Source organism: Bombina bombina, chromosome 7, assembly GCF_027579735.1.
Source record: "Bombina bombina isolate aBomBom1 chromosome 7, aBomBom1.pri, whole genome shotgun sequence".
Taxonomy (NCBI): domain Eukaryota; kingdom Metazoa; phylum Chordata; class Amphibia; order Anura; family Bombinatoridae; genus Bombina; species Bombina bombina.
Genome location: NC_069505.1, coordinates 62,698,782 through 62,770,870, shown reverse-complemented (window position 1 = coordinate 62,770,870; position 72,089 = coordinate 62,698,782).

The following is a 72,089-nucleotide window of genomic DNA, read 5'->3' as shown; positions in this document are numbered from 1 at the left end:
TATTGCACCCTCCTCTGTCTCTTTACTCTCTCCCTCCTCTATTGCCCCCTCCTCTGTCTCTTTACTCTCTCCCTCCTCTATTGCCATCTCCTCTGTCTCTTTACTCTCTCCCTCCTCTATTGCACCCTCCTCTGTCTCTTTACTCTCTCCCTACTCTATTGCACCCTCCTCTGTCTCTTTACTCTCTCCCTCCTCTATTGCACCCTCCTCTGTCTCTTTACTCTCTCCCTCCTCTATTGCACCCTCCTCTGTCTCTTTACTCTCTCCCTCCTCTATTGCCCCCTCCTCTGTCTCTTTACTCTCTCTCTCCTCTATTGCCCCCTCCTCTGTCTCTTTACTCTCTCCCTCCTCTATTGCCCCCTCCTCTGTCTCTTTACTCTCTCTCTCCTCTATTGCCCCCTCCTCTGTCTCTTTACTCTCTCCCTCCTCTATTGCCCCCTCCTCTGTCTCTTTACTCTCTCTCCTCTATTGCCCCCTCCTCTGTCTCTTTACTCTCTCCCTCCTCTATTGCCCCCTCCTCTGTCTCTTTACTCTCTCTCTCCTCTATTGCCCCCTCCTCTGTCTCTTTACTCTCTCCCTCCTCTATTGCCCCCTCCTCTGTCTCTTTACTCTCTCCCTCCTCTATTGCCCTTACCTCTGTCTCTTTACTCTCTCTCCTCTATTGCCCTTACCTCTGTCTCTTTACTCTCTCTCTCCTCTATTGCCCCCACTTCTGTCTCTTTACTCTCTCTCCTCTATTGCCCTTACCTCTGTCTCTTTACTCTCTCCCTCCTCAATTGCCCCCACTTCTGTCTCTTTACTCTCTCACTCCTTTTTTCCCTCTTTTTCTATTACTCTCTTCCCTTCTCTTCACTTTCTTCTTTTTTTCCACTCCCCTCCTCTCTTTTCATTCACACTCTCACCTTTCTCCCCCTATCCCTCCTTTCTCCTCTTTTATCTCCATTATCTCTTCTGACTATTTCTCCTTCCTCTTTTTTTCTCCACTTGTTCTTCCTATTTTTCTTTCCACTGTATCTGAACTCGCTCCTGTAGACCCTACTCTGTCTTTTCTTGTTGTCCCCTATTTTTCGTGCTTGCTCTCTTCTTTGTCTCTCCTTTTATTTCTTGGTACATTGTCCAAAGTCTAAAACATAAATAATTAGCTAAATGAAGAAAAAAAGAGGGAAAATTATTGTACACAACCAGGTTTACAAAACAGGGACATACCTAATAGGTAACAAAAATGAAACATGAGAAAAGCCTCAAACTTACATTTTAAAAATCAACAACTCTAGAGCCGCCTCTGCTGATCAGCTGACTATTTCACCTGTGTTTTGGTTCAGATATCATGAAAATCTGGCCTGTTAGGGGTATGTGAGGTCTGGAGTTGAGAAATACTATTTTACAACACCCGATGCACCTTCTTTGGCATTGGAGATAACACAATGCAGACAATAACTATATTTCCGTATTGGAAAACTCACCCATAGGATACCTAGATAGCATTGATAATCTGCCACAAGTTATCTACTAAATATTGACAATAAAATGTACTACAAATTCAACAGCCAAAGGCACTTGGTAACTACTCATCACCAGCTGATCGAACAACACACTAAAGATAATGATATTGGCCACCCATCTGCACATGCTCAAATACGAAAAACAAGCTGGCGTTACCCATACCAGCAACAGCGATGGCCGTTTTTGAAGACAATTGAATCATGTCACATAAAAAAGATACTGAGCACATCATAATCCTCGATTACATGAAATCTAAATTAAAAAACACAAATAAAACGTATCTTCAAGATATTCACAGTTGTGAAACTGATACAGATATCACTGTCAATATAAATGGTGTTAAAACATAATTTAATCAAAAATAAACACAATTCTATCCATTTGCATAACCCCATTAACGCAATAACGGTAAAGATACGAAGGCTTTTATTGAATCAAGGCCAATTTTTATTTTAGTTTCGCTCTCTTATAAATATATGTTATGATACCATGCTAATTAAAATAGTGTTCGGTATAATATTGGCAAGTGTCTCAGGGGGTGCTCAAACACTATGTCACATCAGCCAGGTTAAAGGACTTTTATAGGGACATAGATCATGTCAATTTTGCATTACTAGCCCTAATTAACTATGGTTTTGTATTACTAAATCTAGCTATCTATGGTTTTGTATTACTAACCCTAGCTATCTTTGGTTTTGTATTACTAGCCCTAGATATATATAGTTTTGTATTACTAACCCTAGCTATCTATGGTTTTGTATTACTAACCCTAGCTATCTTTGGTTTTGTATTACTAACCCTAGCTATCTATGGTTTTGTATTACTAACCCTAGCTATCTTTGGTTTTGTATTACTAGCCCTAGATATATATAGTTTTGTATTACTAACCCTAGCTATCTATGGTTTTGTATTACTAACCCTAGCTATCTTTGGTTTTGTATTACTAGCCCTAGCTATCTATGGTTTTGTATTACTTACCCTAGATATATATAGTTTTGTATTACTAACCCTAGCTATATATAGTTTTGTATTACTAACCCTAGCTATCTATGTTTTTGTATTACTAACCTTAGCTATCTATGGTTTTGTATTATTAACCTTAGCTATCTATGGTTTTGTATTATTAACCTTAGCTATCTATGGTTTTGTATTATTAACCTTAGCTATCTATGGTTTTGTATTACTAGCCCTAGCTATCTATGGTTTTGTATTATTAACCTTAGCTATCTATGGTTTTGTATTACTAACCCTAGCTATCTATGGTATTGTATTACTAACCCTAGCTATCTATGCTATTGTATTACTAACCCTAGCTATCTATGGTTTTGTATTACTAGCCCTAGCTATCTATGGTTTTGTATTACTAGCCCTAGCTATCTATGGTTTTGTATTATTAACTTTAGCTATCTATGGTTTTGAATTACTAACCCTAGCTATCTATGGTATTGTATTACTAACCCTAGCTATCTATGCTATTGTATTACTAACCCTAGCTATCTATGGTTTTGTATTACTAGCCCTAGCTATATATATGGTTTTGCATTACTAACCCTAACTATCTATGGTATTGTATTACTAACCCTAGCTATCTATGGTATTGTATTACTAACCCTAGCTATCTATGGTATTGTATTACTAACCCTAGCTATCTATGGTTTTGTATTACTAGCCCTAGCTATATATATGATTTTGCATTACTAACCCTAACTATCTATGGTTTTGTATTACTAACCCTAGCTATCTATGGTATTGTATTTCTAACCCTAGCTATCTATGGTATTGTATTACTAACCCTAGCTATCTATGGTTTTGTATTACTAACCGTAGCTGGTTTAAAAACAGAATTTAAACGTTTACTGGTTTTGTTATCAAAAGGATCAGATCGCCAATACCCAAAGTAACCAATACTTCTTTGAACTTAGACTGAATATATTCAATCTTAAAAAGATAAAAAGATTTATCAATTTCAATGTCTGAAGTAGGATCTTTTGAGCCAGAGAGATCCTCATCAGAAGTGGATATTTCAGTATGTTGTCGGTCATTACAAATTTCATCAGATTTAAGAGATGTTTTAAAAGACCTTTTACGTTTATTAGAAGGTGGAATAGCAGACATAGGCCTATATTTAACAAGGTCTGGCGGACCAGATCTGACAGTGCGGATCAGGTCCGCCAGACCTCGCTGAATACGGAGAGCAATACGCTCTCCGTATTCAGCATTGCACCAGCAGCTCACAAGAGCTGCTGGTGCAACGCCGTCCCCTGCAGACTCGCGGCCAATGGGCCGCCAGCAGGGAGGTGTCAATCAACCCGATCGGGTTGATTTCCGGCGATGTCTGTCCGCCTGCTCAGAGCAGGCGGACAGGTTATGGAGCAGCGGTCTTTGCGACCGCTGCTTCATAAATGCTGTTTCTGGCGAGTCTGATAGATAGGCCCCATAGCCTTCTGTATTGCATCAGCAATATAAGTTTTCATATCAACAGGGATATTATGTACATTAGATGTTGAGGGAACAACAGACGCTGTACTAGTACTAAAAGAAACATTATTGGCATGCAAAAGCGTATCATGACAATTATAGAGCAGTTTTCACAGGGGTTAATGACAATTAATGCTTTAAGAAAAAGGACCAGAGAGATGAGCGATGCCTCACATAAAACTCTCCACTCAGATGATCTAAAATGATCCTCCAGCACTGAGAGATCTCTCACAAGATCCTAGAGAGACACAGTTTGCTATATGTCTCTAAGAGGCATTCTTTGCATTTTTGGATGTGAAGGAGAGACAAGTTCAGTGCAATACAGCACTGCATGATATGAGAGTTTTGTTACATTTACACTTTGTGCTTTGCATTTTATATTACTTTACACATCAGATTTGGTCCTTTAAGTTTTATTACATTTAAAGGGACATGAAAACCAATTTTTGCTTTCATGATACAGATAAAGTATACAAATTTAAACAACTTCTATAGTCAAATGTGCTTAATTCCCCTGGTATTCTTTATTGAAGGAGCAGTAATGCACTATTGGGTAGGCATGTGCATGTGTTTAGTTATGAATGCAAATTCGTTAATGAAACATGGATACTCGTTTAATTTTCAGGAAAGGAATATCCAAATGAATGCACCACAAAATTTAAAGAAAATGAATAAATATTGATAAAATGTATCAGTTTATCAATTTATTTCCTTTAAATTACCTTAGGGGAGATTAGTCCTAATCCCGACATTTCTTCGCAGAGCCTCGGACTGCGCTTATAGGAGGTTTAGCATGTAAAACCTCCCTGGACTCTTTTAAGCAACTTTCTAATTTACTTCTATTATCATTTTTTCTTCGTTCTCTTGCTATCTTTATTTAAAAAGCAGGAATACTAAGCTTAGGAGCCGGCCCATTTTAGGTTCAGCACCATGGATAGTGCTTGCTTATTGTGGCTACATTTAGTAAACCAATAAGTAAGCGCAACCCAGGTTCTGAACCAAAAATGGACCGGTTCCTATGCTTTAAATTCCTGCTTTTCAAATAAAGATAGCAAGAGAAAGAAGAAAAATGTATCATAGGAGTAAATTAGAAAGTTGCTTAAAATTGCTGCTATATCTGAATTATAAAAGAAACAATTTAGAATTTTTTACTCATGCTCACTATTGCCCACTATTAGAAGCGAGCTAATCGGGTGAGCCAATGACTAGAGACATATTTGCAGCCACCTTTGAGAAGTTAACTCTCAGTAGTCAATTGCTGCTCCTGAGACTATCTAGGTATGCGTTTCAGCAAAGGGATACCAAAAAAACAAAACAAATTAGATAATAAAAGTAAATTGGAAATTTGTTTAAAATTGCATGATCTACCTGACATTAGTTTTGACATTACTATTTCTTTAAAGGGATATGAAACCAAAAATGTTTCTTTCAGGAATACAATTTTAAACAAAATTCCAACTTACTTCTATTAAATAATAGAAGTAAATTGGAATGTTGTTTAAAATTGCTTCATTCTTTGGATATCCTTTGTTGAAGAAATAGCAATGCACATGGGTGAGCCAATCACACGAGGCAGCTATCTGCAGCCACCAATCAGCAGCTACTGAGCTATTAAGATATGCTTTTCAACAAAGGATACCAAGAGAACAAAACAAATTAGATTATAGAAGTAAACTGGAAAGTTGCTTAAAATCACATGCTCTATCTGAATCATGAAAGAAAAACTTTGGGTTTTATGTCTCTTTAAGCTTTTACAAATTACATTGCACTGCACGAGCGTTATCATTGCTAGAAGTTAGCTTTTTGTGCGCATTGGGTAGCACTGGTATTGCAAGTTGAAAGTAAACATTTTGCACTCACATGAGACTCAAAAAGTCAACAAGAGGATATTGCGTTTATGATATCAAATTCACCACATTGAATTCAATGGAGCAGCGATGTTAAGAAAAACCTAACACCATAGTGTAGTCGGGTAGTGTGTGACTGGGAATGTGGCAGATAAGAGGTTAATAGTGTAGCGGGGTATTTACGATGGCGGATGTGGCAGATTAGGGTTAATAGTGTAGCGTGGTAGTTTTTTATGGGGGATGTAGCAGTTTAGGGGTTATAGCATAGTGGGATTTAAATAGGATGTAGCAGTTTAGGGGTTAGAGCGTAGTGGGATTTAAATAGGATGTAGCAGTTTAGGGGTTAGAGTGTAGTGGGATTTAAATAGGATGTAGCAGTTTAGGGGTTAGAGTGTAGTGGGATTTAAATAGGATGTTACAGTTTAGGGGTTAGAGTGTAGTGGGATTTAAATAGGATGTTACAGTTTAGGGGTTAGAGCGTAGTGGGATATAAATAGGATGTAGCAGTTTAGGGGTTAGAGTGTAGTGGGATTTAAATAGGATGTTACAGTTTAGGGGTTAGAGCGTAGTGGGATTTAAATAGGATGTTACAGTTTAGGGGTTAGAGTGTAGTGGGATTTAAATAGGATGTAGCAGTTTAGGGGTTAGAGTGTAGTGGGATTTAAATAGGATGTAGCAGTTTAGGGGTTAGAGTGTAGTGGGATTTAAATAGGATGTAGCAGTTTAGGGGTTAGAGTGTAGTGGGATTTAAATAGGATGTTACAGTTTAGGGGTTAGAGCGTAGTGGGATATAAATAGGATGTAGCAGTTTAGGGGTTAGAGTGTAGTGGGATTTAAATAGGATGTTACAGTTTAGGGGTTAGAGCGTAGTGGGATTTAAATAGGATGTAGCAGTTTAGGGGTTAGAGCGTAGTGGGATTTAAATAGGATGTAGCAGTTTAGGGGTTAGAGCGTAGTGGGATTTAAATAGGATGTTACAGTTTAGGGGTTATAGCATAGTGGGATTTAAATAGGATGTTACAGTTTAGGGGTTAGAGTGTAGTGGGATTTAAATAGGATGTAGCAGTTTAGGGGTTAGAGTGTAGTGGGATTTAAATAGGATGTAGCAGTTTAGGGGTTAGAGTGTAGTGGGATTTAAATAGGATGTTACAGTTTAGGGGTTAGAGCGTAGTGGGATATAAATAGGATGTAGCAGTTTAGGGGTTAGAGTGTAGTGGGATTTAAATAGGATGTTACAGTTTAGGGGTTAGAGCGTAGTGGGATTTAAATAGGATGTAGCAGTTTAGGGGTTAGAGCGTAGTGGGATTTAAATAGGATGTAGCAGTTTAGGGGTTAGAGCGTAGTGGGATTTAAATAGGATGTTACAGTTTAGGGGTTATAGCATAGTGGGATTTAAATAGGATGTTACAGTTTAGGGGTTAGAGCGTAGTGGGATTTAAATAGGATGTTACAGTTTAGGGGTTAGAGCGTAGTGGGATTTAAATAGGATGTAGCAGTTTAGGGGTTATAGCGTAGTGGGATTTAAATAGGATGTTACAGTTTAGGGGTTAGAGTGTAGTGGGATTTAAATAGGATGTAGCAGTTTAGGGGTTAGAGCGTAGTGGGATTTAAATAGGATGTTACAGTTTAGGGGTTATAGCGTAGTGGGATTTAAATAGGATGTTACAGTTTAGGGGTTAGAGTGTAGTGGGATTTAAATAGGATGTTACAGTTTAGGGGTTATAGCGTAGTGGGATTTAAATAGGATGTTACAGTTTAGGGGTTAGAGCGTAGGTGGATTTAAATAGGATGTAGCAGTTTAGGGGTTAGAGCGTAGTGGGATTTGAATAGGATGTAGCAGTTTAGGGGTTAGAGCGTAGTGGGATTTAAATAGGATGTAGCAGTTTAGGGGTTAGAGCGTAGTGGGATTTAAATAGGATGTAGCAGTTTAGGGGTTAGAGCGTAGTGGGATTTAAATAGGATGTTACAGTTTAGGGGTTATTATTGTAGGGGGTTTATTGCAAAGGGTGTTACATTTTCTGACACCACTCATAAAGCCTTAGCATTGGCCAAAATTCAAGAAATACACAGCAAATGTATGAGTAGGTGATGTTTAACACAGTCTATGCTAAAATACATTACTGCAAGTGACAGATATTGGTGGGATGCACTAGTGAAGGGACAACACTGAATATTTGGTGGTTTTGCCCAAAGTTAAGGGACTATTGGACTGAAGTAGTCCACTTTATAAGTAGAGTGGTGGAAATAGTCATCCATGCTGATCCTACTGTTTTACTGGGTCACAGACTCCCAAACCCCCATAACCCAACTGCTCACTGCTTACTGCTAATTATGTTAAGTGGGGCAAAAGTTTAATCCCAAATTTTGGAAGTCAGATACAATCCCTTCCTAGAGTGACTGGAATAACACAGTTACAGATCTGACCCACCTTGAGAGATACCATTACAGTACAAGCTATCATGCATTTGTGCAAACAAACTCATGGTCATTTAAAGGGACATTCCAGCCAAATTTGTAATCCCCATGGGTGCATTTTAGTTTTGAACAGAAGCAATTTTGTCATATACATGTGTTAGCTGTTTCAAAAGTGTATTTAAGTATGCACCGTGCACCAGCATTTTAAACACAGCACTTGCTCAGAGAGCCTAAGGTGCTTCTACCATGTAATAATTACTCAGTTTATTAATTGCTGATATAATACGAGCCCCACTGAAGCTCTGAGCATCTGCAGTATTTAAAATGCTGGTGCACTGAGAAGATCTAGCTATGCTTCACATGCACATGCAAAGAAAAATGTTGACACTAAAACAGTGATAACTTTCACTAGAAGCTGTCCGCTAGCACCTTAATAAATTGACCCCTTAATATGGAGTTGACTGAAAAAAACAGCAAGCTCTATTTGAAATCTAGTCCTAAAAGGGACGCTCAAGTCAGTCTTTGATTTCTGCATTAGAAATTGCAATTGCATTGAAAAATATGTAAAAATCCCATTTAAGTATAAAAAGCTATCAGAAATAATACTGCAAAATGTCCAGCTCCTGCTCTGTATTGTGCAGAGTAAACTGAAGTAAACAGTAATGCTGGTCAAGGAGACAACAATATCAATTATCTGTGCAGCACTTCTGTTACAGGGGGCAAGAATAGCAAAACTCCAAGATGGCGGCACCCAGTGTGAAGGTGAACAACCTTAAAAACCAGCACTTCTGTTACAGGGGGCAAGAATAGCTAAACTCCAAGATGGCGGTGCCCAGTGTGAAGGTGAACAACCTTAAAAACCAGCACTTTTCAGGTTAGGAAATATCCAGAAGTAGACCCAAATGCAAGGGCGAACTTAAACAACACCCTTGCACTCTGAGTTTAATCCAGGACGTGACCCCACGACAACCTCCAAAAAACAAAGTACTCACGATATGGATCAGGGTTAGCCTGTGCCAAAGTAATTCATGATATCAGCCAGATAGACTTCTGAATAAGGAACTGGTTTCAGGAAATGCCTTCCACAGAATCAGGAGAGCAGGGATAGTCACTTATACTCAGACAGAAGAAGGGTAAAACAGGAAACAGTTAATAATGCAGGAGTAGGTCATTTGTTATCAGGCAGTCTGAAGGTTAACACTGTGTAGACAGTCTTTGCAGAGTATGCAACAGGTAATCAGGCAGTTTGAGAGTTAACACTGTGTAGACAGTCTTTGCAGAGTATGCAACAGGTAATCAGGCAGTTTGAGAGTTAACACTGTGTAGACAGTCTTTGCAGAGTATGCAACAGGTAATCAGGCAGTTTGAGGGTAAACACTGTGTAGTCAGAACTTGCAGAATTAATAACATGTAATCAGGTAGTTTGAAGGTTAACACTGTGTTGTCAGAACTTGCAGTGATAGCAACAGGTAAGCTGGTAGTTTGAAGGTTAACACAGATAATCAGTACTTGTGGAGATTGGCAACAGGATATCCAGCAGTTTGAAGGTTTACACTGAATAATAGTATTTGCAGAGTTTGGAAACAGGTAAACATGCAGATTGAAGGATTCACAGAAATAACAGAATTTGAATAGTTTGCACTACACAGAGTAGTCTGAATATGCAGGGTTTGCAGCAGGTAAACAGGAAGTTTGAAAGTTTCACAAAACAAACAGTACTTGCATTGTTTGGAGACAGGTATTCAGGAGGTTGAAGGTTAATCCAGCATAGTAAGTCCTTGAAGAGATTGGCAACAGAAAAGCAGCAGTTAGAGAGATTCCTCAGCGAAATCCTAACAGAAGCCTCAAAGTTAACAAACAAACGGACACTGGAGAAACAGGAAGCCAGAATAAAAAGCCTGGTTGTGACATCATCAGGAAGGGGTGGCTCAGACACCTGTCAATCAAGCACACAGAGAGGACTGCAGAGCTTCCCAGCAGCTGAGCGTGACAGCACTTCTGTTACAGGGGGCAAGAATAGCTAAACTCCAAGATGGCGGCGCCCAGTGTGAAGGTGAACAACCTTCAAAAACCAGCACTTCTGTTACAGGGGGCAAGAATAGCTAAACTCCAAGATGGTGGCGCCCAGTGTGAAGGTGAACAACCTTAAAAACCAGCACTTCTGTTACAGGGGGCAAGAATAGCTAAACTCCAAGATGGCGGCGCCCAGTGTGAAGGTGAACAACCTTAAAAACCAGCACTTGTAGAGGGTAAAATAAAAGAACAGATTTGAAGAGAGCTGAAGGCACAGGAGGAAAAACCATAGCATGGAAGTAGGAACTCTCCTAGGGCAGCTGTACCCAGCACTTTAATGTCCCTTAACGTTGCAGACACTGAATCCTTTAAACAGTTGCTGGGCCAGATTACAAGTAGTGTGCTATTTATCACTTTCGCTAACTCACAAGCACTGCCAGAAGTAAACTTTTTTTTTAAATTGAGGACTATCACACAGTAGGACACAATGAGGCATATTTAACAAATGTCTGTCGGACTTGATCTGACAGTGTGGATCAGGTCCGACAGACATCGCTGAATGCAGAGAGCAATATGCTCTCCGTATTCAGCATTGCACCAGCAGCTCACAAGAGCTGCTGGTGCAACGCCGCCCCCTGCAGAATTGCGGCCAATCGGCCTCCAGAAGGGGGTGTCAATCAACCCGATCGTACTCGATCAGGTTGAATTCCGGCGATTCCTGTCCGCCTCATCAGAGCAGGCGGACAGGGTTATGGAGCAGCGGTTTTTAGACCGCTGCTTCATAACTGCTGTTTCTGGCGAGCCTACAGGCTCGCCAGAAACACAGGGCCTCAAGCTCCATTCGGAGCTTGATAGATAGACACCATAGAATAATGCTACAACCATCTCATGGGCATATTCAGCAATGAGTAAAATAAAGATATGCCATTTTTATAGTAGAGAAACTATGACAAGGTCTTCTAACTAGTAATAGGGGCCACTCTTGGGCACTACCAAACTTCAGGAAACTTAAACCTCTAAGGAAGGCAGATTATGGACCACTTATGGATCCCACCTTGTGGTAGAAACCTCTTTTTTTATGTTTATATGCTGAGGGCTACTGCTGAACCCATAAAAGTAATATAAATGAAAATGATATAAATAGATGAATGTTACAGACAATATTTAGCAAATAACTGACAAATATATATAAGTGAAACATAGACAACTGCTTTTACAATCATGGAGGGACCCTAGACTACTAAGGACATTATGTAATTTGAATAAAGGGAATTTCGTCACTTAATATATATAAAAGGCTAATGTTATGAATTGAGTAACAGAAGAAAATAGACCACTAGGAACCATTGCCAGGGATATAAAATAAAGTAACTGGTGTTATACATTATGCTCTGCCAATTTCAAGTGGTGACAAAAATAATTATATCCAGTACAAGGTATAAACTCAAATTGGCAGCTAATAAGTGTGATAAAGAGATACACATTATTTATCGGGTGCAAGGCACAATGGGCAAAATAATAACTTAGAAATAATATCAAGAAATCGCACAGCTAAAATGATGTACTCCAGCAAAGCTATATTGTAATATCAGCCACATAAGTGAATTCACATGCCCTATACAGAAAACTGGTTGTGTCAACATTATATAAAACTCTTATCTTAGTAAGACTATGTCAAGTAAACCAAAAACAGTACCGGTATCAGGCGCCCAGTCGTTTAAAAGGTATGTCACCTTATGAGGATATGGAGTGAAGATAGCCGGTTTCACCATAATAGTGAAATAGACGATCTTAGGCTTGTAGTGAACTGGTCCCGTGTAAATGTGGTATCCAATGAGGATGTCTGCTGCTGCCCGTAGTACCAGGTGTGTATTTTAAAGAGGCACCCAAACGAAGGAGAGCTGAAACAGAGAAAAAAGACAGACGTAGCCCGACTCAAGTGTAAAACATTTAATGGGTAAGCGCACACACAGCTAAATGGCAACTTACAGGATTTTAAATGATAAAAGGCACGTCAGTGTAACTGCATTTATATATGTCACCCCAGATTAGTGGTTTCCAAAGTTCACCGGTTCTCAGCGTGTCCACCACCTCAGTCGATTAAATACCAAGTCTGAAGGTTAAGCCGCGACCAGTCTGTGTGGAGCCCAATGTGATAGTGCAGAGGCACAGCGTGGTAGTTCTCTACGCGCGTTTCGTCTGAAACCGATCAGACTTTTTCAAGAGAATGATTCACAGGTATCTGGCACAAAAGCTCCTAACCGGCTTATGAGAGGGCCAAGGTGTCGACTTCCTGTTTAAAACTGGCCAATGAAAAGTCTTAGAAAAGCGCCCATAGATGCGTATATATATCAATGTGATACAAATGTAACATAACAACAATAATAAAATAACAACCAAAAGGTATACAATGTAACAAATTACAAGGCAAGTGAAATGAATTAATGTTAAAATAAATTAATGTTAGAAATATTTCAAATGTTTGAAAGCATGACCGATGATGCCGATGCAATGTAAATACTATATAGCTTAAAGGGACACTGAACCCATTTTTTTTTCTTTTGTGATTCAGAAAGAGCATGCAATTTTAAGCAACTTTCTAATTGACTCCTATTATCAAATTGTCTTCATTCTCTTGGTATCTTTATTTGAAATGCAAGAATGTAGGTTTAGATGCCGGCCCATTTTTGGTGAACACACTGTGTTGTTCTTGCTGATTGGTGGATAAATTCACCCACCAATAAACAAGTGCTTTCCATGGTTCTGAACCAAAAAAATAGCGTAGATGCCTTCCTTTTCAAATAAAGAAAGCAAGAGAATGAAGAGAAATTGATAATAGGTGTAAATTAGAAAGTTGCTTAAAATTGCATGCTCTATCTGAATCATGAAAGAAAAAATTTGGGTTCAGTGTCCCTTTAACAAATACAAACAAAAAAAGGAGTATTACCAATAAATACATTAGTGGAGTTACAAACCTACTGGAATTTAAGAACTATACAGAGAAAATACATCTATATGTTAATAAAAATAGAGATAACATCTAAACCTGAGTTGGTAGTTCCATCCTAAAGGGATGTTTAAATGAAAAATATTAAAAATATATTAAAAATATTAAAAATAGACATAAACCTGATCTAAAACCCTAAGGTTTTTCAGCAAAATCTATAATCATGAGGCAGATATGCTAAATATGGTATAAAACACGCTATCATATAACTATGGCATTACTCTTATGCTGGCAGTAAGCTAACGTTAAGCATGATAAATCTATTAGTGGAATTATAATTCTTAGCGAAAGATCGCAGAGGAATAGTGCAAAATAAAGGCCCCCCTAGCTAGAACAATGTGTGGGTGTAAAAGAGTACAATAGTGCCCTCACTAGTTACATGAAAGCTTGTAAATCCTGTTCCTTGTTGACACCTTGAGGATGCATAGAACCTAGTGTATAAATACAGTATGATTCTCTGCGTCTTAATGTGAGTAGCCTGTTGGAATATTTGTTGTTGGGAATCCAATCTATGATTTTTATGTTCAAACTGTTGGGATTCATATGATGATGGATCTGAAAATGTTCAGGGATACTATGGCCTAGATTTGGAGTTCGGCGGTAAAAGGGCTGTTAACGCTCCGCGGGCTTTTTTCTGGCCGCACCATAAAATTAACTCTGGTATCGAGAGTTCAAACAAATGCTGCGTTAGGCTCCAAAAAAGGAGCGTAGAGCATTTGTACCGCAAATGCAACTCTCGATACCAGAGTTGCTTACGGACGCGGCCGGCCTCAAAAACGTGCTCGTGCACGATTCCCCCATAGGAAACAATGGGGCTGTTTGAGCTGAAAAAAAACCTAACACCTGTAAAAAAGCAGCGTTCAGCTCCTAACGCAGCCCCATTGTTTTCTATGGGGAAACACTTCCTACGTCTGCACCTAACACCCTAACATGTACCCCGAGTCTAAACACCCCTAACCTTACACTTATTAACCCCTATTCTGCCACCCCCGCTATCGCTGACCCCTGCATATTTTTTTAAACCCCTAATCTGCCGCTCCGTAAACCGCCGCCACCTACGTTATCCCTATGTACCCCTAATCTGCTACCCCTAACACCGCCGACCCCTATATTATATTTATTAACCCCTAACTTGCCCCCCACAACGTCGCCGCCAGCTACTTAAAATAATTAACCCCTAATCTTCCGACCGCAAATCGCCGCCACCTACGTTATCCCTATGTACCCCTAATCTGCTGCCCTAACATCGCCGACCCCTATATTATATTTATTAACCCCTAATCTGCCCCCCTCAACGTCGCCGACACCTGCCTACACTTATTAACCCCTAATCTGCCGAGCGGACCTGAGCGCTACTATAATAAAGTTATTAACCCCTAATCCGCCTCACTAACCCTATCATAAATAGTATTAACCTCTAATCTGCCCTCCCTAACATCGCCGACACCTAACTTCAATTATTAACCCCTAATCTGCCGACCGGAGCTCACCGCTATTCTAATAAATGTATTAACCCCTAAAGCTAAGTCTAACCCTAACACTAACACCCCCCTAAGTTAAATATAATTTTTATCTAACGAAATTAATTAACTCTTATTAAATAAATTATTCCTATTTAAAGCTAAATACTTACCTGTAAAATAAATCCTAATATAGCTACAATATAAATTATAATTATATTATAGCTATTTTAGGATTAATATTTATTTTACAGGTAACTTTGTATTTATTTTAACCAGGTACAATAGCTATTAAATAGTTAAGAACTATTTAATAGTTACCTAGTTAAAATAATAACAAATTTACCTGTAAAATAAATCCTAACCTAAGATATAATTAAACATAACACTACCCTATCAATAAAATAATTAAATAAACTACCTACAATTACCTACAATTAACCTAACACTACACTATCAATAAATTAATTAAACAATATTCCTACAAATAACTACAATGAAATAAACTAGCTAAAGTACAAAAAATAAAAAAGAACTAAGTTACAGAAAATAAAAAAATATTTACAAACATAAGAAAAATATTACAACAATTTTAAACTAATTACACCTACTCTAAGCCCCCTAATAAAATAACAAAGCCCCCCAAAATAAAAAATTCCCTACCCTATTCTAAATTAAAAAAGTTACAAGCTCTTTTACCTTACCAGCCCTGAACAGGGCCCTTTGCGGGGCATGCCCCAAGAAGTTCAGCTCTTTTGCCTGTAAAAAAAAACATACAATACCCCCCCCCCAACATTACAACCCACCACCCACATACCCCTAATCTAACCCAAACCCCCCTTAAATAAACCTAACACTAAGCCCCTGAAGATCTTCCTACCTTGTCTTCACCATCCAGGTATCACCGATCCGTCCTGGCTCCAAGATCTTCATCCAACCCAAGCGGGGGTTGGCGATCCATAATCCGGTGCTGAAGAGGTCCAGAAGAGGCTCCAAAGTCTTCCTCCTATCCGGCAAGAAGAGGACATCCGGACCGGCAAACATCTTCTCCAAGCGGCATCTTCGATCTTCTTCCATCCGGAGCGAAGCGGCAGGATCCTGAAGACCTCCAGTGCGGAACATCCATCCGGACCGACGACTGAACGACGAATGACTGTTCCTTTAAGGGACGTCATCCAAGATGGCGTCCCTCGAATTCCGATTGGCTGATAGGATTCTATCAGCCAATCGGAATTAAGGTAGGAATTTTCTGATTGGCTGATGGAATCAGCCAATCAGAATCAAGTTCAATCCGATTGGCTGATCCAATCAGCCAATCAGATTGAGCTCGCATTTTATTGGCTGTTCCGATCAGCCAATAGAATGCGAGCTCAATCTGATTGGCTGATTGGATCGGCCAATCGGATTGAACTAGATTCTGATTGGCTGATTCCATCAGCCAATCAGAAAATTCCTACCTTAATTCCAATTGGCTGATAGAATCCTATCAGCCAATCGGAATTCGAGGGACGCCATCTTGGATGACGTCCCTTAAAGGAACAGTCATTCGTCGTTCAGTCGTCGGTCCGGATGGATGTTCCGCGCTGGAGGTCTTCAGGATCCTGCCGCTTCGCTCCGGATGGAAGAAGATCGAAGATGCCGCTTGGAGAAGATGTTTGCCGGTCCAGATGTCCTCTTCTTGCCGGATAGGAGGAAGACTTTGGAGCCTCTTCTGGACCGGATTATGGATCGCCAACCCCCGCTTGGGTTGGATGAAGATCTTGGAGCCAGGACGGATCGGTGATACCTGGATGGTGAAGACAAGGTAGGAAGATCTTCAGGGGCTTAGTGTTAGGTTTATTTAAGGGGGGTTTGGGTTAGATTAGGGGTATGTGGGTGGTGGGTTGTAATGTTGGGGGGGGGTATTGTATGTTTTTTTTTACAGGCAAAAGAGCTGAACTTCTTGGGGCATGCCCCGCAAAGGGCCCTGTTCAGGGCTGGTAAGGTAAAAGAGCTTGTAACTTTTTTAATTTAGAATAGGGTAGGGAATTTTTTATTTTGGGGGGCTTTGTTATTTTATTAGGGGGCTTAGAGTAGGTGTAATTAGTTTAAAATTGTTGTAATATTTTTCTTATGTTTGTAAATATTTTTTTATTTTCTGTAACTTAGTTCTTTTTTATTTTTTGTACTTTAGCTAGTTTATTTCATTGTAGTTATTTGTAGGAATTGTGTTTAATTAATTTATTGATAGTGTAGTGTTAGGTTAATTGTAGGTAATTGTAGGTAGTTTATTTAATTATTTTATTGATAGGGTAGTGTTATATTTAATTATATCTTAGGTTAGGATTTATTTTACAGGTAAATTTGTTATTATTTTAACTAGGTAACTATTAAATAGTTCTTAACTATTTAATAGCTATTGTACCTGGTTAAAATAATTACAAAGTTGCCTGTAAAATAAATATTAATCCTAATATAGCTATAATATAATTATAATTTATATTGTAGCTATATTAGGGATGTATTTTACAGGTAAGTATTTAGCTTTAAATAGGAATAATTTATTTAATAAGAGTTAATTAATTTCGTTAGATAAAAATTATATTTAACTTAGGGGGGTGTTAGTGTTAGGGTTAGACTTAGCTTTAGGGGTTAATACATTTATTAGAATAGCGGTGAGCTCCGGTCGGCAGATTAGGGGTTAATAATTGAAGTTAGGTGTCGGCGATGTTAGGGAGGGCAGATTAGGGGTTAATACTATTTATGATAGGGTTAGTGAGGCGGATTAGGGGTTAATAACTTTATTATAGTAGCGCTCAGGTCCGCTCGGCAGATTAGGGGTTAATAAGTGTAGGCAGGTGTCGGCGACGTTGAGGGGGGCAGATTAGGGGTTAATAAATATAATATAGGGGTCGGCGATGTTAGGGCAGCAGATTAGGGGTACATAGGGATAACGTAGGTGGCGGCGATTTGCGGTCGGAAGATTAGGGGTTAATTATTTTAAGTAGCTGGCGGCGACGTTGTGGGGGGCAAGTTAGGGGTTAATAAATGTAATACAGGGGTCGGCGGGGTTAGGGGCAGCAGATTAGGGGTACATAAGTATAACGTAGGTGGCGGTCGGCAGATTAGGGGTTAAAAATTTTAATCGAGTGGCGGCGATGTGGGGGGAGCTCGGTTTAGGGGTACATAGGTAGTTTATGGGTGTTAGTGTACTTTAGGGTACAGTAGTTAAGAGCTTTATGAACCGACGTTAGCCAGAAAGCTCTTAACTCCTGCTATTTTCAGGCGGCTGGAATCTTGTCGTTAGAGCTCTAACGCTCACTTCAGAAACGACTCTAAATACCAGCGTTAGAAAGATCCCATTGAAAATATAGGCTACGCAAATGGCGTAGGGGGATCTGCGGTATGGAAAAGTCGCGGCTGAAAAGTGAGCGTTAGACCCTTTAATCACTGACTCCAAATACCAGCGGGCGGCCAAAACCAGCGTTAGGAGCCTCTAACGCTGGTTTTGACGGCTACCGCCGAACTCCAAATCTAGGCCTATGTGTTCTAAGGTCTGCCTTGATGTTGTTAACATGTTCGTTGAATCTTGTTTATATATTCCTTTTAGTCCTGCCTATATATATATATATAATTGCAACTGCAGCTCAAATAATAAACTACATATGTAGAATTATATTTCCACTAATAGATTATCATGCTTAACGTTAGCTTACTGCCAGCATAAGAGTAATGCCATAGTTATATGTTAGCGTGTTTTATACCATATTTAGCATATCTGCCTCATGATTATAGATTTCACTGAAAAACCTTACGCCTAGATTTAGAGTTCTGCGGCCAAAGGGGTGCGTTAGCTACGCTGGCTTTTTTCTGGCCGCACCTTTTAAATACCGCTGGTATTTAGAGTTCACAGAATGGCTGCGTTAGGCTCCAAAAAAGGAGCGTAGAGCATATTTACCGCAACTTCAACTCTCGATACCAGCGGTGCTTACGGACGCGGCCAGCTTAAAAAACGTGCTCGTGCACGATTCCCCCATAGAAAACAATGGGGCTGTTTGAGCTGAAAAAAAACCTAACACCTGCAAAAAAGCCGCGTTCAGCTCCTAACGCAGCCCCATTGTTTGCTATGGGGAAACACTTCCTACGTCTGCACCTAACACTCTAACATGTACCCCGAGTCTAAACACCCCTAACCTTACACTTATTAACCCCTATTCTTCTGCCCCCGCTATCGCTGACACCTGCATATTTTTTTTAACCCCTAATCTGCTGCTCCGTAAACCGCCGCTACTTACATTATCCCTATGTACCCCTAATCTGCTGCCCCTAACACCGCCGACCCCTATATTATATTTATTAACCCCTAATCTGCCCCCCACAACGTCGCCTCCACCTGCCTACACTTATTAACCCCTAATCTGCCAAGCAGACCGCACCGCTATTATAATAAAGTTATTAACCCCTAATCCGCCTCACTCCCGCCTCAATAACCCTATAATAAATAGTATTAACCCCTAATCTGCCCTCCCTAACATCGCCGACACCAAACTTCAAACATTAACCCCTAATCTGCCGACTAGAGCTCACCGCTATTCTAATAAATGTATTAACCCCTAAAGCTAAGTCTAACCCTAACACTAACACCCCCCTAAGTTAAATATAATTTACATCTAACAAAATTAATTATCTCTTTTAAATAAATTATTCCTATTTAAAGCTAAATACTTACCTGTAAAATAAATCCTAATATAGCTACAATATAAATTATAATTACATTGTAGCTATTTTAGGATTTATATTTATTTTACAGGTAACTTTGTATTTATTTTAACCAGGTACAATAGCTATTAAATAGTTAAGAACTATTTAATAGCTAAAATAGTTAAAATAATTACAAAATTATCCGTAAAATAAATCCTAACCTAAGTTACAATTAAACCTAACACTACACTATCAATAAATTAATTAAATAAAATACCTACAATTACCTACAATTAAACCTAACACTACACTATCAATACATTAATTAAATACAATACCTACAAATAACTACAATTAAATAAACTAACTAAAGTACAAAAAATAAAAAAGAACTAAGTTACAAAAAATAAGAAAATATTTACAAACATTAGAAAAATATTACAACAATTTTAAACTAATTACACCTACTCTAAGCCCCCTAATGAAATTACAAAGCCCCCCAAAATAAAAAAATGCCCTACCCTATTCTAAATTACAAAAGTTCAAAGATCTTTTACCTTACCAGCCCTGAACAGGGCCCTTTGCGGGGCATGCCCCAAAGAATTCAGCTCTTTTGCCTGTAAAAAAAACACATACAATACCCCCCCCAACATTACAACCCACCACCCACATACCCCTAATCTAACCCAAACCCCCCTTAAATAAACCTAACACTAAGCCCCTGAAGATCTTCCTACCTTATCTTCACCATACCAGGTTCACCGATCGATCCAGAAGAGCTCCTCCGATGTCTTGATCCAAGCCCAAGCGGGGGGCTGAAGATGTCCATGATCCGGCTGAAGTCTTCATCCAAGCGGGAGCTGAAGAGGTCCATGATCCGGCTGAAGTCTTCTATCAACGGCATCTTCAATCTTCTTTCTTCCGGATCCATGTTCATCCCGCCGACGCGGAACATCCATCTTCACCGACGACTTTCCGACGAATGACGGTTCCTTTAAGGGACGTCATCCAAGATGGCGTCCCTCGAATTCCGATTGGCTGATAGGATTCTATCAGCCAATCGGAATTAAGGTAGGAAAATTCTGATTGGCTGATGGAATCAGCCAATCAGAATCAAGTTCAATCCGATTGGCTGATTCAATCAGCCAATCAGATTGAGCTCGCATTCTATTGGCTGTTCCGATCAGCCAATAGAATGTGAGCTCAATCTGATTGGCTGATCGGATCAGCCAATCGGATTGAACTTGATTCTGATTGGCTGATTCCATCAGCCAATCAGAATTTTCCTACCTTAATTCCGATTGGCTGATAGAATCCTTAAAGGAACCGTCATTCTTCAGTTGGACGTCGTCGGAAGAAGATTGATCCGCGCTGGAGCCGTTCCTCATCGGATGAAGATAGAAGATGCCGCTTGGATCAAGATGGTTGCCGGTCTGGATCGCCTCTTCTTCCCGGATAGGATGAAGACTTTGGAGCCTCTTCTGGACCTCTTCAGCCGCAGGATTATGGATCACCAGCCCCCGCTTGGGTTGCATGAAGATTTTGGAGCCAGGACCGATCGGTGATACCCGGTGAGGTGAAGATAAGGTAGGAAGATCTTCAGGGGCTTAGTGTTAGGTTTATTTAAGGGGGGTTTGGGTTAGATTAGGGGTATGTGGGTGGTGAGTTGTAATGTTCGGGGGGGTATTGTATGTGTTTTTTTACAGGCAAAAGAGCTGAATTTCTTGGGGCATGCCCCGCAAAGGGCCCTGTTCAGGGCTGGTAAGGTAAAAGAGCTTTGAACTTTTTTAATTTAGAATAGGGTAGGGCATTTTTTTATTTTGGGGGGCTTTGTTATTTTATTAGGGGGCTTAGAGTAGGTGTAATTAGTTTAAAATTGTTGTAATATTTTTCTAATGTTTGTAAATATTTTTTTATTTTTTGTAACTTAGTTCTTTTTTATTTTTTGTACTTTAGTTAGTTTATTTAATTGTAGTTATTTGTAGGAATTGTATTTAATTAATTTATTGATAGTGTAGTGTTAGGTTTAATTGTAGGTAATTGCAGGTATTTTATTTAATTTATTTATTGATAGTGTAGTGTTAGGTTTAATTGTAACTTAGGTTAGGATTTATTTTACAGGTAAATTTGTAATTATTTTAACTATTTTAGCTATTAAATAGTTCTCAACTATTTAATAGCTATTGTACCTAGTTAAAATAAATACAAAGTTACCTGTAAAATAAATATAAATCCTAAAATAGCTATAACATAATTATAATTTATATTGTAGCTATATTAGGGTTTATTTTACAGGTAAGTATTTAGCTTTAAATAGGAATAATTTATTTAATAAGAGTTAATTTATTTCGTTAGATTTTAATTATATTTAACTTAGGGGGGTGTTAGTGTTAGGGTTAGACTTAGCTTTAGGGGTTAATCCATTTATTACAGTAGCGGCGAGATTAGGTCGGCAGATTAGGGGTTAATAATTGAAGTTAGGTGTCGGCGATGTTAGGGAGGGCAGATTAGGGGTTAATACTATTTATTATAGGGTTATTGAGGCGGGAGTGAGGCGGATTAGGGGTTAATAACTTTATTATAGTAGCGGTGCGGTCCGCTCGGCAGATTAGGGGTTAATAAGTGTAGGCAGGTGGAGGCGACGTTGAGGGGGGCAGATTAGGGGTTAATAAATATAATATAGGGGTCGGTGGTGTTAGGGGCAGCAGATTAGGGGTACATAAGGATAACGTAAGTAGCGGCGCTTTGCGGTCAGCAGATTAGGGGTTAATTATTGTAGGTAGCTGGCGGCGACGTTGTGGGGGGCAGGTTAGGGGTTAATAAATATAATATAGGGGTCGGCGGTGTTAGGGGCAGCAGATTAGGGGTACATAAGTATAACGTAGGTGGCGGTCGGCAGATTAGGGGTTAAAAAAATTTAATCGAGTGGCGGCGATGTGGGGGGACCTCGGTTTAGGGGTACATAGGTAGTTTATGGGTGTTAGTGTACTTTACAGCACAGTAGTTAAGAACTTTATAAACCGGCGTTAGCTCAGAAAGCTCTTAACTACTGACTTTTTTCTGCGGCTGGAGTTTTGTCATTAGATTTCTAACGCTCACTTCAGCCACGACTCTAAATACCGGAGTTAGAAAGATCCCATTGAAAAGATAGGATACGCAAATGACGTAAGGGGATCTGCAGTATGGAAAAGTCACGGCTGGAAAGTGAGCGTTAGACCCTTTAATGACTGGCTCCAAATACCAGAGGGCGGTAAAAACCTGCATTAGGACCCTCTAACGCTGGTTTTGACGGCTACCGCCCAACTCTAAATCTAGGCCCTAGGGTTTTAGATCAGGTTTACGTCTATTTTTAATATATATATTTATTTTTTTATATTTTTCTTGAGGCAGAAAATATAACATTACACAGCAACCACTTACAAAGGCCCTCAACCCGTAAGGGTGAATTATAGTGGTATACAAAAATGATTCCTATACAAACTTTACAGATAGCATTATTTTGAAGCATAAATGATAAGATACAATTCAATCACTAAAAAATGAAAGAACTCTAATCTTCAAAGATGATTCTAGTATTGCACTGTTATCTATGTGTATAATAAAGGCAGAACGCAGACCTCCAATTTTTAAATTAGCAACATATAGGGTCACTTTTAGGCCCTTGAACTATACTTGCACAAATACATTTATATAAATGAGTACTATATATCAAAAACAATAAAGAAACAGTAAAATAAACATGGGGAAAATGTAGAACACTCGCTCTCACTGCATCAATTTGCGATGTCTCCTATGTTATAATAAGTCAATCTATAAAGATCAATACTTAAGCGTGGACTATAGGAAGGTAATAGTACCAATATCAAAAAGAGACAAGGAGCAGAAAGACTATCTAGTGTAAGATCAGATCCGTAAAGAGGGTGATGTGGAGAAATCTGTAGCAAGCGCATGTAGATCGGATGAATCAAGCCATGTTGCGCTCTCTCTGAAACAGAGTCGATCTACTGGAGGAGGAAATAGCAAAGAAACAGGCCCATCCATTACTGAGACTATCTCCGCCTGAAGCTGCCTTGACATCTCCATAATAGCATTCCCTTTGTCAGGATTCAATATGTCCGTTTGTTTCTCCCTTGGTGCCGCTATATTGTATTCACCTGCTGTAAGCAGACTGTTCAGTGCGGCTCTCAGAGTTAACTTAAAGCCTCTAAATTGTAAATCAATCGCATGCTGCATATCCTTGCTCCATGCTTCTACCATCGCCATTTTTGAAAAGCGATATAAGAGTTCTCCGAAATTCCCAAAATGTACTCCAGGTATTTCAGAGAAAGTTTTATAGCCATATCTGCGTACGTTGTGGCCCAGAGGCCTGGGTGGGGGAAATGTTAACGGCAGCCCCAGCCACGCTGTTCACTATCTCCAGGTCAATGATGGCCTAGTTAACAAAAATTAGGCTCGGCTCACTTGAATAACATAGGTCAGGGTGTCAGACATCCGCTTCTGGACTTTAGAAGAGATGAACAATCTTAGCTTCCATGTATATCAAACCTAGGAAAATAATTCTTCTTAGTTGAGGCTAAAAAGCAAATTTAACAAAATATAAGCAGGAGCTTCACTAAGACACGTCCTGCCGCTCCAAGCATAGGCTCCGCCCCCATATTTTAAATATATTTTTGATATTCTTAATTTGAACATCCCTTTAGGATGGAACTACCAACTCAGATTTATATGTTATTTCTAATTTTATTAACATATAGATTTTCTCTGTATCGCTCTTAAATTCCAGTAGGTTTGTAACGCCACTACTGTATTTATTGGTAATACTCCATGTTTTTGTATTTGAATTACATCGACATCATCGGTCATGCTTTCAAACATTTTAAATATTTCTAACATTAATTTATTTTTAACATTAATTCATTTCACTTGCCTTGTAATTTGTTACATTGTATACCTATTTGGTTGTTATGTTATTTTGTTGTTATGTTTCATTTGTATCACATTGATATATACGCATCTATGGCCGCTTTTCTAAGAATTTTCATTGGCCAGTTTTAAACAGAAAGTCGACACCTTGGCCCTCTCATAAGCCGGTTAGGGGCTTTTGTGCCAGATACCTGTGAATCATTCTCTTGAAAAAGTCTGATCGGTTTCAGACGAAACACGCATAGAGAACTACTATGCTGTGCCTCTGCACTATCCCATTGGGCTCCACACAGACTGGTCAAAGCTTAACCTCCAGACTTGATATTTAATCGACTGAGGTGGTGGACACGCTGAGAACCGGTGAACTTTGGAAACCGCTAATCTGGGGTGACATATATAAATGCAGTTACACTGACGTGCCTTTTGTCGTTTTAAATCCTTTAAGTTGCCATTTAGCTGTGTGTGCGCTTTTCCATTAAATGTTTTACACTTGAGTCGGGCTGCGCCTGTCTTTTTTCTCTGTTTATGTCAAGTAAACCGTATTTGTAGTAAGTATTGGGGATGCCGAATGTAAGCATTAAATTTACAAGAAAATAGACTGGGGAGGACTACAGATGCGCCAATAACGCTCTTACTAATAACACATCATGGTATTAGTAAAAATTAAAAGTTATCTAAATATGCTCCGGCCGCTAGCAGCGCATCCTTAAACTAAATTGTTGGTAAAGAGGATCTCTAACAAATAAAATATTAAGCAGCAAATATTTTCTATATAGTAATACTAATACCATCCATGAACAGAATTGTCCTAAAGATCTTGTTTAAGATTTTGCATAAGCAAACCTTAAACAAAAGTGCTAATAGCTAAACAACAACATGCTATAATTATACCATATATTACCATAATAAGCTCAAAAGCCTTTTAAAAATGATGATAATTTTAGGAGAATTACATAATATAAGAAGCAAGTCCCCAAAAATACTGCTGTTTATATAGTGAGCAAAACAGCCAGATATATGGAGCCACAAAACGTCAATGCCCCCCAACATCAGGTAGAATTACCGTCAAAAGATTCAGTACACATTCTAGATACATAGGTGCCGATTTTTTCAATGTCTGGCGGACATGATACGATTGTGCGGATCCGGAAAGACCTCTGCTTGACTCCCAATCGTAACCAGCCACTAAGTATTACTAGAGGCTGTCTCCTATAGCACAATGGGCAATGCGATTAGTAGCCAAGCCCTGAACATCGTCCTCAGTAGTAAGTGGCAAATGCCAGGGCTCCAAAGCATTGACACCACCAGTACAATTTGTAGGTAGGCCAAGGCAAGCATCTTTTAAGCAAGTGTTCATAGTGGGGGGCTGAAAGCAGCATTCAGGGCATGAGTAAATGCAGCTTGATACTTGCCGAGCAGTTTACTGAACTCAGTCAAAACGTAGCCAGACTCCATATGAAATGTAATAAATCCCAATAGAATAATAATGGACAATGTAGAGATGTAGTGCACGTCTGACACTATATAACAACAGAGACCCAAAAGTGCTCTGCCGGGGGGGTTGTATAGAAAGCCGCAGCTTCAAAAAACCTCCAGTATATTGCAGCTGGCACCATCTCAAAAATAATATTTACTTTCTAATGGGCTTCTTCATCTGTATTGTGTAGTATGTTTATCATCTCCCAATGGAAGGTGTATTTATATGTCTATAAAGATTAATCCTGGGAGCTGGAGCAGCTAACAATAAAGTGACCTGTCATGGATACTGCCTGGAAGTTCCCCCAGAAGTAAACTTTTAACGCAAGCAGTTGAAAGTAAAATGTTTGTGCACAAATGAAAGCCGACGGGTGATAAATTCAGGACTTTAGATATTGTGACCACTCCTACTTCTTCTTCCCTTAGATGTCAATGGAGAGCGCAAACTGAAAAAAAACTAACGCTTATCGCTTACTCGCTAGTTAAACCTACAGTGCTAACCTAATAGTAGTTATAAATAATTTACATTACAATGTTCTTCATATAGAAGAAAATGTTCCATTTATTTTTAAATATATACAGTATATAAAATATTTTTTTATATATATATATATCTATACCTATATAGCTATATGACTATATAGAAGTATAGATATATAGGAATATCTATTTAAAAATACACTGAATATTTTCACCTATATGACATAAATACACATATATACACATATATACATTGAACTCAATGACTTTTTTTCAACCTCATCTACTATGTTACATACATACACATAAATATGCATGTATATATATGTATATATTTTATATCAGAAGACATTTGAATGGAAAGGATCCTTTCCATCCAAATATCTTCTGATAATACCATATTTGAACCCTTATAAAAAAAAAAAATTAAATTTATATGATTAATTTTTATTAGATAGTGTATATCAGTGTAATTGTTAATTTTAATGTACTTATGTTGTGTTTAATGCAACTGTTTAGAGCCCTAACCCTTTACCCAAGTGCAAATTTAGTTGCATTCACTTTCAACTTGTAATACATGCGCAAGTTAACGCAGGTGCAATGTTTCAATACTGCAAGTGTGCTAACGTTAGCATGCTTATTATTATTATTATAATCAGTTATTTGTAGAGCTCCAATAAATTCTGCAACGCTAAATACATTGGAATAATATACAAAGGTAGCATTTATAGTAGACAAATTTATAGAAGGCCAAGAGTTGCACTATTTTAAATCAGCTCTCATGAATGTGATGTACAAAACAGCTGGGCTCACAGGCTTAAGTTACATGCTAATGGGTTTCAAGGGGGTGACAAAGAAGGAGAGGAACTGAGTTAAGAAAGATTAGCGTATTTTGTATGCATCTCCGAATAGTAGAGTCTTTAAGGAGAGCTTTAAACTATAAAAACGAGGGGAGAGTCTTGTGGAGCGAGGCATAGAGTTTCATAAAATAGGTGCTATTCTAGAGAAGTCTTGTAGATGGGAATGTGAGGAGGTAACAAGAGAGGAGGAGGTCATGAGCAGAGCAAAGGGGGCTGGAGGGAGAGAATCTGGAGACGAGGTTGGAGATATAAAGGCTCCCCTCAATATCTCCAACCTCGTCTCCAGATTCTCTCCCTCCCACCCCCTTTGTGTAATTGAGTTTAATTGAGGGACTTGAATGTTAGAGTCAGGACTTTGTGTTTCATGTTGGAGGTTAGAGGAAGCCAGTGAAGGGATTGGCAGAGAGGTGCAGCAGATGAAGAGCAACGTGTAAGGAAGATCAGTCTGGCAGAGTTATTCATAATAGATTGTAAAGGAGATAGATGGCAGCTAGGGAGACCATAGAGGAGACCATAGACCATGGAGTTGCAATAGTTAAGGCGGGAAATGATGAGAGCAATAAATCTTATCTGTGTCTTGTGTGAGTAAGTAGCAAATTTGGGAGATGTTTTTAAGGTGGAATCGACAGAAACTGGCCAAGGACTGGATGTGAGGAGTGAAAGAAAGATCTGAGCCAAGTGTAACCCCAAGACATCAGGCATGCAGTGTTGGATAATTATTATCAACAGTTGTAGAAAGATGGGCATAGAGATTTTGGAAGAAGGGGGGAAAATAAGGAGCTCGGGTTTGGAAATATTTAGCTTAAGGTAGTGAGATTTAACAAATATATATATAAAAAAAATATCTAAAAAAACCTAAGCTAACCATTGCCTTGAAAATGGCATTTGTATGGGCATTGCCCTTCAAAGGGCATTTAGCTCTTTTGCATTGCCCTGAAAATGGCATTTACCTCTTTTATGAAAAGCCCAGACCCTAAACTAAAATAAACCCACCCAAAAAAAAACATAAAAAAACCTATCACTAACCCCCGAAGATCCACTTACAGTTTTTGAAGTCCTGCTGAACGATCTTCATCCAGGCGGCGAAGTCCTCATCCATGCGGCGAGAAGCCTTCATCCAGAAGGAATCTTCTATCTTCATCCTGGCGGCGCGGAGCAGGTCCATCCTGAAGACATCTAGCGAGGAGCATCCTCTTCATACGGTCGCCGCTGTATATTGAATCTTCAATGCAAGGTTCGCAATTCAAGATGGCATCCCTTGCATTCCTATTGGCTGGCTTGATTTTGAAAATTTAAATCAGCCAATAGAATGAGAGCTACTGAAATCCTATTGGCTGTTAAAATCAGCCAATAGGATGAGAGCTACTGAAATTTTATCGGCTGATTTTTTTTTACAGGTAAAAGAGCTGTTTAACTTAGGGCAATGCCCTACAAAAGGCCCTTTTAAGGGCTATTGGTAGTTTATTGTTGGCTCTGGGTTTTTTTTTATTTTGGGTGGGCTTTTTTATTTTGATAGGGCTATTAGATTAGGTGTAATTCTTTTTTATTTTGGATTATTTCGTTTGCTATTTTTCGTAATTTAGTGTTTGTTATTTTCTGTAATTTAGTCTTTTTTATTTTTTGTAATTAGATAGGTAGTTTATGGGTGTTTAGTGTACTTTGTAGCAGTTTAGTTATGAGTTTTATGTAACATATTTGTAGCGTAAAACTCATAACTACTGCTGTTAGATTGAGGAACGGATCTTGTCGCTATAGGGTGCAACACAAGTTTTTTAGCCTCACCGCAAAATTCGTAATGGCAGCGCTATGGAAGTCCAATGAAAAAACTTCATTTTTACGTGTGCGGGACTGACGTTGAGGTACAGGCTAAAAGGCTTGTGATACAGCTATACTGACAAGACTCGTAATGGCTGCAGTGCTGTTTTAATGCTGAAATTACCATTTTTTTCAGCGTTAAAACACGAACGCAAAACTCCTAATCTAGGTGATTGATAATAGAAGTAAATTAGAAAGTTGTTAACAGTCGGTATAAATACAGCCCATCTCTTCCCTCCCATTTTGTTCCTATGAAAGCCACATGATTCGCTTGTTCTCTCCCTTCTCTCTATGTGTTGCATAGAGATGATTTTGTGATCATTTCCTGGCTACCATATTTCTTCTCCTCAGACACATCTGTTCTCATTATTGGGGAATTCAACCTCCCTGTTTATAATCCTACTGCCCCTGGAGCAATTAAACGTATCCAGCTCCCTTCCCCTTGCGGTCTGTCATAATGGACCGACTCTCCCTCTCACAAAGATGGACACCGCCTTCATCTACCCCTCATACTAAACACCACAGAAGTATTAAGTCACTAGATCAGCAACATCTATCATTCTCTCTTAAACATCTGCTCTATTCCATCTTCTCCTTTTCCTGCCCTGACCGTTCTATTTGTCACTACAACTCCACTCTTACATCAGTCCTTGACAATTTGGCCCCATCTACAAACTCATTATTAGCCCTGGCATACTGCTCTCCCATGCTACCTCTGTAGATGTTGGAAGATGAAAGAAACAAGAGAGGCACCTTTGTGTACCAGTAGATAACCAAATGATCATTTTCAGAGCCCTAATCAGGGTACTCACATTTGCAAAGAGCACTCAGGCAGTGCTATTGGAAACAGGCTGGATGTTTGACAGCAACCCAGCTCACTGATTGCAGAAACAAAATGACATCAAATTTGGAGAAGATAAGACACAACAGGGCGCCTGTGTGTACCAGTAATAGACCAAAAAGATATCAGTGTAGATTTTCATTCAGTAAACTCACAATTGTGAAGAGCACTCAGACAGTGCTATTGGAAACAGGCTGGATGTTTGACAGCAACCCAGCTCATTGATTTCAGAAACAAAATGACATCAAATCTGGAGAAGATAAGACAAAACAGGGCGCCTGTGTGTACCAGTAATAGACCAAAAAGATATCAGTGTAGATTCTCATTCAGTATACTCACATTTGTGAAGAGCACTCAGACAGTGCTATTAGGCACAAGCTGGATATTTAGCAGCAAACCAGCTTACTGATATGATGGTAACACAGGCACTGGAACACAGGGACACAGGAACACAGGTACTCCAAAATATATAGAAGAGTCTCAAAGGACAGAGGCTATAAACTAAAACTGCAGACTAGACTGCAACTGCAGCTATAACTGTTTTGGTGTGTGTGTATAGTGTGCATGCACATTGGTGTGTGTATACTTGTGTGTGTGTATAGTGTGCATGCACATTGGTGTGTGTATGCTTGTGTGTGTGTATATATATATATATATATATATATATATATATATATATATATATATGTTTGTACATATATAATTAATTTTTCACTTATTATAGCGCCCCCTATTTAGAGCTAGTTTATATTAGTCTCCTCAACAATCCTCTGTAGATGTTCCCGCACTGCTGAGCAACCTTGGAGAAAGTTTTGGTGTTCGTATGACTTTCTTCACTACAAGTTTATCTTAAACTCCTATTATTCTGCCCTCAACCTCTTTAAGCAAGATTACTTCTCTACACTTTCTTTAAACCCAAAACATCTGTTCTCCACTTTCATTATCTGCCCATCCCAACCTCCTATTACAACTTCTCTCTCAGCTCAAGATTTTTCCAACCACTTCAACAATAAAATTGATTCCATCAAAAACTAAATAATCTCTCATTCAGTCTCCAAACCGCTAGCTGTTCGCAAACATTCAAAAGCCACAAACTCAGCACTTTTTCCCCTGGTACTGAGGAGGAGTTTCTGCCCTTATTTCTTCCTCTCATCTCACTACTTATCCCCTGAATCCCATCCATTCACAATTGCTGCCCTCCCTGTCTCCTACTCTTACTTCATTCCTCACACATATTTTCAATATTTCCCACAGCAACTGTATATTTCCATCATCTTCTCTTGATCTAACCTTCTCATCCATAAATCTCCATATTTCCCTACTCCTCCTGGATTCTAAACGTCTAAAAAAAGGCTAGTTTACACGTTTATCACACTTCCTCACATTAAATCTTCTCCTTGGTCCATTGCAATCTGGATTTTGCCCCAACACTCCACAGAGAAAGCAATTATTAATGTTATTAACAACCTACTTACAGTAAAATCAAAAAACCACTTCTCTTTGTTAATCCTTCTCAACCTGTCTGCAGCCTTTAATATTGTTGACCCCCCCTCTCTTGCTCCAAATCCTTCAATTTCTTTGGCATTTGCGACACATCCCTCTAATGTTTCTCTTGTTACCTGTCTAATGGTACTTTTAGTGTAGCCTTCTCAGGTGCATGTTCTCCCACAAGGCTTGGTCCCCTTATCTTGTCAATCTAAACATCTTCCTTAGGTTCCTTAATAAAGTCCCATGGGTTTCAGCATCATTTGTATGCTGATGACACCCAATTCTACCTCTCTGCACCAGATCTATCCACTTACTTGCAATCCGTGTCACTAACTATCTTTCTAATATTTAATCCTGGATGATGAATAGGAATAATTTTTAGTATTTTGGAAAATTTTGTTTGTTATTTTTTTGTAATGGTAGGTTTTTTTATTTTTAGTAATTTTGGTGTTTTTTATTTTTTGTAATGTTAGGTTTTAGTGTAAAGCAGGTTAGGTTTTATTTCACAGGTAAGTTTGTATTTATTTTAACTAGGTAGTTAGTAAATAGTTAATAACTATTTACTAACTAGTCTACCTAGTTAAAATAAATACAAACTTACCTGTGAAATAAAAATAAAACCTAAGCAAGTTAGGGGATGTTAGGGTTAGGTTTAGCGTTAGGGTTACATTAGGGGTTAAAATATAGTTTAATTTAAGTTGTTGCGATGTGGGGGGCTAGTGGTTTAGGGGTTAATAGATTTATTTAGTGTCAGTTATGTGGGAGGCCAGAGGTTTAGGGGTTAATAACTTTATTTAGTGGTGGCGATGTCGGGGAGCGGCGGAATAGGGGGTAATAGATTTATTATAGTGTGGGCGATGTTGGGGTGCAGGGGAATAGGGGTTAATAACTTTAGTATAGTGGCAGCGATGTTGGAGGCGACAGATTAGGGGGTAATAGCTTTATTTAGGTGGCAGCGATATCGGGAGTGGAAGATTAGGGGGTTAATAACATTATGTAGGTGGCGGCGATGTCAGGGGCAGCAGATTAGGGGTTTATGTTAGGGTGTTAGGTTTAAACATAACTTTTTTTTCCCCATAGACATCAATGGGGCTGCGTTACGGAGCTTTTCTTTCCGCGATCGCAGGAGGCTTTTTTTCTTTCATGTAATTGGCAAGAGTCCATGAGCTAGTGACATATGGGATATACAATCCTACCAGGAGGGGCAAAGTTTCCCAAACCTCAAAATGCCTATAAATACACCCCTCACCACACCCACAATTCAGTTTTACAAACTTTGCCTCCTATGGAGGTGGTGAAGTAGGTTTGTGCTAAGATTTCTACGTTGATATGCGCTTCTCAGCATTGTTGAAGCCCGATTCCTCTCAGAGTACAGCGAATGTCAGAGGGACGTGAAGGGAGTATCACCTATTGAATACGATGATTTCTCTAACGGGGGTCTTTTTCATGGGTTCTCTGTTATCGGTCGTAGAGATTCATCTCCTACCTCCCTTTTCAGATCGACGATATACTCTCAATTTACCATTACCTCTACTAATAACTGTTTTAGTACTGGTTTGGCTATCTGCTATGTGTAGATGGGTGTCTTTGGGTAAGTATGTTTTTATTACTTAAGACACTCTCAGCTATGGTTTGGCACTTTATGCAATTATATAAAGTTCTAAATATATGTATTTAAATATATGTATTATACTTATATTTGCCATGAGTCAGGTTCATATATTTCCTTCTGCAGACTGTCAGTTTCATATTTAGGAATGTAAACACTTTAAGACATTTATTTCTTACCTGGGGTTTAGTCCTTTTTTCAATTTGACTACTTTTTGCAATTGCGGGTGTTAGGCCCGCGGGTGCGTCAAATGCTAGACTTTATTGCGTCATTTTTGGAGCAAACTTTTTTGGCGCGAAAAGATACGTTTATGACGCAACTTCATCATTTCCTTTCACACGGTGGCGTCATTAGTGACGCAAGTGTGTCATTTCTGGTCATTTTTGGCACCAAAAAAGTTTACGTTACGTTATGCGTCATACTTGGCGCCAAATTTTTTTCATTATTTCAATACCCCATTCATGTTTGCCTCCTGCTTCTTCTCAAGAGGCCTATGCTTTTGCATTTTTCCCATTCCTGAAACTGTCATTTAAGGAAATAGATAATTTTGCTTTATATGTTGTTTTTTCTTTTACATTGAGCAAGATGTCCCAATCCGATCCTGTCTCTGAAGTTTCTGCTGGAACATTGCTGCCTGACATCGGTTCTACCAAAGCTAAGTGCATTTGTTGTAAAATTGTAGAAATTATTCCACCGAATGTCATTTGTAATAGTTGTCATGATAAACTTTTACGTGCAGATAGTGTTTCTATCAGTAATAGTACATTGCCAGTTGCAGTTCCTTCAACTTCTAATGTGCATGATATACCTGTAAATTTTAAAGAATTTGTTTCTGAATCTATTATGAAGGCTTTGTCTGCATTTCCACCTTCTAATAAAAGTAAAAGGTCTTTTAAAACTTCTCATTTAGCTGATGAAATTTCAAATGACCAACAACATAATAATTCATCCTCTTCTGCTGAGGATCTATCTGAAACAGAAGATCCTTCCTCAGATATTGACACTGACAAATCTACTTATTTATTTAAAATAGAGTATATGCGTTCTTTATTAAGAGAAGTGTTAATTACTTTGGATATTGAGGTAACCAGTCCTATTGACGTTCAGTCTAATAAACGTTTAAATGCTGGTTTTAAACCTCCTGTGGTTTCCCCAGGTGTTTTTCCCATTCCTGAGGCTATTTCTGATATGATTTCTAGGGAATGGAATAAGCCAGGTACTTCCTTTATTCCTTCTTCAAGGTTTAATAGATTGTATCATTTACCAACAAAATCTATAGAGTTTTGGGAAAAGATCCCCAAAGTTGATGGGGCTATTTCTACTCTTGCTAAACGTACCACTATTCATATGGAAGATAGCACTTCCTTTAAGGATCCTTTAGATAGGAAGCTTGAATCTTATCTAAGGAAGGCCTATTTATATTCAGGTCATCTTCTCAGACCTGCTATTTCTTTGGGTGATGTTGCGGCTGCATCCACTTTTTGGTTGGAAAATTTAGCGCAACATGAATTGGATTCTGACATATCTAGCATTGTTCGATTACTGCAACATGCTAATCATTTTATTTGTGATGACATTTTTTATATTATCAAAATTGATGTTAGATCCATGTCTTTAGCTGTTTTAGCTAGAAGAGCTTTGTGGCTTAAATCTTGGAATGCTGATATGACATCTAAATCTAGATTACTATCTCTTTCTTTCCAAGGTAATAATTTATTTGGTTCTCAGTTAGATTCTATTATTTCAACTATCACTGGAGGAAAAGGAGTTTTTTTTGTCTCAGGATAAAAAACCTAAGGGTAAATCTAAGGCTTCTAACCGTTTTCGTTCCTTTCTTCAGAATAAGGAACAAAAACTCAATCCTCCTCCCAAGGAATCTGCTTCCAGTTGGAAGCCTTCCTCAAATTGGAATAAATCCAAGCCATTTAGGAAACCAAAGTCTGCCCCTAAGTCCGTATGAAGGTGCGGCCCTCATTCCAGCTCAGCTGGTAGGGGGCAGATTAAGGTTTTTCAAGGATTTTTTGATAAAATCTGTCCAAAACCATTGGATTCAGAGCATTGTCTCTCAAGGGTATCGAATAGGATTCAAAGTAAGACCTCCTGTGAGAAGATTTTTTCTCTCACACATTCCTGTAAATCCAGTAAAAGCTCAGGCTTTTCTGAAGTGTGTTTCAGACCTGGAGTCTTCAGGGGTAATCATGCCAGTTCCTCCTCAGGAACAAGGTTTGGGGTTTTATTCAAACCTATTCATTGTACCAAAGAAAGAAAATTTGTTCAGACCAGTTCTGGATCTGAAAATTTTGAATCGTTATGTAAGAATACCAACTTTCAAGATGGTGACTATAAGGACTATTCTGCCTTTTGTTCAGCAAGGACATTATATGTCCACAATAGACTTGTAGGATGCATACCTTCATATTCCGATTCATCCAGAACACTATCAGTTTCTGAGATTCTCTTTTCTAGACAAGCATTACCAATTTGTTGCTCTTCCATTTGGCCTAGCAACAGCTCCAAGAATCTTTTCAAAGGTTCTGGGTGCCCTACTATCTGCAGAGAACAGGGTATTGCAGTGTTTCCTTATTTGGACGATATCTTGGTACTAGCTCAGTCTTTACATACTGCAGAATCTCACATGAATCAACTAGTGTTGTTTCTTCGGAAACATGGTTGGAGGATCAATTTACCAAAACGTTTCTTGATTCCTCAGACAAGGGTCACCTTTTTAGGCTTCCAGATAGATTCAGTGTCCATGACTCTGTCTCTAACAGACAAGAGACGTTTAAAATTGGTTGCAGCATGTCGGCTCCTTCAGTCTCAGTCATTCCCTTCAGTGGCTATGTGCATGGAAGTTTTAAGTCTCATGACTGCAGCATCGGACGCGATCCCCTTTGCTCGTTTTCACATGAGACCTCTACAGCTTTGTATGCTGAATCAATGGTGCAGGGATTATACAAAGATATCACAATTAATATCCTTGAATCCCAATGTACGACACTCTCTGACATGGTGGATAGATCACCATCGTTTTGGTTCAAGGGGCTTCTTTTGTTCGCCCAACCTGGACTGTGATCACAACAGATGCGAGTCTTTTCAGGTTGGGGAGCTGTTTGGGGGTCTCTGACAGCACAAGGGGTTTGGAAATCTCAAGAGGCGAGATTACCAATAAATATTTTAGAACTTCATGCAATTCTCAGGGCTCTTCAGTTCTGGCCTCTGCTAAAAAGAGAACCGTTCATTTGTTTTCAGACAGACATTATCACAACGGTGGCTTATGTCAATCATCAGGGTGGGACTCACAGTCCCCAAGCTATGAAAGAAGTATCTCGGATACTTGCTTGGGCGGAATCCAGCTCCTGTCTAATCTATGCGGTGCATATCCCAGGTGTAGACAATTGGGAGGCAGATTATCTTAGCCGCCAGACTTTACATCCAGGGGAGTGGTCTCTCCATCCAGATGTATTTGCTCAGATTGTTCAGATGTGGGGGCTTCCAGAGATAGATCTCATGGCCTCTCATCTAAACAAAAAAACTTTCCAGATACCTCTCCAGGTCCAGGGATGCGCTGACACTTCCTTGGTGTTATCAACCTGCTTACATCTTCCCGCCTCTAGTTCTCCTTCCAAGAGTGATTTCCAAAATCATCATGGAACAGTCTTTTGTGTTGCTGGTGGCTCCAGCATGGCCACACAGGTTTTGGTATGCGGATCTGGTTCGGATGTCCAGTTGCCCACCTTGGCCACTTCCATTACGGCCGGACCTACTATCTCAAGGTCCGTTTTTCCATCAGGATCTCAAATCTTTAAATTTGAAGGTATGGAAATGGAACGCTTAGTTCTAAGTCATAGAGGTTTCTCTGATTCAGTAATTAATACTATGTTACAAGCTCGTAAATCTGTCTCTAGAAAGATTTATTATAGAGTTTGGAAGACTTACATTTCATGGTGTTCTTCTCATAAATTCTCCTGGCATTCTTTTAGAATTCCTAGAATTTTGCAGTTTCTTCAGGATGGTTTGGATAAGGGTTTGTCTGCAAGTTCCTTGAAAGGACAAATCTCTGCTCTTTCTGTTTTATTTCACATAAAGATTGCTTCACTTCCTGATATACACTGTTTTGTACAGGCTTTAGTTCATATTAAGCCTGTCATTAAGTCAATTTCTCCTCCTTGGAGTCTTAATTTGGTTCTGAGGGCTTTACAGGCTCCTCCATTTGAACCTATGCATTCTTTGGACATTAAACTACTTTCTTGAAAAGTGTTGTTCCTTTTGGCTATCTCTTCTGCTAGAAGAGTTTCTGAGCTATCTGCTCTTTCTTGTGAGTCTCCTTTTCTGATTTTTCATCAGGATAAGGCAGTTTTGCGGACTTCTTTTCAATTTTTACCTAAGGTTGTGAATTCTAACAACATTAGTAGAGAAATTGTTGTCCCTTCTTTATGTCCTAATCCTAAGAATTCTCTGGAGAGATCCTTACATTCTTTGGATGTGGTAAGAGCTTTGAAATATTATGTGGAAGCTACTAAAAATTTCAGGAAGGCTTCTAGTCTATTTGTTTTATTTTCTGGTCCTAGGAAAGGCCAGAAAGCTTCTGCTATTTCCTTGGCTTCTTGGTTGAAACTTTTGATTCATCAAGCTTATGTGGAGTTAGGTCAAACCCCGCCTCAGAGAATTACAGCTCATTCTACTAGATCAGTCTCCACTTCATGGGCTTTTAAGAATGAAGCTTCAGTCGATCAGATTTGCAAAGCAGCCACTTGGTCCTCTTTGCATACATTTCTACCATTTTGATGTATTTGCTTCTTCGGAAGCAGATTTTGGTAGAAAAGTTCTTCAGGCAGCTGTTTCAGTTTGATTCTTCCGCTTTTTGATTTAAGTTTTTTTCTTTCAAAGTGAAAATAAACTTATTTTTGGGTTGTGGATTATTTTCTCAGCGGAATATGGCTGTTTTTTGTTTTAGTCCCTCCCTCTCTAGTGACTCTTGAGTGGAAGACTCCACATCTTGGGTATTGATATCCCATATGTCATTAGCTCATGGACTCTTGCCAATTACATGAAAGAAAACATAATTTATGTAAGAACTTACCTGATAAATTCATTTCTTTCATATTGGCAAGAGTCCATGAGGCCCACCCTTTTTTTGGTGGTTATGATTTTTTGTATAAAGCACAATTATTTCCAAATTTCCTTTGTTGATGCTTTCTACTCCTTTCTTTATCACCCCACTACTTGGCTATTCGTTAAACTGAATTGTGGGTGTGGTGAGGGGTGTATTTATAGGCATTTTGAGGTTTGGGAAACTTTGCCCCTCCTGGTAGGATTGTATATCCCATATGTCACTAGCTCATGGACTCTTGCCAATATGAAAGAAATGAATTTATCAGGTAAATTATTACATAAATTATGTTTTTAGCCCGCTCTTACCCATTGATGTCTATGGGGGAAGTGTGCATGTCAAAACAGCACTTGAATTGTGTGCGGTATGGAGCTCAACGCAGCCATATCGCATGCACAAGCCGGCTGTTTGAAAACTTGTAATAGCTGCGCTATAGGGGGTTAAATAACGCAACTTTTGTTGCGTTCGTTAATTTTCCTATAGCGCAAATAACTCATAATCTAGCTGAATTTTTCTTTGTTCTCCTGGTATCTTTTGTTGAAAATCAGGGATGGCCTATATGGCAGCAGTCTTTCAAGAATGTTATCTATTTGCAGGAGCACTAGATGGTAGCCTTATTTTCTGCCATATAGTGCTGCAGATGCCTATCTAGGTATCACTTCAACACAGAATATCATGGGAACAAAGCAAATTTGATAATAGAAGTAAATTAAAATAAGCAGACAAAAGAATTTGGAGGCTGAAGTTATTCTATGATTAATTTTAAAATTTTAGAAATTATAGTAATTATTAGCAAGGCTAGAACATCTCAAAGCAAATGACAAGACAGTTGTCACTATATAAATCCCTGGTAAGACCTCACCCTGAGTATGGAGTGCAGTTCTGGGGACCAATCTCAAAAAAATACATTGCAGACTTAGAAAAAGTTCAGAGAAGGCCCACAAAAAAAGGGGAATGGAGAATTTAAGCTATGAGTAGAGGTTAGCCAAAAAGTGCTTGAGAGGTGACCTGATTACTTTATATAAATATCTTCAGAGATGGCAGAAGCTCTGTTTTCCTAGAAAACTGTTCTGACAAGATGTCACAATTTTAGGCTGGAGGAAATTAGATTTAATCTCCAGCAACGTAAACATTTTTTTACTGTAAGAGCAATACAATTGTGGAACTCATTACCTAAAGAGGTAGTAAATGCCCATACCGTAGATACCTTTAAAATGGTTTAGATATATTTCTGTCTAGAAGCAGAATTCAGGGAAATGATTACTTGTGTTAAATTGGTCACCTTTTTATAATGGAATTAATTTATCAACTGGAGTTTTTATTGTCAGTATATTGAGATTTGTATAGGTTGAACTTGATGGACTTTTTCAACCTTGTCTACTATGTTACTATGTTATATCATCACAGTAAATACAGGGCTAGACATTCAAGATATAGGGGCATATTTATCAAGCTCTGTACGGAGCTTGATGCCCCGTGTTTCTGGTGAGCCTTCAGGCTAGCTAGAAACACAAGTTATGAAACCGCTGCTCCATAACTTGTCCGCCTGCTCTGAGGCAGTGGACAGACATCGCTAGAAATCAACCTGATCAAATACGATCGGGTTAATTGACACCCTCTGCTAGCGGTCAATTGGCCGCGAATCTGCAGGGGGCGGTATTGCACCAGCAGTTCACCAGAACTGCTGGTTCAATGATAAATGCAGAGAGCGTATGATGTCGGCATTTATCGCTGTGCAGCGGACATGATCTGCAATATCGGATCATGTCCGCTTGCACAATGATAAAGAGGCCCCATAGGCAGAACATACAATTTTAAACAACTTTCCAATTTTAATTCTATTATTTAATTTGCTTCCTTCTCTTTTTATACATTGCTGAAAGGTTTATCTAAGTAAGCTGAACCTAGGTTCTAGCTGCTGATTGGTGGTTGCATATATATATAGATTGTCATTGGCTCACCCATGTTTTCAGTTAGAAACCAGTAGTGCATTGCTGCTCATTCAACAAATAGTACCAAAAGAATGAAGCAAATTTGATAAAAGAAGGAAACTAGAAAGTTGTTAAAAATTGTATGTTCTACCTAAATCATTAAAGAATTTGTTTACTTTCCATGTCCCTTTAATAGCCTACAATCACATACCAAAAAAGAGTTTACACAGCAATGTTTCTTTTAGGACCCAGAGGGCTACTTAAAAGACATAAGAAGATGGGCCACTGGGCTCCTATTAAGCACAATTTGATCTTGGCGTGGAGTAAAAGAAAGAGGTTTTATTTTTATGTAATTCCCCCCTTCCTAGAGGTTGGCATATGCAGTAATTGCACATAGGGTTGGGCACTTCCTATAGCTTATGCTTTTAATATATTTTTTTACAATGACTTGCAGCACTTGTTGTGATGAAAAGGTTAACAGAACAAAGCAAGAACATTTGTGTTAGCGGATTAGGATGAATAATTTAATATTTTACATTAAAGATGGATCCAAACCATAAAAATCCTTTCTTTTAATGTCCCTCATGGGCAATTCAACTGATTAAATAAATTAACATATAGATCAAGAAAAAGCAAACTCTACACTACCAAAACCACTCATAATGAGCCAGAGACATTCACACGGACAGAGGACAAGATGTTCAAAGCATTTCCAAATACTGCAAATACATTCCTATTGTGAGTGAGTCCTATGGGAACCGAAATGCATGAGAACATCAAAGCTAAACAAAATGACAGAGTGTGTGAAAGTGCTGTTGTCTACTGAGTGAGACTGCTCTATAATGTGAGAGTGTGGTGTTGTCTACTGAGTGAGACTGCTCTATAGGGTGAGAGTGTGTTGTTGTCTACTGAGTGAGACTGCTCTATAGTGTGAGAGTGTGGTGTTGTCTTCTGAATGAGACTGCTCTATAGTGTGAGAGTGTGCTATTGTCTACTGAGTGAGACTGCTCTATAGTGTGAGAGTGTGGTGTTGTCTTCTGAATGAGACTGCTCTATAGTGTGAGAGTGTGCTATTGTATACTGAGTGAGACTGCTCTATAGTGTGAGAGTGTGGTGTTGTCTACTGAGTGAGACTGCTCTATAGTGTGAGAGTGCTGTTGTTTACTGAGTGAGAATTCTCTATAGTATGAGAATGTGTTGTTGTCTACTGAGTGAGACTGCTCTATAGTGTGAGAGTGTGGTATTGTCTACTGAGTGAGACTGCTCTATAGTGTGAAAGTGTGGTGTTGTCTACTGAATGAGACTGCTCTATAGTGTGTGAGAGTGGTGGTGTCTACTGAGTGAGACTGCTCTATAGTGTGAGAGTGTGTTGTTGTCTACTGAGTGGGACTGCTCTATAGTGTGAGAGTGTGGTGTTGTCTTCTGAGTGAGACTGCTCTATAGTGTGAGAGTGTGGTGTTGTCTACTGAATGAGACTGCTCTATAGTGTGAGAGTGTGGTGGTGTCTACTGAGTGAGACTGCTCTATAGTGTGAGAGTGTGTTGTTGTCTACTGAGTGGGACTTCTCTATAGTGTGAGAGTGTGGTGTTGTCTTCTGAGTGAGACTGCTCTATAGTGTGAGAGTGTGGTGTTGTCTACTGAGTGAGACTGCTCTATAGTGTGAGAGTGTGGTATTGTCTACTGAGTGAGACTTTTCTATAGTGTGTTAAACTGCTGTTGTCTACCTAAAAAGGCTTCTCTATAGTGTGAATACGATCGGGTTGATTGAGACCCCCTGCCGATTGGCCTCGAATCTGCAGGGGGCGGTATCGCACCAGCAGTTCACAAGAACAGATGGTGCTATGATAAATGTTGACAGCGTATGCTACTTTGTATCATGTCCGCTTGCACATTGACAAATATGCCCTATAGTGTAAGAGTGTGGTGTTGTCTAACGAGCAAGGCTGTTCTATAGTGTGCGAATGTGGTTTTGTCTAATGAACTAGACTGCTCTATAGTGTGTGAGAGTGCAGATGTCTACTGAGAGAGACTGCTTTATACTGTGAGAGTGTGGTGTTGTCTACTGAGTGAGACTGCTCTATAGTGTGAGAGTGTGGTGTTCTCTACTGAGCGAAACTGCTCTATAGAGTGAGAGTGCTGTTGTCTACTGAATGAGACTGTTCTATAGTGTGTGAGACTGCTGTTGTCTAACTAAAAAGACTTCTCTATAGTGTGAGAGTGTTATTGTTCACTGAGCAAGACTTCTCTATAGTGTGAGAGTGTGGAGTGATCTACTGAGTGCGACTGCTCTATAGTGTGAGAGTGCTGTTGTCTACTGAGTGAGAATTCTCTATAGTATGAGAATGTGTTGTTGTCTACTGAGTGAGACTGCTCTATAGTGTGAGAGTGTGGTATTGTCTACTGAGTGAGACTGCTCTATAGTGTGAAAGTGTGGTGTTGTCTGAGACGGCTCTATAAAGTGTGAGACTGTTGTACTTTACTGAGTGAGACTGTAGTGTGAGACTATAGTGTGAGAGTGCTGTTGTCTACTGAGTGAGAATTCTCTATAGTATGAGAATGTGTTGTTGTCTACTGAGTGAGACTGCTCTATAGTGTGAGAGTGTGGTATTGTCTACTGAGTGAGACTGCTCTATAGTGTGAAAGTGTGGTGTTGTCTGAGACGGCTCTATAAAGTGTGAGACTGTTGTACTTTTCTGAGTGAGACTGCTCTATAGAGTGTGAGACTGTTGTACGCTACTGAGTGAGACTGCTCTGTAGTGTGAGACTGTTGTACATTACTGAGCGAGACTGCTCTATAGTGTGAGACTGTTGTACTTTACTAAGCGAGAATGCTGTATAGTGTGAGACTATTGTCCATTACTAAGCGAGACTGCTCTATAGAGTGTGAGACTGTTGTACGTTACTGAGCGACACTTCTCTATAGAGTGTGAGACTGTTGTACGTTACTGAGCGACACTGCTCTATAGAGTTTGAAACTGTTGTACTTTAATGAGCGAGACTGCTCTATAGAATGTGAGATTGTTGTACGTTACTGAGCAAGACTGCTCTATAGAGTGTGAGATTGTTGTACATTACGGAGTTACACTGCTCTATAGAGTGTGAGACTGTTGTACGTTACTGAGCAAGACTGCTCTATAGAGTGTGAGATTGTTGTACATTACGGAGTTACACTGCTCTATAGAGTGTGAGACTGTTGTACGTTACTGAGCAAGACTGCTCTATAGAGTGTGAGACTGTTGTACTTTACTGAGCGAGACTGCTCTATAGTGTGTGAGACTGATGTACGTTACTGAGCAAGACTGCTCTATAGAGTGTGAGACTGTTGTACGTTACTGAGCGAGACTGCTCTATAGAGTGTGAGACTGTTGTACTTTACTGAGCGAGACTGCTCTATAGTGTGAGACTGTTGTACTTTACTGAGCGAGACTGCTCTATACAGTGTGAGACTTTTTGTACCTTTCTGAGTGAGACTGCTCTATAGTGTGAGACTGTTGTACTTTACTGAGCGAGACTACTCTATAGAGTGTGAAACTGTTGTACGTTACTGAGCGAGAATGCTCTATAGAGTGTGAGATTGTTGTACGTTACTGAGCGAGACTACTCTATAGAGTGTGAGACTGTTGTACGTTACTGAGCAAGACTGCTCTATAGAGTGTGAGACTGTTGTACATTACTGAGCGAGACTGCTCTATAGAGTGTGAGACTGTTGTACTTTACTGAGTGAGACTGCTCTATAGTGTGAGACTGTTGTACTTTACTGAGCGAGACTACTCTATAGAGTGTGAGACTGTTGTACGTTACTGAGCGAGAATGCTCTATAGAGTGTGAGATTGTTGTACATTACTGAGCGAGACTACTCTATAGAGTGTGAGACTGTTGTACGTTACTGAGCGAAACTGCTCTATAGAGTGTGAGACTGTTGTACGTTACTGAGCGAGACTGCTCTATAGAGTGTGAGACTGTTGTACTTTACTGAGTGAGACTGCTCTATAGTGTGAGACTGTTGTACTTTACTGAGCGAGACTACTCTATAGCGTGTGAGACTGTTGTACGTTACTGAGCGAAAATGCTCTATAGAGTGTGAGATTGTTGTACGTTACTGAGCGAGACTACTCTATAGAGTGTGAGACTGTTGTACGTTACTGAGCAAGACTGCTCTATAGAGTGTGAGACTGTTGTACCTACTGAGCGAGACTGCTCTATAGAGTGTGAGACTGTTGTACGTTACTGAGCAAGAGTGCTCTATAGAGTGTGAGACTGTTGTACGTTACTGAGTGAGACAGCTCTATAGAGTGTGAGACTGTTGTACTTTACTGAGCGAGACTGCTCTATAGTGTGAGACTGTTGTACTTTACTGAGCGAGACTGCTCTATAGAGTGTGAGACTGTTGAACTTTACTGAGTGAGACTGCTCTATAGTGTGAGACTGTTGTACTTTACTGAGCGAGACTACTCTATAGAGTGTGAAACTGTTGTACGTTACTGAGCGAGAATGCTCTATAGAGTGTGAGATTGTTGTACGTTACTGAGCGAGACTACTCTATAGAGTGTGAGACTGTTGTACGTTACTGAGCAAGACTGCTCTATAGAGTGTGAGACTGTTGTACTTTACTGAGTGAGACTGCTCTATAGTGTGAGATTGTTGTACGTTACTGAGCGAGACTACTCTATAGAGTGTGAGACTGTTGTACGTTACTGAGCAAGACTGCTCTATAGAGTGTGAGACTGTTGTACTTTACTGAGTGAGACTGCTCTATAGTGTGAGACTGTTGTACTTTACTGAGCGAGACTACTCTATAGAGTGTGAGACTGTTGTACGTTACTGAGCGAGAATGCTCTATAGAGTGTGAGATTGTTGTACATTACTGAGCGAGACTACTCTATAGAGTGTGAGACTGTTGTACGTTACTGAGCGAAACTGCTCTATAGAGTGTGAGACTGTTGTACGTTACTGAGCGAGACTGCTCTATAGAGTGTGAGACTGTTGTACTTTACTGAGTGAGACTGCTCTATAGTGTGAGACTGTTGTACTTTACTGAGCGAGACTACTCTATAGCGTGTGAGACTGTTGTACGTTACTGAGCGAAAATGCTCTATAGAGTGTGAGATTGTTGTACGTTACTGAGCGAGACTACTCTATAGAGTGTGAGACTGTTGTACGTTACTGAGCAAGACTGCTCTATAGAGTGTGAGACTGTTGTACCTACTGAGCGAGACTGCTCTATAGAGTGTGAGACTGTTGTACGTTACTGAGCGAGAATGCTCTATAGAGTGTGAGATTGTTGTACGTTACTGAGCGAGACTACTCTATAGAGTGTGAGACTGTTGTACTCTACTGAGCGAGACTGCTCTATAGTGTGAGACTGTTGTACGTTACTGAGCGAGACTGCTCTATAGAGTGTGAGACTGTTGTACGTTACTGAGTGAGACTGCTCTATAGTGTGTGAGACTGTTGTACTTTACTGAGCGAGACTGCTCTATATAGTGTGAGACTGTTGTACATTACTGAGGGAGATTGCCCTATAGAGTGTGAGACTGTTGTAATTTACTGAGCAAGGCTGCTCTATAGTGTGAGACTGTTGTACTTTACTGAGCAAGACTGCTCTATAGAGTGTGAGACTATTGTATGTTACTGAGCGAGACTGCTCTATAGTGTGAGACTGTTGTAATTTACTGAGCAAGGCTGCTCTATAGAGTGTGAGACTGTTGTACGTTACTGAGCGAGACTGCTCTATAGAGTGTGAGACTGTTGTACGTTACTGGGTGAGACTGCTCTATAGAGTGTGAGACTGTTGTACGTTACTGAGCGAGACTGCTCTATAGGGTGAGACTGTTGTACTTTACTGAGCGAGAATGCTCTATAGAGTGTGAGACTGTTGTACTTTACTTAGTGAGATTGCTCTATAGTGTGAGACTGTTGTAATTTACTGAGTGAGACTGCTTTATAGAATGTGAGACTGTTGTACGTTACTGAGTGAGACTGCTCTATAGAATGTGAGACTGTTGTACGTTACTGAGCGAGACTGCTCTATGGTGTGAGACTGTTGTACTTTACTGAGCGAGACTGCTCTATAGAGTGTGAGACTGTTGTACGTTACTGAGTGAGACTGTTCTATAGCTTGAGAGTGTGGTTTTTCTACTGAGTGAGACTACTCTATAGTGTGAGAGTGTGATGTCTACTGAGTGAAACTACTCTATGGTGTGAGAGTGTGGTGTTGTCTACTGAGTCACTGCTCTATAGAGTGTGAGACTGTTGTACTTTGCTGAGCGAGACTGCTCTATAGAGTGTGAGACTGTTGTACATTACCGAGTGAGACTGCTCTATATAGTGTGATTCTGTTGTATGTTACTGAGTGAGACTGCTCTATAGAGTGTGAGACTGTTGTACTTTAGTGAGTGAGACTGCTCTATAGAGTGTGAGACTGTTGTACTTTACTGAGCAAGACTGCTCTATAGAGTGTGAGACTGTTGTACATTACTGAGCGAGACTGCTCTATAGTGTGAGACTGTTGTACTTTACTAAGCGAGACTGCTCTATAGTGTGAGACTGTTGTACGCTACTGAGCGAGACTGCTCTATAGTGTGAGACTGTTGTACTTTACTGAGCGAGACTGCTCTATAGAGTGTGAGACTGTTGTACGTTACTGAGTGAGACTGTTCTATAGCTTGAGAGTGTGGTTTTTCTACTGAGTGAGACTACTCTATAGTGTGAGAGTGTGATGTCTACTGAGTGAAACTACTCTATGGTGTGAGAGTGTGGTGTTGTCTACTGAGTCACTGCTCTATAGAGTGTGAGACTGTTGTACTTTGCTGAGCGAGACTGCTCTATAGAGTGTGAGACTGTTGTACTTTTCTAAGCGAGACTGCTCTATAGAGTGTGAGACTGTTGTACTTTATTGAGCGAGACTGCTTTATAGAGTGTGAGACTGTTGTACATTACTGAGTGAGACTTCTCTATAGAGTGTGAGACTGTTGTACTTTACTGAGCGAGACTGCTCTATACAATGTGAGACTTTTTGTACCTTTCTGAGTGAGACTGCTCTATAGAGTGTGAGACTGTTGTACTTTACTGAGTGAGACTGCTCTATAGAGTGTGAGACTGTTGTACTTACCTGAGCGAGACTGCTCTATAGAGGGTGAGACTGTTGTACGTTACTGAGCGAGACTGCTCTATAGTGTGAGACTGTTGTAATTTACTGAGCGAGACTGCTCTATAGAGTGTGAGACTGTTGTTCTTTAACGAGCGAGACTGCTCTATAGTGTGAGACTGTTGTACTTTACTGAGCGAGACTTCTCTATAGAGTGTGAGACTGTTGTACTTTACTGAGCGAGACCGCTCTATATAGTGTGAGACTTTTTGTACCTTTCTGAGCGAGACGGCTCTATAAAGTGTGAGACAGTTGTACTTTACTGAGTGAGACTGCTCTATAGAGTGTGAGACTGTTGTACGCTACTGAGTGAGACTGCACTGTAGTGTGAGACTGTTGTACATTACTGAGCGAGACTGCTCTATAGTGTGAGACTGTTGTACTTTACTAAGCGAGAATGCTCTATAGTGTGAGACTATTGTCCATTACTAAGCGAGACTGCTCTATAGAGTGTGAGACTGTTGTACATTACTGAGCGACACTTCTCTATAGAGTGTGAGCCTGTTGTCCATTACTGAGCGAGACTGCTCTATAGTGTGAGACTGTTGTACATTACTGAGCGAGACTGCTCTATAGAGTGTGAGACTGTTGTACTTTACTGAGTGAGACTGCTCTATAGTGTGAGACTGTTGTACTTTACTGAGCGAGACTACTCTATAGAGTGTGAGACTGTTGTACGTTACTGAGCGAGAATGCTCTATAGAGTGTGAGATTGTTGTACGTTACTGAGCGAGACTACTCTATAGAGTGTGAGACTGTTGTACTCTACTGAGCGAGACTGCTCTATAGTGTGAGACTGTTGTACGTTACTGAGCGAGACTGCTCTATAGAGTGTGAGACTGTTGTACGTTACTGAGTGAGACTGCTCTATAGTGTGTGAGACTGTTGTACTTTACTGAGCGAGACTGCTCTATATAGTGTGAGACTGTTGTACATTACTGAGGGAGATTGCCCTATAGAGTGTGAGACTGTTGTAATTTACTGAGCAAGGCTGCTCTATAGTGTGAGACTGTTGTACTTTACTGAGCGAGACTGCTCTATAGTGTGAGACTGTTGTAATTTACTGAGCAAGGCTGCTCTATAGAGTGTGAGACTGTTGTACGTTACTGAGCGAGACTGCTCTATAGAGTGTGAGACTGTTGTATGTTACTGGGTGAGACTGCTCTATAGAGTGTGAGACTGTTGTACGTTACTGAGCGAGACTGCTCTATAGGGTGAGACTGTTGTACTTTACTGAGCGAGAATGCTCTATAGAGTGTGAGACTGTTGTACTTTACTGAGTGAGATTGCTCTATAGTGTGAGACTGTTGTACTTTACTGAGTGAGACTGCTTTATAGAGTGTGAGACTGTTGTACGTTACTGAGTGAGACTGCTCTATAGAGTGTGAGACTGTTGTACGTTACTGGCTGAGACTGCTCTATACAGTGTGAGAATGTTGTACGTTACTGAGCGAGACTGCTCTATAGTGTGAGACTGTTGTACTTTACTGAGCGAGACTGCTCTATAGCGTGTGAGACTGTTTTACATTACCGAGTGAGACTGCTCTATATAGTGTGATTCTGTTGTATGTTACTGAGTGAGACTGCTCTATAGAGTGTGAGACTGTTGTACTTTAGTGAGTGAGACTGCTCTATAGAGTGTGAGACTGTTGTACTTTACTGAGCAAGACTGCTCTATAGAGTGTGAGACTGTTGTACATTACTGAGCGAGACTGCTCTATAGTGTGAGACTGTTGTACTTTACTAAGCGAGGCTGCTCTATAGTGTGAGACTGTTGTACGTTACTGAGCGAGACTGCTCTATAGTGTGAGACTGTTGTACTTTACTGAGCGAGACTGCTCTATAGAGTGGGAGACTGTTGTACGTTACTGAGTGAGACTGTTCTATAGCTTGAGAGTGTGGTTTTTCTACTGAGTGAGACTGCTCTATAGTGTGAGAGTGTGATGTCTATTGAGTGAGACTGCTCTATAGTGTGAGAGTGTGATGTCTACTGAGTGAGACTACTCTATAGTGTGAGAGTGTGATGTCTACTGAGTGAAACTACTCTATGGTGTGAGAGTGTTTTGTTGTCTACTGAGTTACTGCTCTATAGAGTGTGAGACTGTTGTACTTTGCTGAGCGATACTGCTCTATAGAGTGTGAGACTGTTGTACTTTTCTAAGCGAGACTGCTCTATAGAGTGTGAGACTGTTGTACTTTATTGAGCGAGACTGCTTTATAGAGTGTGAGACTGTTGTACATTACTGAGTGAGACTTCTCTATAGAGTGTGAGACTGTTGTACTTTACTGAGCGAGACTGCTCTATACAGTGTGAGACTTTTTGTACCTTTCTGAGTGAGACTGCTCTATAGAGTGTGAGACTGTTGTACTTTACTGAGTGAGACTGCTCTATAGAGTGTGAGACTGCTGTACTTACCTGAGCGAGACTGCACTATAGAGGTTGAGACTGTTGTACGTTACTGAGCGAGACTGCTCTATAGTGTGAGACTGTTGTAATTTACTGAGCGAGACTGCTCTATAGAGTGTGAGACTGTTGTTCTTTAACGAGCGAGACTGCTCTATAGTGTGAGACTGTTGTACTTTACTGAGCGAGACTTCTCTATAGAGTGTGAGACTGTTGTACTTTACTGAGCGAGACCACTCTATATAGTGTGAGACTTTTTGTACCTTTCTGAGCGAGACGGCTCTATAAAGTGTGAGACTGTTGTACTTTACTGAGTGAGACTGCTCTATAGAGTGTGAGACTGTTGTACGCTACTGAGTGAGACTGCACTGTAGTGTGAGACTGTTGTACATTACTGAGCGAGACTGCTCTATAGTGTGAGACTGTTGTACTTTACTAAGCGAGAATGCTCTATAGTGTGAGACTATTGTCCATTACTAAGCGAGACTGCTCTATAGAGTGTGAGACTGTTGTACATTACTGAGCGACACTTCTCTATAGAGTGTGAGACTGTTGTACGTTACTGAACAACACTGCTCTATAGAGTTTGAAACTGTTGTACTTTACTGAGCGAGACTGCTCTATAGAATGTGAGATTGTTGTACGTTACTGAGCGAGACTGCTCTATAGAGTGTGAGACTGTTGTACATTACGGAGTTACACTGCTCTATAGAGTGTGAGACTGTTGTACGTTACTGAGCAAGACTGCTCTATAGAGTGTGAGACTGTTGTACTTTACTGAGCGAGACTGCTCTATAGTGTGTGAGACTGTTGTACTTTACTGAGTGAGACTGCTCTATAGTGTGAGACTGTTGTACGTTACTGAGCGAGACTGCTTTATAGAGTGAGAGACTGTTGTACGTTACTGAGCGAGAGTGCTCTATAGAGTGTGAGACTGTTGTACGTTACTGAGTGAGACAGCTCTATAGAGTGTGAGACTGTTGTACTTTACTGAGCGAGACTGCTCTATAGTGTGAGACTGTTGTACTTTACTGAGCGAGACTGCTCTATAGAGTGTGAGACTGTTGTACGTTACTGAGCAAGACTGCTCTATAGAGTGTGAGACTGTTGTACGTTACTGAGCGAGACTGCTCTATAGAGTGTGAGACTGTTGTACTTTACTGAGTGAGACTGCTCTATAGTGTGAGACTGTTGTACTTTACTGAGCGAGACTACTCTATAGAGTGTGAGACTGTTGTACGTTACTGAGCGAGAATGCTCTATAGAGTGTGAGACTGTTGTACGTTACTGAGTGAGACTGCTCTATAGTGTGTGAGACTGTTGTACTTTACTGAGCGAGACTGCTCTATATAGTGTGAGACTGTTGTACATTACTGAGGGAGATTGCCCTATAGAGTGTGAGACTGTTGTAATTTACTGAGCAAGGCTGCTCTATAGTGTGAGACTGTTGTACTTTACTGAGCAAGACTGCTCTATAGAGTGTGAGACTATTGTATGTTACTGAGCGAGACTGCTCTATAGTGTGAGACTGTTGTAATTTACTGAGCAAGGCTGCTCTATAGAGTGTGAGACTGTTGTACTTTACTGAGCGAGACTGCTCTATAGAGTGTGAGACTGTTGTACGTTACTGGGTGAGACTGCTCTATAGAGTGTGAGACTGTTGTACGTTACTGAGCGAGACTGCTCTATAGTGTGAGACTGTTGTACTTTACTGAGCGAGAATGCTCTATAGAGTGTGAGACTGTTGTACTTTACTGAGTGAGATTGCTCTATAGTGTGAGACTGTTGTACTTTACTGAGTGAGACTGCTTTATAGAGTGTGAGACTGTTGTACGTTACTGAGTGAGACTGCTCTATAGAGTGTGAGACTGTTGTACGTTACTGGGTGAGACTGCTCTATAGAGTGTGAGACTGTTGTACGTTACTGAGCGAGACTGCTCTATAGTGTGAGACTGTTGTACTTTACTGAGCGAGACTACTCTATAGCGTGTGAGACTGTTGTACATTACCGAATGAGACTGCTCTATATAGTGTGATTCTGTTGTATGTTACTGAGTGAGACTGCTCTATAGAGTGTGAGACTGTTGTACTTTAGTAACATAGTAACATAGTAACATAGTAGATAAGGTTGAAAAAAGACTGAAGTCCATCGAGTTCAACCTATACAAATCTAAAATACTTACAAAAAGCTCCAGTTAAGCTTAAATAACCCCATTAAAATGTGACCCATTTAATACTAGCAATCATATCCATGAATTTTGTTTATATACAGAAATTTATCCAGACTATTTTTAAATGTATCTATGGTATTGGCATTCACTACCTCCTTTGGTAATGAGTTCCACAATTTTATTGCTCTTACAGTGAAAAAACGTTTCCGTTGCAGGAGATTAAATCTCCTTTCCTCCAACCTTAAATTATGACCTCTTGTCAGAACCAATTTTCTTGGAATAAAAAGAGCTTCTGCCATCTCTGTATATGGGCCTTGAATATATTTATATAAAGTAATCATGTCACCTCTCAAGCGCCTTTTTTCTAAAGAGAACAGACCCAGTTTGGCTAGCCTCTCCTCATAGGTTAATTTCTCCAATCCCCTTATTAGCTTTGTGGCCCTTCTCTGAACTTTTTCTAGTTCTGCAATATCTTTTTTAGCAATCGGTCCCCAGAACTGCACTCCAAACTCAAGGTGAGGTCTTACCAGGGCTTTATATAATGACAGAATTATGCTTTCCTCCCTTGAATCAATGCCTCTTTTAATACATGCTAGTATCTTATTAGCCTTTGAAGCCGCTGCCCTGCATTGTGCACTCATCTTTAGCTTGTTATCTATTACTACTCCCAAATCCCTTTCCTCCTGTGTTTGGCTAAGTCTTGTCCCATTTAAAAAATACATAGCCTGCTTATTTTTACTTCCAAAATGTAGAACCTTACATTTTTCCGTATTAAATCTCATTTTCCATTCACTTGCCCATAGTTCTAATTTTAGCAAATCCCTTTGCAAAGAGAGTTCATCCTGCTCTGACCTAATGACCTTACTTAACTTAGTATCATCTGCAAAAATAGAGATGTCGCTATTTAATCCTTGCTCCAAGTCATTTATAAAAATATTAAAAAGAACAGGGCCCAGTACTGATCCCTGGGGGACGCCACTGATTACCTTTGTCCAATCTGAGTATGATCCATTTACTGCTACTCGTTGCTCCCTATCTTTTATCCAGTTATTTATCCATGAGCTAACATTTTCAGCTATTCCCAGTCCCTTAATTTTGTGCATTAATCTCTCATGTGGCACTGTATCAAATGCCTTTGCAAAATCTAAGTATATCACATCAACTGATTCCCCTTTATCTATATTTTTACTTACTTCCTCGTAGAATCTAATTAGATTAGTTTGACATGATCTATTTCTCCTAAAGCCATGCTGATTAGAACTCATAATCTTGTTTACGCGAATATGCTCATCAATATAATCCCTTATAATCCCTTCAAATATCTTCCCCACTATTGATGTCAGACTAACTGGTCTATAGCTTCCTGGATCATCCCTGCTTCCCTTTTTGAAGAGTGGCACCACATCAGCTTTACGCCAATCCTGGGGTACCATGCCTGAGGATAATGAGTCTTGAAAAATTAAGAGTAAAGGTTTGTCTATAACAGTGCTAAGTTCCCTTAACACCCTTGGGTGTATTCCATCTGGGCCTGGAGTTTTATTTACCTTAATATTTTTTAGTTTTTTCCTGATATCCTCTAAACAAAACCCAGTTAGTGGTATGGACTGGCATGTTCTATTCTGTTCCAAAGTATCATTCAATGGTTCCTCTCTTGTGTATACTGAAGAAAAAAACTGGTTTAGTACCTCAGCCTTCTCCCTGTCATTATTTATCATGCTACCCTCCACACATTTTAATGTACCTATATTATCCTTCTTAGATTTTTTGCTATTTATGTACTTAAAGAACCTTTTAGGGTTAGACTTAGAATCCTTGGCAATTAATTTTTCATATTCAATTTTGGCTAATTTGATTGCTTTTTTGCATGCTTTGTTACATTCCTTATAAATATTGTATGCTGAGTCTGTACTATTTTCTTTTAATAATTTAAATGCCCTACGTTTTTTCCTAATTTCTTTTAACACATTTATATTTAGCCATAACGGCTTATTTTTTTTATTTTTATTTTTATAACCATATGGTATGTATTGATATGTATATTTATTTAACAAATTTTTAAATATTATCCATTTATCCTCTGTATTTTTATTAGAAAATACATTGTCCCAATTTATATTATTTAATGATTTCCTTAAATCGTTGAATTTTGCTTTCTTGAAATTAAAAGTCTTAGTTAAGCCTTTAAAACACTGCATATGAAAAGAGATTTCAAATGTGACCATGTTATGATCACTGTTACCCAAATGTTCTTTGATTTCTATGTTTGATATTATATCTGTATTGTTTGATAGCACTAAATCCAATATAGCTTTACTCCTAGTTGGCTCCTCTATTAATTGTGACAAGAAGTTATCCCTGAGAACATTTAAAAATCTATCCCCCTTAGCTGAATTACTAGTTTCATTGGCCCAGTTTATATCAGGGTAGTTAAAATCTCCCATAATTACAGCACTGTTATTAGCAGCCTTACCTATTTGCATTAGTAGTAGAGAATGCTCTATAGAGTGTGAAACTGTTGTACTTTACTGAGCAAGACTGCTCTATAGAGTGTGAGACTGTTGTACATTACTGAGCGAGACTGCTCTATAGTGTGAGACTGTTGTACTTTACTAAGCGAGACTGCTCTATAGTGTGAGACTGTTGTACGTTACTGAGCGAGACTGCTCTATAGTGTGAGACTGTTGTACATTACTGAGCGAGACTGCTCTATAGTGTGAGACTGTTGTACTTTACTAAGCGAGACTGCTCTATAGTGTGAGACTGTTGTACGTTACTGAGCGAGACTGCTCTACAGGGAGTGCAGAATTATTAGGCAAATGAGTATTTTGACCACATCATCCTCTTTATGCATGTTGTCTTACTCCAAGCTGTATAGGCTCGAAAGCCTACTACCAATTAAGCATATTAGGTGATGTGCATCTCTGTAATGAGAAGGGGTGTGGTCTAATGACATCAACACCCTATATCAGGTGTGCATAATTATTAGGCAACTTCCTTTCCTTTGGCAAAATGGGTCAAAAGAAGGACTTGACAGGCTCAGAAAAGTCAAAAATAGTGAGATATCTTGCAGAGGGATGCAGCACTCTTAAAATTGCAAAGCTTCTGAAGCATGATCATCGAACAATCAAGCGTTTCATTCAAAATAGTCAACAGGGTCGCAAGAAGCGTGTGGAAAAACCAAGGCGCAAAATAACTGCCCATGAACTGAGAAAAGTCAAGCGTGCAGCTTCCAAGATGCCACTTGCCACCAGTTTGGCCATATTTCAGAGCTGCAACATCACTGGAGTGCCCAAAAGCACAAGGTGTGCAATACTCAGAGACATGGCCATGGTAAGAAGGGCTGAAAGACGACCACCACTGAACAAGACACACAAGCTGAAACGTCAAGACTGGGCCAAGAAATATCTCAAGACTGATTTTTCTAAGGTTTTATGGACTGATGAAATGAGAGTGAGTCTTGATGGGCCAGATGGATGGGCCCGTGGCTGGATTGGTAAAGGGCAGAGAGCTCCAGTCCGACTCAGACGCCAGCAAGGTGGAGGTGGAGTACTGGTTTGGGCTGGTATCATCAAAGATGAGCTTGTGGGGCCTTTTCGGGTTGAGGATGGAGTCAAGCTCAACTCCCAGTCCTACTGCCAGTTTCTTGAAGACACCTTCTTCAAGCAGTGGTACAGGAAGAAGTCTGCATCCTTCAAGAAAAACATGATTTTCATGCAGGACAATGCTCCATCACACGCGTTCAAGTACTCCACAGCGTGGCTGGCAAGAAAGGGTATAAAAGAAGAAAATCTAATGACATGGCCTCCTTGTTCACCTGATCTGAACCCCATTGAGAACCTGTGGTCCATCATCAAATGTGAGATTTACAAGGAGGGAAAACAGTACACCTCTCTGAACAGTGTCTGGGAGGCTGTGGTTGCTGCTGCACGCAATGTTGATGGTGAACAGATCAAAACACTGACAGAATCCATGGATGGTAGGCTTTTGAGTGTCCTTGCAAAGAAAGGTGGCTATATTGGTCACTGATTTGTTTTTGTTTTGTTTTTGAATGTCAGAAATGTATATTTGTGAATGTTGAGATGTTATATTGGTTTCACTGGTAAAAATAAATAATTGAAAAGACAGTGGAGGGACCAGCATGGGACTGAAACAAGCTAAGGGTTAATGCTGAAAGGAGTGAGATAGGAGAAGAGGCAGTGTGGGGTTAGTTGCAACAATGTTGCTAGTGTAGGGAGGAGCCCCCTTCTTACCTTAAAAGTGTGCAACACTGATCACTGGCCCTCTTCTTCCTGGATCCTGAGCAGAGACGTTTTTGCAGTACTTGCTGATTCAAAACTTCTTCATGCAGCGTCCTAGAAGAACCAGACTCCCTCCTCAAAGATTCCATGCACTGACTTTTGCAAGACCTGGAAAGGAAAAGCAGATAAGTGACATGCATAATGGGGAGGATTTAGATGATTTTGTTCCTGAAACACAACCTGATAGCTTAGTTGTTACAGCTCCTAGCCATTTACACACATCAGTTACTACAGTTGCTGAAGTGCATGACTTTAGCTGCACCGGATCGGCCTATGCTACTGAGGCACTGGTCAGGGCCCCTAGCATAGAGGCCTTAGGTGCAGAGGGTGATGGGGCAGGGGTAGAGCAGGGAGAACAGGTGTTGGCACAAAGGGTAGAATCGCCTGAACTGTTTACTGACAGGCCAGGCGTGTCAACCCCATTACTTAAAAAACAGCCTAATAAGGGTAGAGGTGCTGCAGTAAGTTATTCCCCTTCCCCACGTATAATTAGGGAACCGACCGCCTCTGCTGTCCCCCCTTCCCCCTGTGTGATACATCATCACAATGATGTTGGCCCCCATGTTCAGTCCACCACTACCGCTGCCAATGTTAATCCCCAGCAAGGCCTAGTAGTAGGCCCCAATATGGCGGCGGTGGGTGTGGACTCCAGCATGGTGGCTCTTCAACATCCCCCTATGTCACACAATATGGCGGCTGTGGGTGGAAACACCAATATGGCGGCGGTTGCGGGGGGGCCTTCTTGGGCACTGCCGGGTAACTTACCTGACTCTTCTGTCTCCTCCCTCTTTGCGGCGCTTCCCCCGTCGGCTGCGTCGGCGATGGCGTCCTTACTTGCGTCCCTTGCGTCGGCTATGTCTCCTCCTGTAGCTCCTATCCATGCGGCTGCTCCATCGGCGAATCCGGAAGTGGGCGCGATAAGCCCCGCCCCTTCCGGTGACGTCATTTCCGCCCATACACGGCAAGACACACGCGGAGATGGCGGCAATCGACCGGGTCCTCTCATTTACACCGGAGGTGAGTACCATGAGAGGACACCGGTAGGGGAACGATTGCCAGTCTCCATGAGGGGCAGCACAAGGAGGAAAAATGTTCAGAGAAGGGTTAACTTTGCTGCGGCGTCACGTGGGAGCGGGGCCATAAGAGGTTTCTCAGGGCAAAGGCGAGGTGCCACAACTAGCATAGTGAGGGGAATGAGAGGGTCCAGCCGCTCCAATATGAGAAACAGAGGTTTGGTTAGAGATAGCCGTGTGACACATACCCAGTTATATAAGGGTGCAGACCAAGTTTATCCCCGCGACAGGGGCGAGGCTCACAGCAGCGATGCTGCGCTTCAAGGCTTAACTGACAATGCGATGAGGGGAAACACTATTAACCCAGTGCATGCCACAGGTGTGCGTGATTTGCATGCAGGTGGTAGGGCAGTTCAAGCGAGAGAGATTGCACGGGTTGAGAATGAAAGATCTGATGCTACAGTTAACACTTTCATTGCCAGTGTGAATGCTCATGATAATGTGAATGCCCTTATGAATGCTCATGATAATGTAAATGCCTTAACTAGCAATGCTGCGCTTCAAGGGTTAACTAACAATGCTATGAGGGGAAACACTATTAACCCAGTGCATGCCGCAGGTGTGCGTGAATTCCATGCAAGTGGTAGGGCGGTTCAAGCGGAAGTGAATGCGCAGGTTGCGAATGAAAGATCTTCTGTCCCAGTTAACGCTTTCATTGCCAGTGTGAATGCTCATGACAATGTGAATGTCTTAACTAGTGTGCCTAGGGCTAATGTGACGACTGGGCTGAGTGGGAACAGGCCTAATTTGTGTGGTGTTCAAGGGGGCACTGTATTGGGGAATGAGTCTCTGGGGATTGAAACTGTTAATCCTTCCAATGCTGGTGTTCGTTGTGCTCGCCAAATTTTGTCTATTTTGCAGGGTACAGCTCAAACGGAGTCTGTTTTGCCTTCCACATCTGGCACAGCTAGTATTACCCAGGCAGCTAATTCAGCGGCTCCACAGCATGATCTCGCACCACCTGCACCTGCTCAGCAGCCAGCAGTTCCCGACACAAGGAGAGAAGCCCAGCCGGTTGCGACAGCTCAAGCAGCGGCATCCTCTGCAGAGGGTAAGACCGGGGCCTTTATACATGACCGACCTGACATAGATGACTTATCACTTACTGAGTCAGGATCTGACAGTGACACTTCATTGGGGCTGCACACTAAGGGCCAAAAACGTATGTTCTCAATGGTAAAATAAAGATGTGGCAGGAATTTCAAGGGGGTACTTTTAGGAAATCAGGTCAGCAGCAGCAGCAGCAACTGGCTTTGACAGAGCATCCCCATGACACATCAGCACAGTTCATTGAGCGCCCTTTACCTACCCCTAGTTCAGAGCGCAAAGTCGCGTTACACGGTGACTCTTTGCCCTCTTATACCCCTTCTTTGCATGGACATTTAAAACCTAAGACGGTTAAAAAAATCCAGCAAGGGAGATACGTTAATGTTTTTGAGCTTTCAGCAGAAGCTTATAGACAAAAAGAGAAGAGTATGGATGGCACTGGTCCTAAACGGTACAAGCGCCCGGAAACTTTTGATGAATGGCTCATTTGTTTCAGGGTATACTCTTCCTGCTATTTAGAAAAGTACCCCAGCCAGTGTCATGCTATCTTGAAATACACTGATAACATACACTGGATTCAGAGGAGGTATGGAGATTCTGCATGGAGGGACTATGACTCTGAGTTTAGGCAAAAGATGGCAGGGAATCCGGTGCTTACATTTGACACCACCGATACCCACCTTTGGCAACGCCTAGGCTCTCATCCTCCCTCCTCCTCAACCACGGGGGTCGCGAACCAGTCCTTTCGTTCACCGAAAGGTAAGCGAAAGGGTGGTGCCTGTTGGGCGTACCAGGATGGGAAGTGTGATAAAGGTAGCTCCTGCAACTTTCGCCACACATGTAAGTTCTGCGGGGGTTCTCACCCCGGCAGCGAATGTTCCAAAAGAAAAGATTTCCAAGCTAATAGGGCCACCAACAGATTTGCGACTGTTTCAAAGGGCCCCAACCCCGGTGAGGGTTCACGCCCTTGAGCCCTGGCTACGAATGTACCCAGACCGCCACGCCGCCATATTGTTACGTGACGGTTTTTTGTACGGGTTTCATATCCCTTTAATGCAAAGCCCACAAGGGGCTCCTTGTGCTAGAAACTTAAAATCAGCTTATCAGTTTCCGCACGTTGTTAGATCGAAATTGAATAAAGAAATTCAGTTGGGAAGGATAATAGGCCCATTTCCTTCCACCCCCCTTCAAGGTTTGGTGATTTCCCCTCTAGGGGTTGTGCCAAAGAAGGAGGCAGGTAAATTTCGGCTAATTCAACATCTATCTCACCCCAGGGGCACTTCTGTCAATGATGCCATTGACCCAGATATGAGCTCAGTGAAGTATCAATCGTTTGACAGCGCCTTACAGCTGGTTCGGTCGGCAGGGAGAGGGGCCCTACTGGCAAAACTTGATATTGAGGCCGCCTTCCGTTTGCTGCCGCTGAACCCAGCAGCCTTCCCTCTCATGGGAATTAAATTTGAGGGTGGCTACTATGTAGACCGTTGCCTTCCGATGGGCTGTGCCCTTTCCTGTGCCCTTTTTGAGACATTTAGTACGTTTCTACATTGGGCAGTCAGCCAGCGGGTGGGTGGAAATTTCATAGCTCATTACCTAGATGACTTTCTCCTGGTAGGTAGAAAGGATTTGCGGGATTGCCAGTTGCTGATGCAGTCCATGAGAGATCTCATGTCACAATTTGGGGTTCCTCTCGCGGAAGACAAGTCTGAGGGTCCATGCACTTGCCTCACATTCCTAGGTATCCAAATTGACACTGAAAAGCAGCTGTGTAGGTTACCTCCTGAAAAGGTTCAAGCCATGTTACTTACGGTGCAATCGACTTTAACCAGTCGTGATGTTTCACTTCGCCAACTCCAATCCTTGCTGGGCCTCCTTAATTTTGCAGGCAGAGTAATCCCTATGGGGAGGGTTTTTAACAGAAGGTTGGAAAGTAAGTTAAAAGGGTCTCCCGCACCGTCGAAAAGAATTAGAGTCACTGAAGGCATGAAAGCTGATTTGCAAGTCTGGGAAGACTTCTTAAGGAATTTTAATGGCATCTGTCTTTGGCGCTCTTCCCCTACTTCTAGCCAATCGTTGCATTTGTTTACAGACGCAGCGGGGTCTAAAGGATATGGGGCCTATTTTCAGGGGCAATGGTCCGCAGGCCCCTGGCCTTCAGACTGGAATGCAAAGGGTCTGACGCGAAACCTTACATTGTTAGAACTGTTCCCGATAGTGCTAGCAGTTGAATTATGGGGAACATGCTTTGAAAATCAAGCGGTCATTTTCTGGACGGACAACCTTAGTGTTGTCCACGCAGTCAATAACCTATCAGCAACTTCGGCTGCGGTAGTCTGTTTGCTCAGACGCTTGGTGTTGCGTTGTTTAGAGCTTAATATTCAATTTCAAGCTCAGCATGTCCCCGGTGTTAATAATGTGCTTGCGGATGCTCTATCGAGATTCGATTGGGCGACTTTTAGACGTCTTGCTCCTAATGCTGCTCCAGAAGGTTTACCCTGTCCCGGTTTTCTTTGGCAGCTTCTAAGTCGTGGATATCCCTGCTCCCTTTAGTACGGGCTTCACTAGCCCCGTCTACTTGGCGCTCTTACACGAGCTTGTGGGACGAATGGGAAAGATTCTGCCATCATCAAGATTTGGAAGCTGTGGAGGCATCTCAAGCTACATTGTGTGCTTGGCTGGTGAGTCTCAGGCAGGCTGGGGTTCGGCACGGAGGTATTCACTCGCGGCTTGCGGCATTGTCATTTTTCTTTCGCACCATGGGCATGCCTGACCCAACTAGCGCTTTCTTTGTGCGGCAGGTAGTTAAAGGGTGGGGAAGATCGCAGCCCCAGCATAAAGACCCTAGGGAGCCCATTACCCTCGCTCGGCTTGAGCGGCTGGTGGAGGCGTTAGGGCAGGTTTGCGCTACGCCATACGAGTTTTCCCTGTTTCGTGCAGCCTTTGTCCTGGCTTATTCTGCAGCCCTTAGGGTTGGTGAATTAGTATCCCCCTCCAAGACACAACTTGACAGGGGCCTGTTGGCCGAACATTTACGGTTTGCAACAGATTCCCTGTTGCTATATCTACCACGGTCAAAGACAGATCAGCAGGGAAAAGGGGTGTGGATTTCTATGCCCAAAACATCGGGATCGTGCTGCCCGGTATTAGCTCTTTCACACTTTTGGGAAGTGAGACCAGGCAACCCGGGGTCCCTGTTAATACATGCTGATGGTTGTGCGTTGTCCATTTACCAGTTTCGCAAAGTTTTAGCAAAGGCAGTGGCAGCTGCCGGTTTAGACGGAACCAGGATTGCCTCCCATTCTTTCCGTATCGGGGCTGCGACTAACGCTGCGATGACAGGTTCCTCAGCAGATGCTATTCGACATGTGGGTAGATGGCGGTCCAACAGATATCGCGGTTATGTTCGGCCAGTTGTTTAATGTTTCCCTTCAATTTCTGTGTTGTTTACACTGTTTGTCGTTGCAGGAACCGCACAGGGAGCCAGGAGAGTGTGGATTGTTGGGCACTCGTATGTCCATTGGGCATGCATCCGCTGTTTATCCCTCCCCGGGGGTCAGTCACTGGGTTTCCCTGCAAATAAAGCATCGATTAGATGGTTAGGGGAGAGGGGCATGTGTTGGCCTAGGTTAGCCCCCCTTATTTCCGAGGCCCTAGTTCGCTGGGGTAAGCCCCACATATTGATTATTCACCTGGGCGGTAACGATGTGGGCGCCATTCCAGTGTTGGAATTGACAAAAATCATGCAGGCCGGGATTGCATGGATTAAGATCAGAATCCCGAACGTTGTAATCGGGTGGTCTAATATTATTCCCAGACTGGAATGGAGGCACATGGTCAGTCATAGCGCAGCCTATCGAGTTAGGAAAAAGATCAATGCCTCGATTGGTAGGACCGTCACGGGAGTGGGAGGTTTCGTGGTTAAACACGACTCCATCACGTCCGACAAGCAGCATTTCTATAGAAGGGATAGGGTTCACCTGCAGAATGTAGCCCTAGATATCTTTATTGAGGATATTAAAAATTCTATAGGAACCCGCCTGTAAGCAGGTTGTGGTTGTTAGGTGGCGGCAAGGTTAGCATTATGTTATGCTATCTTGTGGCGGGAGGTAGCGGCCCTGTTGCGTAGGGAATGGCGAAAAGGGGTGAGCGATGACCAGTCTAAAAGTGGGAGGGGCGGATGTCCCCAAGTGCACGTGGGGTGCCCCTCCTTCCCCTTGCGGGTGGGTCACAAGAGCTCGACACCCCTCAGTAGCGTTTCCTTGAGCAGAGAGCCTCTCTGCTGCAGATTCCGTTTTGGGCCGCTTACCTCTTGCAGTGCTGGGTTATGTTTTAGGATAAGCGCTTGCCGCCATCTTGCCTGTTGTGCAGTTTTTTCTGATGCGTTCAGTTTAATAAATATTTTGCCCTGTGACGGTCAAATAGTTTACCCATAACCAGTTTCTGTGTCGTTATTTATTAGGTTAAGTTAAATAAAGTGTTAAGTTATATTTGTGTTAAGTTATGTAAGCCTCTCTGCTGGTAACAACTGATAGGCATTTAATCCCTTATGGGTATATATTTGTTTTTTGTTAAGTTGCCTAATAATTATGCACAGTAATAGTCACCTGCACACACAGATATCCCCCTAAAATAGCTATAACTAAAAACAAACTAAAAACTACTTCCAAAACTATTCAGCTTTGATATTAATGAGTTTTTTGGGTTCATTGAGAACATGGTTGTTGTTCAATAATAAAATCAATCCTCAAAAATACAACTTGCCTAATAATTATGCACTCCCTGTATAGTGTGAGACTGTTGTACTTTACTGAGCGAGACTGCTCTATAGAGTGTAAGACTGTTGTACCTTACTGAGTGAGACTGTTCTATAGCTTGAGAGTGTGGTGTTTTCTACTGAGTGAAACTGCTCTATAGTGTGAGAGTGTGATGTCTATTGAGTGAGACTGCTCTATATTGTGAGAGTGTGATGTCTACTGAGTGAGACTACTCTATAGTGTGAGAGTGTGATGTCTACTGAGTGAAACTACTCTATGGTGTGAGAGTGTGGTGTTGTCTACTGAGTCACTGCTCTATAGAGTGTGAGACTGTTGTACTTTGCTGAGCGAGACTGCTCTATAGATTGTGAGACTGTTGTACTTTTCTAAGCGAGATTGCTCTATAGAGTGTGAGACTGTTGTACTTTATTGAGCGAGACTGCTTTATAGAGTGTGAGACTGTTGTACATTACTGAGTGAGACTTCTCTATAGAGTGTGAGACTGTTGTACTTTACTGAGCGAGACTGCTCTATACAGTGTGAGACTTTTTGTACCTTTCTGAGTGAGACTGCTCTATAGAGTGTGAGACTGTTGTACTTTACTGAGTGAGACTGCTCTATAGAGTGTGAGACTGTTGTACTTACCTGAGCGAGACTGCTCTATAGAGTGTGAGACTGTTGTACTTACCTGAGCGAGACTGCTCTATAGAGGGTGAGACTGTTGTACGTTACTGAGCGAGACTGCTCTATAGTGTGAGACTGTTGTAATTTACTGAGCGAGACTGCTCTATAGAGTGTGAGACTGTTGTTCTTTAACGAGCAAGACTGCTCTATAGTGTGAGATTGTTGTACTTTACCAAGGGAGACTGCTCTATAGAGTGTGAGACTGTTGTACTTTACTGAGCGAGACTTCTCTATAGAGTGTGAGACTGTTGTACTTTACTGAGCGAGACCACTCTATAGAGTGTGAGACTGTTGTACTTTACTGAGCGAGACCGCTCTATATAGTGTGAGACTTTTTGTACCTTTCTGAGCGAGACGGCTCTATAAAGTGTGAGACTGTTGTACTTTACTGAGTGAGACTGCTCTATAGAGTGTGAGACTGTTGTACGCTACTGAGTGAGACTGCTCTGTAGTGTGAGACTGTTGTACATTACTGAGCGAGACTGCTCTATAGTGTGAGACTGTTGTACTTTACTAAGCGAGAATGCTCTATAGTGTGAGACTATTGTCCATTACTAAGCGAGACTGCTCTATAGAGTGTGAGACTGTTGTACATTACTGAGCGACACTTCTCTATAGAGTGTGAGACTGTTGTACGTTACTGAGCAACACTGCTCTATAGAGTTTGAAACTGTTGTACTTTACTGAGCGAGACTGCTCTATAGAATGTGAGATTGTTGTACGTTACTGAGCGAGACTGCTCTATAGAGTGTGAGACTGTTGTACATTACTGAGCAAGACTGCTCTATAGAGTGTGAGACTGTTGTACTTTACTGAGCGAGACTGCTCTATAGTGTGTGAGACTGTTGTACGTTACTGAGCAAGACTGCTCTATAGAGTGTGAGACTGTTGTATGTTACTGAGCGAGACTGCTCTATAGAGTGTGAGACTGTTGTACTTTACTGAGTGAGACTGCTCTATAGTGTGAGACTGTTGTACGTTACTGAGCGAGACTGCTTTATAGAGTGAGAGACTGTTGTACGTTACTGAGCGAGAGTGCTCTATAGAGTGTGAGACTGTTGTACGTTACTGAGTGAGACAGCTCTATAGAGTGTGAGACTGTTGTACTTTACTGAGCGAGACTGCTCTATAGTGTGAGACTGTTGTACTTTACTGAGCGAGACTGCTCTATAGAGTGTGAGACTGTTGTACGTTACTGAGCAAGACTGCTCTATAGAGTTTGAGACTGTTGTACGTTACTGAGCAAGACTGCTCTATAGAGTGTGAGACTGTTGTACTTTACTGAGTGAGACTGCTCTATAGTGTGAGACTGTTGTACTTTACTGAGCGAGACTACTCTATAGAGTGTGAGACTGTTGTACGTTACTGAGCGAGAATGCTCTATAGAGTGTGAGATTGTTGTACGTTACTGAGCGAGACTACTCTATAGAGTGTGAGACTGTTGTACGTTACTGAGCGAGACTGCTCTATAGTGTGAGACTGTTGTACGTTACTGAACGAGACTGCTCTATAGAGTGTGAGACTGTTGTACGTTACTGAGCGAGACTGCTCTATAGAGTGTGAGACTGTTGTACTTTACTGAGTGAGACTGCTCTATAGTGTGAGACTGTTGTACGTTACTGAGCGAGACTGCTTTATAGAGTGAGAGACTGTTGTACGTTACTGAGCGAGAGTGCTCTATAGAGTGTGAGACTGTTGTACGTTACTGAGTGAGACAGCTCTATAGAGTGTGAGACTGTTGTACTTTACTGAGCGAGACTGCTCTATAGTGTGAGACTGTTGTACTTTACTGAGCGAGACTGCTCTATAGAGTGTGAGACTGTTGTACGTTACTGAGCAAGACTGCTCTATAGAGTTTGAGACTGTTGTACGTTACTGAGCGAGACTGCTCTATAGAGTGTGAGACTGTTGTACTTTACTGAGTGAGACTGCTCTATAGTGTGAGACTGTTGTACTTTACTGAGCGAGACTACTCTATAGAGTGTGAGACTGTTGTACGTTACTGAGCGAGAATGCTCTATAGAGTGTGAGATTGTTGTACGTTACTGAGCGAGACTACTCTATAGAGTGTGAGACTGTTGTACTCTACTGAGCGAGACTGCTCTATAGTGTGAGACTGTTGTACGTTACTGAACGAGACTGCTCTATAGAGTGTGAGACTGTTGTACGTTACTGAGTGAGACTGCTCTATAGTGTGTGAGACTGTTGTACTTTACTGAGCGAGACTGCTCTATATAGTGTGAGACTGTTGTACATTACTGAGGGAGATTGCCCTATAGAGTGTGAGACTGTTGTAATTTACTGAGCAAGGCTGCTCTATAGTGTGAGACTGTTGTACTTTACTGAGCAAGACTGCTCTATAGAGTGTGAGACTATTGTATGTTACTGAGCGAGACTGCTCTATAGTGTGAGACTGTTGTAATTTACTGAGCAAGGCTGCTCTATAGAGTGTGAGACTGTTGTACGTTATTGAGCGAGACTGCTCTATAGAGTTTGAGACTGTTGTACGTTACTGGGTGAGACTGCTCTATAGAGTGTGAGACTGTTGTACGTTACTGAGCGAGACTGCTCTATAGTGTGAGACTGTTGTACTTTACTGAGCGAGAATGCTCTATAGAGTGTGAGACTATTGTACTTTACTGAGTGAGATTGCTCTATAGTGTGAGACTGTTGTACTTTACTGAGTGAGACTGCTTTATAGAGTGTGAGACTGTTGTACGTTACTGAGTGAGACTGCTCTATAGAGTGTGAGACTGTTGTACGTTACTGGGTGAGACTGCTCTATAGAGTGTGAGACTGTTGTACGTTACTGAGCGAGACTGCTCTATAGTGTGAGACTGTTGTACTTTACTGAGCGAGACTACTCTATAGCGTGTGAGACTGTTGTACATTACCGAGTGAGACTGCTCTATATAGTGTGATTCTGTTGTATGTTACTGAGTGAGACTGCTCTATAGAGTGTGAGACTGTTGTACTTTAGTGAGCGAGAATGCTCTATAGAGTGTGAAACTGTTGTACTTTACTGAGCAAGACTGCTCTATAGAGTGTGAGACTGTTGTACATTACTGAGCGAGACTGCTCTATAGTGTGAGACTGTTGTACTTTACTAAGCGAGACTGCTCTATAGTGTGAGACTGTTGTACGTTACTGAGCGAGACTGCTCTATAGTGTGAGACTGTTGTACATTACTGAGCGAGACTGCTCTATAGTGTGAGACTGTTGTACTTTACTAAGCGAGACTGCTCTATAGTGTGAGACTGTTGTACGTTACTGAGCGAGACTGCTCTATAGTGTGAGACTGTTGTACTTTACTGAGCGAGACTGCTCTATAGAGTGTAAGACTGTTGTACGTTATTGCGAGACTGTTCTATAGCTTGAGAGTGTGGTGTTTTCTACTGAGTGAGACTGCTCTATAGTGTGAGAGTGTGATGTCTATTGAGTGAGTCTGCTCTATATTGTTAGAGTGTGATGTCTACTGAGTGAGACTACTCTATAGTGTGAGAGTGTGATGTCTACTGAGTGAAACTACTCTATGGTGTGAGAGTGTGGTGTTGTCTACTGAGTCACTGCTCTATAGAGTGTGAGACTGTTGTACTTTGCTGAGCCAGAATGCTCTATAGAGTGTGAGACTGTTGTACTTTTCTAAGCGAGACTGCTCTATAGTGTGAGACTGTTGTACGTTACTGAGCGAGACTGCTTTATAGAGTGAGAGACTATTGTACGTTACTGAGCGAGAGTGCTCTATAGAGTGTGAGACTGTTGTACGTTACTGAGTGAGACAGCTCTATAGAGTGTGAGACTGTTGTACTTCACTGAGCGAGACTGCTCTATAGTGTGAGACTGTTGTACTTTACTGAGCGAGACTGCTCTATAGAGTGTGAGACTGTTGTACGTTACTGAGCAAGACTGCTCTATAGAGTGTGAGACTGTTGTACGTTACTGAGCGAGACTGCTCTATAGAGTGTGAGACTGTTGTACTTTACTGAGTGAGACTGCTCTATAGTGTGAGACTGTTGTACGTTACTGAGCGAGACTGCTTTATAGAGTGAGAGACTGTTGTACGTTACTGAGCGAGAGTGCTCTATAGAGTGTGAGACTGTTGTACGTTACTGAGTGAGACAGCTCTATAGAGTGTGAGACTGTTGTACTTTACTGAGCGAGACTGCTCTATAGTGTGAGACTGTTGTACTTTACTGAGCGAGACTGCTCTATAGAGTGTGAGACTGTTGTACGTTACTGAGCAAGACTGCTCTATAGAGTTTGAGACTGTTGTATGTTACTGAGCAAGACTGCTCTATAGAGTGTGAGACTGTTGTACTTTACTGAGTGAGACTGCTCTATAGTGTGAGACTGTTGTACTTTACTGAGCGAGACTACTCTATAGAGTGTGAGACTGTTGTACGTTACTGAGCGAGAATGCTCTATAGAGTGTGAGATTGTTGTACGTTACTGAGCGAGACTACTCTATAGAGTGTGAGACTGTTGTACGTTACTGAGCGAGACTGCTCTATAGTGTGAGACTGTTGTACGTTACTGAACGAGACTGCTCTATAGAGTGTGAGACTGTTGTACGTTACTGAGCGAGACTGCTCTATAGAGTGTGAGACTGTTGTACTTTACTGAGTGAGACTGCTCTATAGTGTGAGACTGTTGTACGTTACTGAGCGAGACTGCTTTATAGAGTGAGAGACTGTTGTACGTTACTGAGCGAGAGTGCTCTATAGAGTGTGAGACTGTTGTACGTTACTGAGTGAGACAGCTCTATAGAGTGTGAGACTGTTGTACTTTACTGAGCGAGACTGCTCTATAGTGTGAGACTGTTGTACTTTACTGAGCGAGACTGCTCTATAGAGTGTGAGACTGTTGTACGTTACTGAGCAAGACTGCTCTATAGAGTTTGAGACTGTTGTACGTTACTGAGCGAGACTGCTCTATAGAGTGTGAGACTGTTGTACTTTACTGAGTGAGACTGCTCTATAGTGTGAGACTGTTGTACTTTACTGAGCGAGACTACTCTATAGAGTGTGAGACTGTTGTACGTTACTGAGCGAGAATGCTCTATAGAGTGTGAGATTGTTGTACGTTACTGAGCGAGACTACTCTATAGAGTGTGAGACTGTTGTACTCTACTGAGCGAGACTGCTCTATAGTGTGAGACTGTTGTACGTTACTGAACGAGACTGCTCTATAGAGTGTGAGACTGTTGTACGTTACTGAGTGAGACTGCTCTATAGTGTGTGAGACTGTTGTACTTTACTGAGCGAGACTGCTCTATATAGTGTGAGACTGTTGTACATTACTGAGGGAGATTGCCCTATAGAGTGTGAGACTGTTGTAATTTACTGAGCAAGGCTGCTCTATAGTGTGAGACTGTTGTACTTTACTGAGCAAGACTGCTCTATAGAGTGTGAGACTATTGTATGTTACTGAGCGAGACTGCTCTATAGTGTGAGACTGTTGTAATTTACTGAGCAAGGCTGCTCTATAGAGTGTGAGACTGTTGTACGTTATTGAGCGAGACTGCTCTATAGAGTTTGAGACTGTTGTACGTTACTGGGTGAGACTGCTCTATAGAGTGTGAGACTGTTGTACGTTACTGAGCGAGACTGCTCTATAGTGTGAGACTGTTGTACTTTACTGAGCGAGAATGCTCTATAGAGTGTGAGACTATTGTACTTTACTGAGTGAGATTGCTCTATAGTGTGAGACTGTTGTACTTTACTGAGTGAGACTGCTTTATAGAGTGTGAGACTGTTGTACGTTACTGAGTGAGACTGCTCTATAGAGTGTGAGACTGTTGTACGTTACTGGGTGAGACTGCTCTATAGAGTGTGAGACTGTTGTACGTTACTGAGCGAGACTGCTCTATAGTGTGAGACTGTTGTACTTTACTGAGCGAGACTACTCTATAGAGTGTGAGACTGTTGTACATTACCGAGTGAGACTGCTCTATATAGTGTGATTCTGTTGTATGTTACTGAGTGAGACTGCTCTATAGAGTGTGAGACTGTTGTACTTTAGTGAGCGAGAATGCTCTATAGAGTGTGAAACTGTTGTACTTTACTGAGCAAGACTGCTCTATAGAGTGTGAGACTGTTGTACATTACTGAGCGAGACTGCTCTATAGTGTGAGACTGTTGTACTTTACTAAGCGAGACTGCTCTATAGTGTGAGACTGTTGTACGTTACTGAGCGAGACTGCTCTATAGTGTGAGACTGTTGTACATTACTGAGCGAGACTGCTCTATAGTGTGAGACTGTTGTACTTTACTAAGCGAGACTGCTCTATAGTGTGAGACTGTTGTACGTTACTGAGCGAGACTGCTCTATAGTGTGAGACTGTTGTACTTTACTGAGCGAGACTGCTCTATAGAGTGTAAGACTGTTGTACGTTATTGCGAGACTGTTCTATAGCTTGAGAGTGTGGTGTTTTCTACTGAGTGAGACTGCTCTATAGTGTGAGAGTGTGATGTCTATTGAGTGAGTCTGCTCTATATTGTTAGAGTGTGATGTCTACTGAGTGAGACTACTCTATAGTGTGAGAGTGTGATGTCTACTGAGTGAAACTACTCTATGGTGTGAGAGTGTGGTGTTGTCTACTGAGTCACTGCTCTATAGAGTGTGAGACTGTTGTACTTTGCTGAGCGAGAATGCTCTATAGAGTGTGAGACTGTTGTACTTTTCTAAGCGAGACTGCTCTATAGTGTGAGACTGTTGTACGTTACTGAGCGAGACTGCTTTATAGAGTGAGAGACTGTTGTACGTTACTGAGCGAGAGTGCTCTATAGAGTGTGAGACTGTTGTACGTTACTGAGTGAGACAGCTCTATAGAGTGTGAGACTGTTGTACTTTACTGAGCGAGACTGCTCTATAGTGTGAGACTGTTGTACTTTACTGAGCGAGACTGCTCTATAGATTGTGAGACTGTTGTACGTTACTGAGCAAGACTGCTCTATAGAGTGTGAGACTGTTGTACGTTACTGAGCGAGACTGCTCTATAGAGTGTGAGACTGTTGTACTTTACTGAGTGAGACTGCTCTATAGTGTGAGACTGTTGTACTTTACTGAGCGAGACTACTCTATAGAGTGTGAGACTGTTGTACGTTATTGAGCGAGAATGCTCTATAGAGTGTGAGATTGTTGTACGTTACTGAGCGAGACTACTCTATAGAGTGTGAGACTGTTGTACGTTACTGAGCGAGAATGCTCTATAGAGTGTGAGATTGTTGTACGTTACTGAGCGAGACTACTCTATAGAGTGTGAGACTGTTGTACTCTACTGAGCGAGACTGCTCTATAGTGTGAGACTGTTGTACGTTACTGAGCGAGACTGCTCTATAGAGTGTGAGACTGTTGTACGTTACTGAGTGAGACTGCTCTATAGTGTGTGAGACTGTTGTACTTTACTGAGCGAGACTGCTCTATATAGTGTGAGACTGTTGTACATTACTGAGGGAGATTGCCCTATAGAGTGTGAGACTGTTGTAATTTACTGAGCAAGGCTGCTCTATAGTGTGAGACTGTTGTACTTTACTGAGCAAGACTGCTCTATAGAGTGTGAGACTATTGTATGTTACTGAGCGAGACTGCTCTATAGTGTGAGACTGTTGTAATTTACTGAGCAAGGCTGCTCTATAGAGTGTGAGACTGTTGTACGTTACTGAGCGAGACTGCTCTATAGAGTGTGAGACTGTTGTACGTTACTGGGTGAGACTGCTCTATAGAGTGTGAGACTGTTGTACGTTACTGAGCGAGACTGCTCTATAGTGTGAGACTGTTGTACTTTACTGAGCGAGAATGCTTTATAGAGTGTGAGACTGTTGTACTTTACTGAGTGAGATTGCTCTATAGTGTGAGACTGTTGTACTTTACTGAGTGAGACTGCTTTATAGAGTGTGAGACTGTTGTACGTTACTGAGTGAGACTGCTCTATAGAGTGTGAGACTGTTGCACGTTACTGGGTGAGACTGCTCTATAGAGTGTGAGACTGTTGTACGTTACTGAGCGAGACTGCTCTATAGTGTGAGACTGTTGTACTTTACTGAGCGAGACTACTCTATAGCGTGTGAGACTGTTGTACATTACCGAGTGAGACTGCTCTATATAGTGTGATTCTGTTGTATGTTACTGAGTGAGACTGCTCTATAGAGTGTGAGACTGTTGTACTTTAGTGAGCGAGAATGCTCTATAGAGTGTGAAACTGTTGTACTTTACTGAGCAAGACTGCTCTATAGAGTGTGAGACTGTTGTACATTACTGAGCGAGACTGCTCTATAGTGTGAGACTGTTGTACTTTACTAAGCGAGACTGCTCTATAGTGTGAGACTGTTGTACGTTACTGAGCGAGACTGCTCTATAGTGTGAGACTGTTGTACATTACTGAGCGAGACTGCTCTATAGTGTGAGACTGTTGTACTTTACTAAGCGAGACTGCTCTATAGTGTGAGACTGTTGTACGTTACTGAGCGAGACTGCTCTATAGTGTGAGACTGTTGTACTTTAATGAGCGAGACTGCTCTATAGAGTGTAAGACTGTTGTACGTTACTGAGTGAGACTGTTCTATAGCTTGAGAGT